Consider the following 72,089-nt stretch of genomic DNA (forward strand, 5'->3'; position numbering starts at 1 on the left):
CGGCTTCAGACATCCTCTGTCCTCCCATCCTCCCCCGGGCCTTCCCGGGTCTAACCTGAGTGCATCTCTCCTCAAGCGCCCCTTGCTCTGGCAGCAGCAGTTTGTCTGATATTTCTCTTAATTCTTCACCTTGAGAAGTATGTTAGCAAATGCTCTATGCCAGACGTGGTTCTAAGAACTAGAAACACCCATGTGAGCAGGGAACAGCCCCTGCCCTCCGTGAACTGGCGCCTGAGGACGTTCAGTTACGACGAGGGACGACGATGAATACAGGTCGGTAAACAGAGGACGTGGGTGGAGGTGACTCCAGACACATTTACTAGGGTGGCGAGACGGTGAGGCTGGGCGGGGTCAGGACCACGGTTTTAGAAAGACTGGGTGAAAGAGGGCTCTCGGCACCCAGGGTCAGGGTTGCGGAGCGGGACCCGGCGTGTGGGTTCAGCGAGGAGGGAGGCGAGGTCCTCGGCAGGCGGAGGCCAGGCCTCTGGGAGAGAGAATCACAGGCGAGGGGGTGAAGGGGTCTGCAGGCCACCCTGGGAAGAGGTGGGGTCCTGGGAAGAGGTGGGGTCCGAGGGGCAGAATGGCCTCAAACGGGGCGGGCTGGTGCAGGCTGGCCCGCCGGGTCTGACGCAGGCGTGTGCACGGTGAGGTTAGGATCAAAAAGTACCCACTGTCAGGGGGCAGAGAGGGGCGCCGTCACCTCAGCCATCTAGTGACAAAAAAGGGTAGGAGGTCTTAGGGAGGCTGCAAGGGTGCGTGTGATTAAGAAGATGCTTTAAAGGCAGGAGAAAGTAAACTTTTTCTTTTTTTGTTGATGAGAATTGTCCAATAAAAAGAAAACATCTAATGATTCAGGGAGCGGAAGGGGTGTTCAGTGGAGTGATGTCCTTGAGTAGAATAAATGAGTGGGTTCACCACACACACACAGACTCTGCCCTGAGCCTGGATGAGACACACCCAGGACACCAGGAGGTGAGGCAGCGGCAGGCGAGGGTAGAGGCTCCTTCAGTGAGGAGGGACGTGTGCTCCTCCACCAAGAGCAAGGAGGCCTGCAGAGAGAAAGGGAGCGGACATGGTCTCGGGAGGGTCATGGCAACCACCCATCAGCAAGACAAACGACCCCAGAGCAGGGCTCTCGGTCCTTCAGCGCTGTCTGCCCAGCCGTCTGCAAGCCCGCCAGCCCAGGCGTGGCTTCTCGCCTTGTTCAGGAGCTGAGAGCTGACTTCAAGTGGGGAGATTTGCCCATTGCCCAGGGGCGGCTTAGTCCTCTGACACCTGGTGGGAAGAGGAGGGAGGGGGCAGGCTGCAGAGCAGGAAACACAGACAGGACCGTTCAGACCAAGTGTGGAGGCCCGCGGCTGAGATGCAGGAAGACACGAGGGTGCTGTGTCGGGCCAGGCTGGGCCTCAAGAAGCGCGCCTTCATTTGCTCTGTGTCCTCTCATCTTCCGGCTCGGGACAGAACAAGGCTGCTGAGTTTTCGGCTCTTCCTTTGAGATCTGCTTCAGACCACTTTCTCATAGTCGTTTTTTAAACTTCCAGTTGTATCTGAGCTGGATGTTATAATATTTCATTTTCCAGCTTTTTTATGGGTGGCACTCTCACCTCTTGCTCTTTCTACATGAAAACTCTCCTAAACTGCATATTTAACCAATTTTAACATTTGCTACATTTCATTTATCTAAAACACGATCATTGCCCTAGGGTTTCTTGAGGCCCGGGAGTAAAATATCAGCATTTTAAATTCCACTGAGAAAGATAAAAACTTCTCTGCCCTGAGAAAGAGGGAGAAGGGTGAGAGAGGGGAGGGAAGAGGAGAAGGAAATTCTAAGGGAGGAGGGCAGGAAGGGCCCGAAAGAAGCCGGACGCGGGTCCATCCAGCTGTCACATAAACAGCGAAATTCTTCATTCATCCAGTTAATTGGAAACACAACTGCTGTCAGGGATCGATTATCATGACATCTTACTTTAAGCTGTATTTATTTTTACAAAGAAACTTCTTGACTCAAGAAACACACCATTTCACCAGCGTAATGTTCCAGAGAAAATCGTGTTATACCAACACTAGATGATATTCAGGCAGAGAAAAGTTAACCGTAAGACAATCCCTGAGAAGGTAACCCAGCACGACCACCAGAACTTCTTTCACTAAAGAAACAATGACCCTGTAAATGAAGGCCCTCCCACATGTCAGACACTTGCCCGGTGAGGGGGCGAGGCCTGATGCTGTCCTGCCCTCAGAAAGCACAACATGAGGCTCTTGAGTAAATGTCTTATTAGTTTCCAGTTACTGCGAACTTCAGAGAAGGCAGTGGCAGCCCACTCCAGTACTCTCGCCTGGAGAATCCCAGGGACGGGGGAGCCTGGTGGGCTGCAGTCCATGGGGTCGCTAAGAGTCGGACATGACTGAGGACTTCACTTTCACTTTTCACTTTCCTGCATTGGAGAAGGAAACAGCAACCCACTCCAGTGTTCTTGCCTGGAGAATCCCAGGGACGGGGGAGCCTGGTGGGCTGCCGTCTGTGGGGTCGCACAGAGTCGGACACGACTGAAGCGACTTAGCAGCAGCAGCAGCAGCGAACTTAGTCCAGGGAAAGAGCGTGCTCGTCATTAAGGGAAGCACTGAGGTCATGACTGCAAAATTCAAACGGGAAACGTCCCGTTTCTTCACGTGTCCCCGCAGCTCCTGTTCAGCGGATTTCTAGTTGTTTGACAGGACACTATAGAAAACATTCTTTCTAGCCTGTGTGATTGCAAATGGAACGTTAATTGCCTGCCTCTCACTTCCTTGCCCTGCGTGTCAGCACGGAGGAACTCATCGCCTGAGCAAGGAGGTCTTGAGTATTAGTTTCTAGAGTTCTTTCCTTTGCGCAAGTCTCCCCAGCAGCAGCGATGTGAACTCCCGGCTGGAAGCCGAGCTGGGGAGGGGCTGGGCCCTCATCTCTCCGGGTAGCGACGCTCCTTCTCCACTTGGGTTTGGAACTCTCGCTTCAGCTGTAGGAGGATCCCTGCCTCCGGGGTCTCTGCTGGGGGAGGCAGCAGCGCTCAGACCACATGCACACCTGTTGGGGGACCCCCAGGTGGGGCTCCCACCCCAGCAATATGCAGGGCTCCCAGGAGACCAAGTCTGGGAATGCGTTCTGCCCCTGACTCTAGGGTGGTCTTGCTCCCCCGCGGGAGCTTATTAAACTCATATCATCCCCCGTCCCAGCCCAGACCTCCTGGACCACCATCTGTTTGACGGAATCTGACGGCACATTCAGGCCTGAGGAGCACAGCTCCAGGAATTGGAGTCCCGGGGCCCTGCGTCTCCAGGCTTCTGCCAAGGCGGGGAGGTGAGGTCCAGGCCTGTGGGCGGCAGGGGCTCCAGAGTCTGAGCTTCTCACGCAGCAGCAGGCTCTCCGTGCCTCAAAAGCACATGCAAGCCTGACTTCTATGCCCAGGGGTCTCAATTCAGAGGTCTAAGGGCGGAAAATGTGCACCTCGAATGATTTCCAGGTGACGCCCACACAGCTGGTTGTGGACCACACGTGGAGACGCATCATTCCATAGAAAAGCTATGACAAACCTAGATAGGGAGTGTTAAAAAGCAGAGACATTACTTTGCCAACAAAGGTCTGTCTAGTCAAGGCTATGGTTTTTCCAGTACTTATGTATGGACGTGAGAGTTGGACCATAAAGAAGGCTGAGGGCTGAAGAATTGATGCTTTAGAATTGTGGTGTTGGAGAAGACTCTTGAGAGTTCCTTGGACTGCAAAGAGATCCAACCAGTCACTCCTTCAGGAAATCAACCCAGAATATTGATTGAAAGGACCGATGTTGAAGCTGAAGCTCCAATACTTTGGCCACCTGATGTGAAGAGCTGACTCATTGGAAAAAACCCCGATGCTGGGAGGGATTGTGGGTAGGAGGAGAAGTGGACGACAGAGGATGAGATGGTTGGATGGCATCACCGCCTCAATGGACATGAGTTTGAGCAAGCTCCGAGAGATGGTGAGGGACAGGGAAGCCTGGTGTGGTGCTGTTCATGGGGTCAGAAAGTCGGATGTGACTTAGCCACTGAACAGTGTTCCACAGGCTAACAGGTGCCCACGCTTTCAGGCCTTTACCTGGACTCAGATTGGGTGCGCATGCAGCCTGCAGTCCCCACAAGTCTCTGGAGGTGTGTCCGAGGCGGGGGTTTGATGGCAGCCTCGCAGCGCCCTGGGCCCGTCTGGCCCCCTGTTTCCTGCATCTTGTTCACACTGCGCCTCCATCTGTTTGCTCAGCCCGAGCCCCCTGACTGCTTGGTCTTTTTCATCAGCCCTTTCTTCTGTTTTCTCTGTGTTCTCCTGCATTTGGCTTCACAGTTTTCTGTTCTTGTCTGTTATTTCCTACCTACTGTTGGCTTCGAGTCTATTTTTCTCTCCTTTTCCTAGTTTCTTGCGGTAAGAACTTAGCTTATTGCTTTGAAATCATCCCTCTTTTCTAACGCAAGCATTCAGCGCTACGAATTTTCCTCTCAACACTGACTTGCCTGCACCCCACGATTTGACATGCTGTGTTTTAATTTTCATTTATTTTTATTTCCTTTGAGATTTTATCTTCCACCCATGGGTTGGTTAACACATGTGGCTTCCACAGAGCTGACCACCCCCACCTCATAAAATCTGGTTAAATCTCACTGTGCCCAGTAAGGATGGACCCCACCGGTACTCTCGTGGTTGGAGACTCAAGGCCCTGCCTGCCTTTGCTCTGGTGGGGTGGAAGAAGACAGCCTTCCTTTTCTTCCCACTGAGACCGTGGTGGGGACCATCTTCTGGAATAAGGCAAGTATTACCTTTTGTCTTCTGCGGCTGGACCCCACCGCCTAGACCTGTGGCTGAGGAAGCAGGTTTTCCTTGGAGCTTTGTTTGTGACCATCAGTAGCTCTGGTCGGAGGTTACCTAGCACCATCCAGGATATGTGTGAGGCCCACCTGCCCAGGAGTATTGGGGCTGCAGGACTCCTGGGAACTCACCTGTCCAAAATGAACAGGAACTGCAAGGACTCCAGGGGCCTTGCCTGTCCAGGACGTCCCGGGTCTGTGCGGAAGCTGGGCACTCACCTGTGTGCTGTTTCTCAGTCCCAAGGTCCAAGGCCCGCCTTCTTCTCTCACTTTACCTGTTTGCCGCGCTGTGTCTAAGGTGTTTCAATTGTAAGGGAGGAATGCGTCTCCTCCGTCTCAGACACAGCGGAGGCCCGACTCATCCGAGTGTCCGCGTTCTCAGACGGCTGCTCTGCGCCTGGGATTCTCGGTGCCCACTTGCCGGTACATGTTTCAGCACAAGGGCGCGCTTTCCCAGCCGTCGGCTCTGTTTATCTGGGGGCGCTCACAGCCAGACTGGACCACATGTGAGCCCCAGCCCCACTGGCTGGCAGCCTCACCGCTCACCTGCTGCTGCTGCCCTTGCAGAATCTGGAGAAAGGGCGGGAGGCCTGGCTTGGCACGTGCGTGCCGTCTGCACAGAAAAGGCCGTCTTCGTCCCCCTTCCATCCGGCTCCCTGACATCGGTGTGAGTGAGACAGGAAAACATGAGGACCATGTCTCTCCTCAAATGTCTGCCAGCTCGCGTGAGCAGCAGCCGGGGCTGAGGACAGACCAGCGTGAGCACGGATGCTGCAGGCGCCACGTGCTCAGAGGGCTGAGCGGTAAAGATGGGCTCCGTGTCCACCGGAGTGACGCGGCACGTTCCCCCAGCCCCGAGCTCACACTGCACTTGGCCACACGGCCTCTCCCCGTCCCTCACGGCGGGCTCGGGTCAGCATTGCCAGAGGAGACTCACAGGCGCTGTAGGAAGAGCGCTACCAGCCCCGCGCGAGCTCTGCCTCCCCAGGGAGCAGCGCGCTGCCACTGCGCCTAGAGACTCGCGCATGCAGGGCGGGATTGATGCTCACAACTGCTACACAGGGCAGCAGTTATTGTGAGAGCGGCCCGGTTTCTACAGTAAAAATTTACACTCCTGATTTTTCTCTTGTAGAAAATAGAAGTGTATGGGGGTTCATATACCACTACGGTTTAAACTCGTATAAAAAAACCTACCCCAGCTTTCAAGCACTCCCCCAAACCAAACAAAAACTGCCCTCAAATAGCCACCCCACCCAAAAGAATAGCGACCTGCAATCAGGCCAGCAGCTTAGTCAAAGCCTCAGGATCTGAGCTAACTCCCAGCACAACCAGAGGGGCCCATGTCCGTGGCGCACTAACCAGGAGGCACACAGTGGGGTCCAGGCGGGGGCACACGGGGAGGCCTCGGGCACCGTGACTGCCACTCCAGGCGCAGGCGCTGCTCTGTACAGGCCGAGGAGGTCCCCGCGGGGCAGGCCTGTCCCGAGCCGATGGACAACCCCCCTCCTCCCGGGCTCTGAGGACCAGGCCCAGGTCAGCTCATGCCCCTCGGGGCCCAAGGACAGTGTCTTGGCGTTCCGCCTTCCTGCCTAATGGGCTTGCTGCACAAATCGGACTTCCCGGGCTTTATTGTCCCCTAAGGGGAGCACTGCTGGATGGCGTTCATTTATTCTTTTTCATTCTTTATCTATTATTTACAGCAGGAAATATCCCTGTTTTCTTTCTGAAAATCTGCAGTTATTCCTGGCATTAGCAGAGGATTTTTGTCAGTTTCATAAATTACCTATTACTGTAGTTTCCTGACCCGCTCACTGCCCAGGAAGTCAAGACCGAGGGTGCGTCGTCGCTGAGGCTGAGGTGGGGACAAGGACTCAGGGGTCACCTTTGTTCCCCCGGTTACCATCCTGAAGGCTGGGGGGCAGGGGGAGCCTGGGGGTCCTTCTGAGGGTCACGCACCTGCCTCGTGGGGACCCCCGGGCAAGGGGCTTGGAGCACCAGCACTTCTTCCCTGCACTGCGGGGCAGCCCGGAGCGTCCCTCTCAGGGCAGCTCGGGCTCTGCGTCCCAGGCCGGGGGTTGGGGGCCCTGCTGCCCCCCGTCCAGCTCTGAGTCACGGCCTCACGCCCCCTCCTCTCCTGAAGTTGTCCCACAGGCCCCCACCAGGTCCCCAGTCCAGGTGGATGCTCCGCCTATGTGTCCACCCTGCTCAGACAGGAGCCCTGCCCACCCCTCCGTCACACCCCTGCAGCAGGGACCGCATGGACTTGGTCAGGCTCAGTAGCTGCTCTGACTTGGCTTCCTCCATCCTGACGTTCAGTTAGTAAGCGGCCCCTTACAAGGCCAGGGTGAGCGGCTGAAGACACTGGTCCTTCTCTCCTGGCCTCTGCAGGGATGGGTCCTCTGAGCCAGCCCCGTCAGGCTCACATTTGACTTCCCTGTGAAACGTCTGGTTTGTGGCCTTGTAAACAATCAATCCAAGACTTTCAGCGCTGTGTTTGTTCTGGTCATCACTGAGCTGAGAACACAAGAACGACATTGTTTGGAAACTGTAAAATAGTCTACTCTCTGTATCAGCAGACGTTACAAATCTCTAAACTGGATTCTTTCTGTAAACCATACTTGACTCCTAAACACTTTAGAGAAAACGGAGTTATTTTCACTCACACATGAGCAGGGCTTCTTTGTGGAGACCCCACCCCAACTCCTGCTGGATGGACGGGACCAAGGCCAAGAGCCTGGTGACCCCAGAGGGCAGCACCCCGAGGGGTCTCCTGACCCCGCGCTGCCCCAGGGAGGGTGGGAACACGCTAACCCTGCCAGGTCCCGGGCTGAGAGACAGGTGGGGCCAGACAACCATCTCCCACCTGCAGGGGAGGCTTCAGGGGAAACTGAGTTCAAGGTCAGGCTGTCCCACAGGGAGAAACTGAGCTGGCTGTGCCGGGAGCAGCCCTTGCCTGTTGAAGGAACTTTCTGCCCATGAAGTAGGAGAGTGAGCTGTCGAGGGACTCTGACACCAAACCCCTGATTCGCACACAGGCCCGGCCGCGGCCAGCAGAGCAAGCTTGGCCGAGTCGCACGAGCTCCAGAGTTGTAGCCCGGGATCTGGGGCTGAGAGACGGCGGGACCCCGTGTGGGCTGTCAGGGGACCACGGTGACCACAGCCAACACATGCTCACAGGGCCTGCCGACTCGCCACCTGAGCTCATCAGAGGCTCTCATCACTGCCTTGATCCTGTGTTAGTATTTTAAGTGAAACTCTCCATCTAAGTCTCAGGCTTTTATGCTGTGAGTGAGGGATCCAGCAGCCTGTGAAAACCCTGAAAGTCCAGAAGAATAGAAAAGGAAGTGTGAGACCTCACAGGACACAGTAGTTGTGTGGCACCAAGGTAAGGGAATGAAAGCACAGGCTGCTCTGTGAACGTCCAGAGACGCATACAGGGCAAGGCGGATCTTGGTCTTTAACAGGCGGGGCTGGGGAGACTCCGAGGCACGAGGCACCGAAGCTGACCTAACCATGCAGCTGCAAGGGGCCAGGCACGTGGGCTGCAGCTCCCTGGCCCTGGGGACCGTCACATCACCTCGAGCCTGACTTAGCCCTTTGGGTTTCTGCTGGACACATCAGCAGGACTGATGATCTATTTCACAGGAAACTGCGAGGACCTCCTGAAGTAGCCGAGCAAGCCATCCGCCAACGCCCATGCAGACCACAGACATTCGAGCTATTTTGCAACCTGGGCCAGAACACAGGTGTTCTGCCCATCTCCTACCTTTCATGGAATGAATATAGCAGTTGTTTGTTGAAAACATGGAAAGCTCAGGATTAATTAAGATGCTGCTCTCCATCCTGGGAACAGGGAGCATGTATCCCACAGGTCCTCCATGCTGTGTGTGTGTGTGTGTGAGCGCGCGTGCATGCACACGCGCGTGTGTGCCCATGCACCTACGATGTGTGATCCTTTTAAAGATCAAAAGTTTACTCAGGAAATACAAAAGCAGAACGCCTTTCATCATATATAACACAAATACGATATTCCTTATTTCAGACACAGTTTAAAGGTACCCCCTTTCTCAAATGTTCTTCCTTAGAACCACAAACCTGACACCAAGCAGATGTGTAAGTGGACTCTGAGCTGGGTCAGGACCTACGTGCTGGGAAACTCAGATTTCCTAAGGATGTGACTTTTTTTGCTCTAAGTGTCAAAATTGCTATGGGGGAACTCCAAGCCTCTAGTGAATATACAGATGGCTAAGAAAAATAAGCAGAGTCCAGATTTTGCGAGTGGAAATAGTAACGAGCACCAGCAAACCCTATTCCACTGTTTATACACAGAACTAGTCAAATAATTTCAGCTGAGTTTCTAGTCAAGTGTATTTCATCTGAACAGCATCATCTCGGGCACTACCGGTAGGAATAGTCATCAGGCGGAAAGGAATCACCCCTTTTATGAAGCGGGCACCAGTTAAGGAGGGCTCTAAGAAGGAAGAGCTGAGGCCCCTCGCGTGATGTTGTGTGCGTGGAGCTGGGCGCCCCTCTGCTTCTTCTGGGGTCCTGCCGAGGCGGAGCCCCCCTGGGGCGGGCCTTCCAGCGGCGGTTCCCGGAGACCCTCCCGCTTTCTGCTCACTTTCTGCACAAAGTGAGTGGAGCAGCTGCCTCGGCTGGCGGTTGCCTTGGAAACCGGCCTGCAGCAGCAGCCCTGCCTCTCCAGGCTCCAGGGACCATGGAGGCGTCCTCATGCTGGCCAGGGGCCCCAGCTCTGACCGGACAGGAGTGGGGAAGCCCCGACAGGCAGGCTCAGCGGACCTCAGAGCAGTGCGCCCCTCGGCACGTGCTCTCAGAGACGCGTCGGGGCGGAGGGATCCCCGGATGTGAACAAGAGCTTGGCCACCAAGGGCTTCAGGAGGGGCAGACCGTCTCATCTCTGACAAGGAATTTCTGGGACGAAAATGCTGTTCATGCAAAGTTAGACAAATATGTACGAATAAGAAAAAGTGCAAATGATGGACTCCGTACTCGCAGATTCTTGGACCTGGAACTTGGAGTTGAGGCGGCCAGATCTCAACAATTTGCTGAGCAAGACTGTCCAAGGGAAGTGGCCTCTGAAGACACGGGCACCGGGTCAGACGCTCAGCTTCCGGGATCTGACGCCCGGACCTCCCTTCGGGTCCTGTCGTAGCACTGAGAGGCCGGCGTCCTGCCTGGAGGCTTGTTCTGTTTTGCAGGCTAAGCACACTTTTGTGTTACTTATGGTTTACCGTGACTGTTCTGTAACTTACATAATGTTCAAGGGATTTTAGTGATACCTGTCTGAGAGAGATATTAGTTATCCTGTCAAATAATGAAGGTAATTTTATTCGAGGTAAATTTTTAAAGCTAGAGAATTGCATTAGCCTGCATTTGGCAAAGCAGATGAGCAAACGTTGATGCCCATTTTCACTTAATTGAACCCTATCTCCTATCTCTACAAAGGCACGTTCCTAGGATAACCAGGAACTTTAGGCCAGAAGAGCAGCTGCAGGACACACTCGACACCGTGACGTCGCCACGGCGCCAAGTCGCTTCTCCCCATCACCGGAACAGCTGCGCGCGAGGAGCTCATGTAATTTACATGAGGAAATAACTTTAGGTATGAAGCTTTCTCATTTTAATTGGCTCATTTATAAACAAACTCATGACCCTTTCTTTGAGACCATAAACTAGGGGATTTTTCATTATTGCCTTTACAACCTTTGAAAGTGTTCTGAAAAAAAAAAAAAAAGTGGTCTGAACACATTTGGGGGAACAATTTTGGGCACTGAGATTTTAATTTGTAAAAAATCACTCATTCATTAAAATGTTAACATAAAAAACCGTTTCTCCATAAAACTAAAAGAATGAGTGCATTACATTAAACATTAAAGAAAATACATGAAGCCATTTGAAAGAAAACAGTGGTTTTTCAATTCACTGCCTGTCCCAGAAGGAGCATATCTTTCTGAGCACCTGGAAAGTGCTGGGTAATGATGTGCTGTGTTTGCCAAAACAGCTCCTACCGTGCTGGTGTCAAGGGACTTGCTTCCTCCACAATAAATGCTGGGTTTATTAAAGCTCAAACTAAATGCAAGGGGAGTGCTTCTAACTGAGACAGGAAAGGAAGGGAATTTAATAAATAACATGGAAGATACACATAGATCCAGTTATCTGTGAAACTGATGTGATCAATGTGGAATTTGATTCAGTTGGTTTTAAGAAATTATAATATGTATATATATGACCGTATATTCATAGATAAAATATTAATAATTATTCGACTATTATGAAACCCTATTAAAACTCCTTCAAAAGTCAATCTTATAAGAACATTGCAATAAACCAGTACTAAATAAATGAGAATCACAAATAGCTGGAGTTGCTGCCATTTTCTGTTGGAAAAATAGCAAAAGTAAATACACACATCAGATAATTAGCCATAGGTCATCCCAGCAGGCTTGTCAGTTACACATCCCACAACTCGAAACACCTACGACAGATGCTAATAGAGCAGAAATAGAAGTTTTTCTGGAACTCTCCTGCTTTTTCCATGATCCAGCGGATGTTGGCAATTTGATCTCTGGTTCCTCTGCCTTTTCTAAAACCAGCTTGAACATCAGGGAGTTCACGGTTCACGTATTGCTGAAGCCTGGCTTGGAGAATTTTGAGCATTACTTGACTAGCATGTGAGATGAGTGCAGTCGTGTGGTAGTTTGAGCATTCTTTGGCATTGCCTTTCTTTGGGATTGGAATGAACACTGACCTTTTCCAGTCCTGTGGCCACTGCTGAGTTTTCCAAATTTGCTGGCATATTGAGTGCAGCACTTTCACAGCATCATCTTTCAGGATTTGAAAGAGCTCAACTGGAATTCCATCACCTCCACTAGCTTTGTTCGTAGTGATGCTTTTAAGGTCCACTTGACTTCACTTTCCAAGATGTCTGGCTCTAGATGAGTGATCACATCATCATGATTATCTGGGTCGTGAAGATCTTTTTTGTACAGTTCTTCTGTGTATTCTTGCCACCTCTTCTTAATATCTTCTGCTTCTGTTAGGTCCATACCATTTCTGTCCTTTATCGAGCCCATCTTTGCATGAAATATTCCCTTGGTATCTCTAATTTTCTTAAAGAGATCTCTAGTCTTTTCCATTCTGTTTTTTCCCTCTATTTCTTTGCATTGATTGCTGAAGAAGGCTTTCGTATCTCTTCTTGCTTTTCTTTGGAACTCTGCATTCAGATGCTTATATCTTTCCTTTTCTCCTTTGCTTTTCGCCTCTCTTCTTTTCACAGCTATTTGTAAGCCCTCCCCAGATAGCCATTTTGCTTTTTTGCATTTCTTTTCCATGGGGATGGTCTTGATCCCTGTCTCCAGTACAGTGTCACGAACCTCATTCCATAGTTCATCAGGCACTCTATCTATCAGATCTAGGCCCTTAAATCTATTTCTCACTTCCACTGTATAATCATAAGGGATTTGATTTAGGTCATACCTGAATGGTCTAGCGGTTTTCCTTATTTTCTTCAATTTGAGTCTCAATTTGGTAATAAGGAGTTCATGTTCAAGCTGGTTTTAGAAAAGGCAGAGGAACCAGAGATCAAATTGCCAACATCCACCGGATCATGGAAAAAGCAAGAGAGTTCTAGAAAAACATCTATTTCTGCTTTATTGGCTATGCCAAAGCCTTTGACTGTGTGGATCACAATAAACTGGAAAATTCTGAAAGAGATGGGAATACCAGACCACCTGACCTGCCTCTTGAGAAACCTGTATGCAGGTCAGGAAGCAACAGTTAGAACTGGACATGGAACAACAGACTGGTTTCAAATAGGAAAAGGAGTACGTCGAGGCTGTGTATTGTCATCCTGCTTATTTAACTTATATGCAGAGTACATCATGAGAAACGCTGGACTGGAAGAAGCACAAGCTGGAATCAAGATTGCTGGGAGAAATATCAATAACCTCAGATATGCAGATGACACCACCCTTATGGCAGAAAGTGAAGAGGAGCTAAAAAGCCTCTTGATGAAAGTGAAAGAGGAGAGCAAAAAAGTTGGCTTAAAGCTCAACATTCAGAAAACCAAGATCATGGTATCTGGTCCCATCACTTCATGGGAAATAGATGGGGAAACAGTGGAAACAGTATCAGACTTTATTTTGTGGGGCTCCAGAATCACTGCAGATGGTGACTGCAGCCATGAAATTAAAAGACGCTTACTCCTTGGAAGAAAAGTTATGACCAACCTAGATAGCATATTCAAAAGCAGAGACATTACTTTGCTGACTAAGGTCCGTTTAGTCAAGGCTATGGTTTTTCCAGTAGTCACGTATGGATGTGAGAGTTGGACTGTGAAGAAGGCTGAGCGCCGAAGCATTGATGCTTTTGAACTGTGGTGTTGGAGAAGACTCTTGAGAGTCCCTTGGACTGCAAGGATATCCAACCAGTCCATTCTGAAGGAGATCAGCCCTGGGATTTCTTTGGAAGGAATGTTGCTAAAGCTGAAGCTCCAGTACATTGGCCACCTCATGCGAAGAGTTGACTCATTGGAAAAGACTCTGATACTGGGAGGGATTGGGGGCAGGAGGAGAAGGGAACGACTGAGGTGAGATGGCTGGATGGCATCACGGACTCAATGGACGTGAGTCTGAGTGAACTCTGAGAGTTGGTGATGGACAGGGAGGTCTGGTGTGCTGCGGTTCATGGGCTCACAAAGAGTCGGACACGACTGAGCGACTGAACTGAACTGATGACAGATGCCGGAAGAACTATGGACAAAGGTTTGTGACAATGTACAGAAGGCAGGGATCAAGACCATCCCCAAGCAAAAGAAAAGCAAAAAGGCAAAATGGTTGTCTGAGGAGGCCTTACAAATAGCTGAGAAAAGAAGAGAAGCTAAAGGCAAAAGAGCAAAGGAAAGATATAAGCATCTGAATGCAGAGTTTCCAAGAACAGCAAGGGGAGATAAGAAAGCTTTCTTCAGCAATCAATGCAAAGAAATAGAAGAAAAGAACAGAATGGAAAAGACTCGAGATCTCTGCAAGAAAATTAGAGATACCAAGGGAACATTTCATGCAAAGATGGGCTCGATAAAGGACAGAAATGGTATGGACCTAACAGAAGCAGAAGATATTAAGAGGTGGCAGGAATACACAGAAGAACTACACAAAAGAGATCTTCATGACCCAGATAACCACGATGGTGTGATCACTCACCTAGAGGCAGACATCCTGGAGTCCAAAGCCAAGTGGACCTTAGGAAGCATCACTACAAACAAAGCTAGTGAAGGTGATGAAATTCCAGCTGAGTTATTTCAAATCCTAAAAGATGATGCTGTGAAAGTGCTGCACTCAATATGCCAGCCAATTTGGAAGACTCAGCAGTGGCCGCAGGACTGGAAAATGTTGGTTTTCATCCAGTCCCAAAGAAGCACAATGCCAAAGAATGTTCAAACTACCACACAGTTGCACTCATCTCACACACTAGTAAAGTAATGCTCAAAATTCTCCAAGACAGGCTTCAACAGTATGTGAACTGAGAACTTCCAGGTGTTGTTCAAGCTGGATTTAGAAAAGGCAGAGGAACCAGAGATCAAATTGCCAACATACATTGGATCATAGAAAAAGCAAGAGAATTCCAGAAAACCATCTACTTATGCTTTATTGACTATGGCAAAGCCTTTGACCATGTGGATCACAACAAACTGTGGAAAACTCTTCAAGAGCTGGGAATACCAGGTCACCCTACCTGCCTCCTGAGAAATCTGTATGCAGGTCAAGAAACAACAGTTAGAACCAGACGTGGAATGACGGACTGGTTCCAGATTGGGAAAGGAGTCCGTCAAGGCTGTATATTGTCTCCCTGCTTATTTAACTTATATGCAGAGTACATCATTGCAAAATGCTAGGCCTGAAGAAGCACAAACTGGAATCAAGATTGCCGGGAGAAATATCAATAACCTCAGATATGCAGATGACACCACCCTTATGGCAGAAAGTGAAGAAGAACTGAAGAGCTTCTTGATGAAAGTGCAAGAGGAGAGTGAAAAAGTTGGCTTAAAACTCAACTATCAAAAAACAAAGCTCATGGCATCCGGTCCCACCACTTCATGGCAAATAGATGAGGAAACAATAGAAACAATGACAGACTTTATTTTTTTGGGCTCCAAAATCACTGCAGATGGTGACTGCAGCTATGAAATTAAAAGCAATGACCAACCTAGACAGCTTATTAAAAAGCAGAGACATTACTTTGCCAACAAAGGTCCATCTAGTCAAAGCTATGGTTTTTCCAGTAGTCATGTATGGATGTGAGAGTTGGACTATAAAGAAAGCTGAGCACTGAACAATTGATGGTTTTGAACTGTGGTGTTGGAGAAGAGTCTTGAGAGTCCCTTGGACTGCAAAGAGATCCAACCAGTCCATCTTAAAGGAGATTAGTCCTGAATATTCATTGGAAGGACTGATGTTGAAGCTGAAACTCTAATACTTTGGACACCTGATGTGAAGAACTGACTCACTGGAAAAGACCCTGATGCTGGGAAGATTGAGGGCAGGAGGAGAGATGGTTGGATGGCATCACCGACTCAATGGACATGAGTTTGAGTAAGCTCTGGGAGTTGGTGATGGACAGGGAGGCCTGGTGCGCTGCAGTCCATGGGGTTGCAAAGAGTCAGACACGACTGAGCGACTGAACTGACTGATGAACATATGTAACTGAAATCCATCTTTAATTTGAAAGCCTTAAGTAAGTTCAAGGCATAGCTGTTGTTAAACACTTGGCAATTTTGATTCATGGCATCTGAGGTGAACTGTGGGCTGAAACCTTTCGGATGAAGGAAGGTTTTGGGGAGGCAGACACCTTCTACAGAGACTCATGAAAGAGGCCGAATTGTATGATTCCGTTTATACAGCTTTTCTTAAAAAACATGTGGAGCTAAAATATTTGTTTTTCAAAGTGGAGATTTTATAGCTGCAATAGGAAATCAAAGGAATGAACTTTTAAAAATCAAAATAAAATATTCCCATTATCAGTCTTAGAAAAATAGTTCTCAACGCAAGGTCCTTGGCCTGCCACCTCCAGAGGGACTGTGGGTGGCTGTTGCAGGTCCCTAGGGTCTGGGATCCAGGGCTTTCTGGGCTATAATTTCACAGGTAGGATCCAGGAATGTGCAATCTGACCAGTTCCCTGGGTCTGTATTAGACTCATAATTATATAGTCTGGACGTCCTTGGTGGCTCAGGCAGTAAAGCGTCTGTCTACAATGCAGGAGACCTGGGTTTGATCCCTGGGTGGGGAGGATCTCCTGGAGAAGGAAATGGCAACCCACTCCAGTATTCTTGCCTGGAAAATTCAATGGACGGAGGAGCCTGGTAGGCTATAGTCCATGGGGTCCCAAAGAGTCGGACACGACTGAGTGACTTCACTTTCACTATATCATCTGAGAGTCCTGTTTTATTTGTCTTTTTGCAGAACTATGACTGTAATTTTTTATTGATACCTTAATCTTATGATAGGAGGAAATAGTGGAAAGAAAATGTATCCAACCTTCTAGAGTTCAGAGCGTGAAGAATTTGTCAGGAAGGTGCAGAAGGGGGTGGTGCAGGGTGACCTCGAGGAAGAACAGGTCTATGAGCCAGTGAGGGCAGAGACCAGGAGTGCAAGCCCTTCCGAGGCTGCAGGTCATCAGGTCGGAGGAGAGACGGTTTGCAGCAGGAAAGCCACTACTACGAGTGTCACAGGATCTGTTTTATGGCAGAGAAATAGAGTAGCGATTTTTAATGCCAACTGCCACTGCTAGTGGGGGGTTCCCAGGTGGTGCTCGTGGTAAAGAACCTTCCTGCCAATGAAGGAGATGTAAGAGACGAATGTTCGATCCCTGGGTTGGAGAGATCCCATGGAGAAGGGCAGGGCAACCCACGCCAGTATTCTCTCTCATCTGGAGAATTCCACGGATAGAGGAGCCTGGTGGGCTACAGGCTATGGGGTCGCAAAGAGTCGGACAGGACTGAAGTGGCTGAGCACGCACGTGGCTTCTAGTAGATCAAGTTTTTTCTTTAGGTTGGCACTTACTGATATTCAAGTGACTAAATTTAGTGCATCACAAGCTTTGACATGATGTGAAAAGGAATGATAAATCCCTGATTTTGATGAGGCTTTCTTCTCTTTCTGCTAAGCACAGGAACCCTTGTCCCCAGAATTCACGTCAGTGCACTTGCTCTTGTCTGTGCACACCCTCGTATTTCAGGCACCTGCCCAGGCTCCCGATGTCACCTGTCGCTGGTGTGAGGTCACCCACCGACAATCCCTGTCGGGGCACATCGTGCTGGAACCTCTAGCCCTGGCTGTGTCATTATAAACAGTGACTTTGAACTTTCAGGTACAGGAGAGTAATTTGACCCATGGGATCTAGTCAAAGCTTTCCTGCCCCAGTGATTTCTGATTTTGTATGTTAACATCTTTAAATGTTGCCTTACGAATTGACACAGTGCACTTACTTTCTAAAACTTAATTTGTGAGCATTTACATTTATATCCAAAGTTCTGCTTTGACACATTTCGGGGTCGGCATGCCCACGTGCTCCATCGTGTTTCCCTCGGGCTCCACGGGCCCCATCGCTGTCTTCGCCTCCCTGTTTGCAGGGAAGGTTCCAGTGCCCTGGGTCGCTGGCACAGTCAGCAGGGCCGTGGGAGCTGCCTCAGTTGACAGGGCTGCACTCTGTGACGCCTCAGTTTCTGACCGTTTAGTTTCACTTAGCTGTTGGTTTCCTTGGCTTTAAACGATTTTTTCAGGAGCCGTCTTGCTTGCTTCACCTCGTTCTTCAGAGCTGAGATCCCTGTCCTCTTCTGGTCCGCGTCCCAAACGGTGAACTGATGGTGGCGGGCGGGGTGCAGGCTGCCCCCTCCCTGGAGGAGGAGGGCCGGGCTGCTGGCTGGGCCGCGAGAAGGATGCGCGCAGTCAGCCTGCTGCTGCTTCTGTTCCTCTCTGCCGTGCTGCTCAGAACCTTCCTCAGGCATTGGAGTCCCTTTGCTTCCCTATCTGTCACTTTCTCCTTAGTTCCACTGATGTCTTTGCTATCCCCCTTTTCATTTGTTTAGTTCTTCTCAAAACTATCCACTCCTCATGTCTGCAGAAATTTTCTTTAATGAGCAGTTTTAAGAACCACACCAAGCAATCACATTTGGTTTTTTCTTCTGATGTAAATTTGTATCTGTCTTTTGTGCTTTGTGCTACAATCCTTCCGCTTTTATTTTGGTCCTTTCTGCTTACTGCTTCCTGTCTCCGAGACACAGCTCCTGGCTCAGCTGTTTGGAAGGATGCGGGCTGGCAGTGGGGCAGCGCCGCGGTTTCTGCGGGCGGGGACTGGACCAAGTGCCGGGCGTGTTGCTGTTTCAGTCCAGTCGCTAACTGGCCGGCTCTCTGAGACTTCCACCCGTTTACCTTTCTGCACTGCTTTTTGCCACAGTGTGTGCTCTGCTTCCCACAAGAGCCTCGAGTCATAGGAAGGGACCCGAAGCAAGAGCCCCTGCCCCCCGGGGCCGTCGCCCAAGAAGCCCATGGCTTCACAAGCCTGGGCTCCTCTCTGCCCCCGAGAGACGGCACGACTGGCCCTGCCCGCCCTCTGGAACCCGGCTCAGCTCCTTCCTGCTCTGAGCAACTCTGCCGACAACTCGGGGCGGCCTGCACCAGGCAGTGTGTCTCTGAATTACTGTGTGTGGGTTAGTAGCTGTCTCACGATCCCTCCTGGCTGTGACTTTCTCTGCATTTTCTTTCTGTGGTTCTCGGGACAGTGAGGGGAGGACTGTAACCTCCAGTCGGGCTACGTGGCTTCTGGACTCGCATGCAATCTCCTCCAAGACTTTAACACATATTTCTGAAGGACATCAAAGATCTGTACACAGAGCTCTTTTTTAATCACCGTTTAATGTCGATACTTACAAACTCCAGGCCTGGCCCTTGACTGCTTGTCAGTCTCACAAAGTGCCTGAGTTTCCTGGGATGGGTTCCAACTGTTACCCCAACTTTGCTGGTGTCTCCCCTCCTCCCCAGCTCCCGGTCCCGTTCCTCCCTCCGATTCCTGGCGTCAGGAGGCACGTCCCCGCAGCAGAGAGGAGGGTGGAGAGGGCGTCTGTGCTCCTGTAGCAATAAAGGGGGGGGGTTGATTCAAGATCCCTCGGGTCATCAAGATGTTTACAAATACACCCTTGTCCAGGGAACAGTTATCAACAATTTTGGGAAGCAGAGTGAGTTTCCACAGGCTTAGCTGGAGTTGTTCCATAACGCCACCCAAGATATCTCCGTTTTGTCACTTGAATGTCCCCAGACAGTGATTCAGGCACTGCTTGGAAAGATGAGAGTGGACCATTTCAGAAACCCGATGGCTAACTTAAACCCGTGTTTACTGTGTGTATTAAACATCGACTGAACTGTGTTCTTTAAGTTTTTAATTATTCTGTGCTCTCTGAACTTAAAAAATTGTAAACAATTAATAATTTTAAGTGATTATTGATGACAGTACACCCCAGAAATAAAATATCAAGAACATAATATTAAAACTTAAGAAGCGTTACGAGGAGAAGACATTGCAGTCCATGGAAAGATTTTCAGCTTGTGATTCATTTTCCTGGAAACAGTCTATAAACACGTTATTCAAGGATGTTCATGGAAAACCCCACTCTCTCCCAGGTGTTCACCTTTCCTTCCCCGTCTCCAGCCTCAGGTCCTTCTTACCATCCCCGCCGGCAGCCACTGCCGGAGAGTCTCAGCCTTGCCAGCCGTGAGCTCAGGAAGCCCGGGGGGGACGGGCACTCACTCTTCCCAAGTGCGGCCCTGCTGGCTGGGGGCGTCTCACAGGAGAGCAGGTTTCTGGGAAGCATCTGCAGGGAGGCCTTCGAGAGGCATCATAAAGCCCATGCTCACAGCTGACCCAGGCCAAGGGCAAAGGTCACAGCTACAGGTGCAGGACAGGGAATGCCCGCTCCGTCCCGCTGCCCAGAAGCTCGCCCATCAACTGTCCTTAGCACAGAATACAGTCACAGGAGTAAACCTTGAAACAGCAGTCACGGAGCCGAAGGAAGAGCCAGTTACTCTTGTTTTTTCACTTTTATTTTTAATTAGAGGATAATTACAACATTGTGATGGTTTCTGCCTTACATCACCATGAGCTGGCCATGGGTATACATACGGCCCCTCCCTCTTGAGCCTCCCCCTCCCCTCACTACCCTCTAGGTTGTCACAAAGCCTGGCTTTGGGTTCCCTGCGTCGTACATCAAGCTCCCACTGGCGCTCTATTCTGCATATGGCAAAGCGTATGTTCCAAAGCTACTCCCTCATGTCAGCCCACCCTCCCATCCCCCTACTGTGGCCAAAAGTCTGTTCTCTATGTCTGCGTCTCCTTTGCTGCCCTGCAGACAGGCTCGTCAGTGCCATCTTTCAAAGTTCCATATACATGCGTCACTATCGACATTTGACTTTCTCTCTCCGACTTACTTCACTCTTCATAATAGGCTCCAGGCTCCTCTGTCTCATTAAAGCTGGCCCGGATGTGCTCCTTCCTGTGGCTGAGCAGTATCCCACTGTGTGGACGCACCACAGCTTCTTTATCCGCTCATCTGCCGGTGGACATCCAGGTTGCTCCCGTGTTGCAGCTACTGTGAACAGCGCTGCTGTGATCACTGGGGTGCACGTGTCTTTTTAAATTGTGATTTCCTCAGGGTTTAGCCACACAGCCTGAACCGCAGGGCACAGAGAAGCGAAGACGCAGAGACCCCAGCAGCACACGCTGGCGCACAGGGTAAGCTGCTGTGGGAGCCTGGCACGCACAAGGAGACCCTCAGCAAACCCCACTGAAAACGTGGAACCTTGGGAAAATGGGCCTTGGGTAGTGTCTACTGATTATATTGTGCTTGCTACGTTTGGAACTCGGTATTGCTGGGGTCTCCATTATGTTTTAATGAGAGGCTACACAAAGCTTTTCTAATTACAAACTAGAATTCTGGTGAAGTAGAGCACGGGAGGCCCGTGTACCTCAGGCCGGGCCTGCGGGCACCACCCCAGCGGCACCTCACAGCAGACACAGGGGGACACTTTCCTTGGCCGGAAACTACAGAAGGACCTGAGGCCTCTCAGGGCAGTTAGATTTCTGTCCAGGAAAAGAACACTGACTTTACTAAAATAATGTTAAAATAACTCTCCTTCATCTAAGTCCTTATTGAGCATGGCATTATTTTTGAATTTTTCACTTTTAATACACTGATTTAAAAAGATTCTGAAAATATACACACGCAATTACAGCCGTTTGTTGTATTTTATGAAATCTGGTTTTTCAAAGTCTCTCAGGAATAAATGAATAGCTTTTTTCATAATTGAACACACCTCTACTGGGGCTTCCCTGATAGCTCAGTTGGTAAAAAAAAAAAAAAAACCCACCTACAATGAGGAGACCCCGGTTCCATTCCTGGGCTGGGAAGATCTGCTGGAGAAGGGACAGGCTGCCCACTCCAGGATTCTTGGGCTTCCCTTGTGGCTCAGCTGGTAAAGAACCCGCCTGCAATGTGGCACACCTGGGTTCAATCCCTGGGTTGAGAAGATCCCCTGAAAAAGGACAAGGTTACCTGCTCCAGTATTCTGGCCTGGAGAATTCCACGGACTGCTGTCCATGGGGTTTCAAAGAGTCGGACATGACTGAGGGACTTTTACTTTTCACTTACCTCTTAGGTAAATTAGAATCACATAGAAATTTTTGGTATCACGTATACGTTACTCTTAGTTATAACCATAAATTAGAACAAGATCTTAACACTTTCTTAATTTCTTTAAAGCCACTTTAATTTCCTTATTTATGAAGGACAGTGGAACACAGATCATGGTCCTACTGTGAGGACTAATTGAGGTCTGTGCCGAGCACTGGATGCGGTCACGTGGAGTCCATGTGTGTCTCTGTCTCTTAGAAGAGGAGCTGATGAATAAGCAGCTCTCAGCAAAGGAGAGAACAAGCGAGTGACACTCAGGTGACCCTGAGCACGTGAGCTTGGCGCACGCCTGCTTAATGCGTCATCCTCGCAGTTAATCGGGGCTGGCACCATCACCCCCTAATTCCCAGACAGCAGGCTAAGCTCAGGTTCTACTCGTGGCTCTTCCAGAGTCCCAGGCTCTGGTCAAAGTGGCTGCCCGAAGCCGCCCCTTCTGCCAGCACAGCCAGCTCCCCTTCAGCCGCCTCCAGCCCTCGGGCACCACACGTGGTCCGATTTGGATGTTCCTGTGAACCCAAGGCATCAGCTGAGACATTCTGTGAAGGTGACCTTAAACTGAGGTGCTCAGTGGTCTGAGGCATCCGTGAGATGGTTGAAACATTTACCAAACCACATGCCTGATGGTCCGGACTCCCAACAAGTTTGTTGAGCCCCTGGTATCTGAAATGTATGAACTTCACCGCAATATATTTTAAAGGATTGCAGAAATGAGTACATTCTGTCATTTAAATTTGCAGGCTGCATTTTAAATATTTAGCTCTACTTTACCCGGCATCCTCCCAAACTGCGTCTCACTTTCCCAGGCCTCTGATCACCTTGGGTCAAGAAGGCTATGAGGAATCAGTCTTCCGCTGTAACACGTTATAACTGTGCTTCCAGTCCAGCGAACATTCACTGGGCCCACAGTCTACAGGAGACACCGTGACACTGATGCCGTCATCCCGGCTTCCTCCCGTCCTAGACGGGAAATTAAGGAAGAAAAGACAGCTGACCGAGCTCTTGTGTTTAAAGTATCCAGTCCTGGTGACCACAGCCCCGGAGGGGAGGAGCTGGGGGCCAGGGTTGGGGCTGGAGAGGACGCTCTCGTGGCTCCAGGATAGGTGACCAGCCATCTCCCGAAAGAGTGCAGGAAGAGAATGGTATAAACGATGGTTTAAAGTGATTCTTCATTCCATCCTTTACAGACGTTTCTTCATGGATGTTTTATGTGATGAAAGTGATATAGGAAACCACTCCAAAATTAACGTATTTAAAAATAACTAGAATGTGCCATCAAAACAACTTGGCAGCCTTGTTCTCTAGGATAGAAATTAATAATAAATACCTATCCTGAGGCAACCTATCCTGCCTCATATTGCTGTTGGTAAGTCACTCCTTCCTGTCCGTCTCTTTGCAGCTCCACAGACTGCAGCGTGCCAAGCTCCCCCATCCTCCACTATCTCCCAGAGTTCGCTCAGATTCCTGTCCGTTGAGTCAGGGCTGCTATTTACAGTCCCATCCTCCACCACCTCCTTCTCCTCATCTCAGTCTTTGCCAGCGTCAGGCTCTGTTTCTACGGGTTGGCTCTTCACATCCCGTGGCGACAGTATTGAAGCTTCAGCTCCAGCCCAATGTCAGGACCAAGCAAGTGCGTGGAGCCCCGCACGCTGCCGCCAAAGGCTGGATGCAGAAGCAGAGGCTGCTCCGCACCAAGTCACGTCCTCTGGTGGCAGATCCAGATACACTGGACCATTTTCATCTCACACTCTTTCACCTGCGACGCTGCGCTGTCCCCTGGGGACACTGCTCTCCCTAGAGACGCGGGCAAAGTATTCGGCCCGCCTCTGTTCTGCACTCTTGACCCGTTGTCTAATGAAACCAACACTTTGAACATTAGTTTTCTGCATTTTTGCATTACTTTATGTTTACATATCTAAGTACATAAAATCAGTCATCTTGATATGTCAAATACTAATGTACTGTATAAAATAAATTTTATAAAAGTGCAAAAATCATGTACATATATAGATATGTCAAAAGAGATTTTTTTAAAGTGCCAAAATAATAAAGAGGAGTTACCTTGGGTTCATGAAAAAAGGTTTTCCTTCTTTAGTATCATTTTATTTTCAACAAATTTTAACATAAAATATAAATTTATAATCAATAACTGTAACAGTAAATATTACTTAAAAAAACAAAGCCACAAGGTCATTAAAAAAAACCAGTGGAGAAGCTAGCCTTCAAGGGTCTGAAAAAGGTGCTCTAGCAAGGAAAGTCAACACAAATTCTCACTTATTCAGACTGACTTGATAGAGTTTAATTAACATTACACTGCAGAAGTCCGAAGCCTTCCAGTGTGGGGTTTGGTGGCCCACTGTGGTTGTCCTCTGTTCCCACAGGAGGAGCGTGAGGCTCAAGGTTGGTGGACTCACCGTCGTGGGGTCTGTGGCTGCATAGCGGTGGAGCTGGGGCTCTGGGCCACCCGGTTACCGCGGGCTCACTCCCTGACTCCTCCCCCAGCGGCTGCACCCTCGGGATGGCCGATTATGCTCCGGGGGGCTTCCCTGAGTGGCCTTGGAACGGAAGCCAAGCACATGTGAGTTCCACAGGAGAGTGAGACAAAGAAGGTCCAGGAAGGAGCCAGCAAGTGCCTGCCACCTGCCCTCCTCACAGGCTTGGCTGGAAGCCGAGTATCCTTCAACCCTGACATCCTCCCATCCACCCGTGTCTGCTGCCTCGCTTCAACACCCACCCCCCACCACACCTGGGCTCCTCTGTGGACTTTCTGGAGGAGAGAAGGAGGAACAGAGGCTTGAAATATCCTTCTACTAGTCATGCAGACAAGCCTCCAGTATTCATTTTGGAAGGCTTGAAATCACCTAGGAGCAAACACAAGTTAGCTGACTTTTTATTCCCCGATGGAACACTAGCACAGTCCCCAAACTCCTGCAATTGGTTATATGCATTCATTCATTGAACAGATACTCCGTGAATGCCAAATACAAGCCGAGGCCCATGGAGGGGGAGCAGACTACCCAGTGTGGTCCTCGCCTCGGAGGAGTCACGTTAAGAGGAGACAGCTGCATGCAGCTCGTGAACAGACAGTGACTCCCCAGGCTGAGGGACATACTGCGGATTATCTCACAGGTCAGTGTCCGGGGTGATGTTGAGGCTAGACTCCCAGTTCTGCACATCTGATCAAAACAGAAGTGTCAGAGGTGTCTGGAGGGCCTGGAAATAGACGTTTCTTCACCATCAAGGACCTAGGATGAACAGCAGGAGAGCCTCTGACAACCTGTACCCTCCATGGGTGAGGCTGGGTCTTTGCGAGACGGTCTCCTTCCTGATAAGAATCACCATCGTTGGAAGAGCAAACCTCTTGTCACGTACATAACACACCATGTGGTCTGTAGGTCTCGAGCTGAGGCACCCAGCTGCAGACTGGGATACCTGGGCGTGGGACCGATTATCTCTGCGTCACCTGGACCCACTGCGCTCACTCCATAGACCAGCATTGAAATAGTCATCCCTCGTAGGAATGACTCCAAATATGAATTAAAATCACATTATAATTATGATGGATCACCATTTAAGAGTAAAATTGATCCCCAAAGGGAATATTTCCTCATGAAGATATGTTTCCTTCTAAAAATAACGGCCAACTTTGACTTTCAACCAAGACCCATCAGAACAAATGGAGAAGAGGTGAGACAATAAAAGTTTTTATCAATGTTGAAGCCCCTGGGTAATGAAGCACGTGAGAGCACACAGAAAACTCAGGAGACATTGCTTATGTGATGGTTTTACGCTCAAAATCTGTATCTCGAATCCCAGAGCGGCACGCTAGGTCCACCGCTTTATTGTAAAAGTTGGGTACCCATAGGAGGAAGTCTTCCTGTTACTATAAAGCTACGTCTTTCTGATACCACTTCCCCCTCGCATCTAAGGTGGACAGCCTCTGCCGCATATCAATAATAAATCAAGTGCAAATGCAGCTTCACGTTTCTAGAGAGCACTAACACATTAAAACTACTGTGTGTGTGATAATTAGAAGAAGGAGAGTCTGGGAGTCATCAGAGGCAAAGGCATGAGTCAATTACAGATGCCATGGACACGACACAACTCTGACCCACGGTCCTAACCGTCCTGCGTCCAAGCTCCCAAACGCCCATCTACTACTCCTGAGGTCTTGGCCATCCCCGACAGTTTTCTAGAGTTGTGATGGTAATTACAGCCTGAAACAAGGCTCTGTTTCCCAACACACTTCCTTCCTGCGGTTTGTCTTACCACAGCCCGGATCTCCCGAGAGCTTTCCGGAAACTGCAAAGGACGTGCTTCAGGGTCTTACAGACAGTGAGGTTACGTCCTGAGGAGCGAGGGCACCTTTCAGCCCAGCCTGCTCTGCTGGAAGGATGCTCTCCGCCCCCCTCCCCGCCCCTCCGCACACTTCCCCAACATCACGGTCACGTCCCGGATGCTGAGCGCCAAGAACCGACCAAGAGCCCAGTGCACGGGGAGAGAGCTGGGCATCTCTGTCTCTCTCTGCTCCTTCTCCATCTCCTTCTCTGTCTTTAACTTTCGGATCCGGACACTCTCTTTCTGTCTTGAGAACCCGTACAGAGTCTGTGATAAGACTTGGGTTTGAGCTAAGATAAGACGTAAACACCTTGCAATTTCCTGGCTTGGACACTATAGGTTCAAACTCAATTTTTAATGTTTATTTTCTTTATGCCATTGTTCCTTTGTACACTTTCACAATCAAAGAGGAGCAGAAGTCAGGTATTCCTGGATAACATACTACTATCATCAAAGCCTATCTGAGTTATAGTAGTCAAGAACTGGCTTGATTCTCATCAAAAATAAATAAATAAGTAAGTGTGTGAGGTGACAACATGTTAATTAAGTCAACTATGGGATTCTCTTGCAATGTTTATGTGATAATATATCAAATCATTACTTTGTGCACTAGAAATATGATCTTATCTGCCAATTATATCTCAATAAAGCAGAAGAAAAAATGGATTGTGATTAGATCAAAGTGAGGATGTGAGGTGAACTGTCTCATATGTGATGAACAGTTTCAGCGTTAAAATCCATCCAACCTCAGAGGACAAACATAAAACAACGCAAAGAGCAGCAGAGCAAGCCTGGGCTCGAGCAGACACAGCAGACGGGAAAGAGACTCACACCTGCCGCCGCCGCCTCCGGATATGAGCGGAGGCCTGACTCCAGGCCCCGGTCTAGTTTCCTAGACCCTGGACAGGACGTGCCTCTCTGTTCCTCACCAGAGGCATGTCATGGGCAGCCTTTGTTTCTGACAAAGCAACAGAACTGTTTGTATCCATAACATACACGTAAGAAGAAAATTTCCTTTGCAATAAAGGCATGAAGGCTATTAAGAGGACATAGATGTTCATGCTCTGCTCTGCTGAGTTAAATCATATCCTGTGAAGTGCCACGTTTTTAAAGACAAAGTCTAAAGATGAGTTTTGGCACATGTATACACCTGGTCACAGTGCCCCGAAAAGGTCCTGTGTCTCTTATCCCAGGCAACCCCACCCTAGAGGCAACCACTGCTTTGGTTTCTAACACCTTAGATCACATGTGTCCGTACTAGTATATTCCATGTAAACAAAATTGTGAACTGTGAGATCTTTTTGGTCTGGCTTCTTTTGTTCAGAAACAGGTCGGTGAGAATCACCCTTGAAGCTGGGCGTCCGGATAGTTTGCTGCCTTTAATCATGAACAGTGTTCCGTTGTATGAATACATCTCCCAGAGTTTATTTATTCCCTTGTTGGTGGGATTTACGTGTGATTGAGCTTCTGGCTGTCGTGAGGGTGAATTCACCGAGACTCTTCTTTCTGAGTCTTCTGTAGACACGTGATTCGTGTCTCTTCAGTCAAAATCGAAACAGGTTGGTTGGCCATAAAGCAGGTACGAGCTGACTTTCAGGGCATCACCAAACCCTCTTACCTCCCATAGGAGGGGTGAAGGCCCGTTTGCTCCACCTCCTCAACATCCTTGCTGCTTCCAAGAGGTGGAATAAAAATTCTTACTAGAAACTCATCCTGCTCTCAGGGATATACTCAGGACAGCAAGCAATGGTCGTGGCAGGTGACTTGCAAAGTGAATGAAAGTCGCTCAGTCATGGGATTCTCCAGGCCAGAATACTGGAGTGGAGAGCCTTTCCCTTCTCCAGGGATCTTCCCAACCTAGGGATCGAACCCAGGTCTCCCACATTGCAGGTGGATTCTTTACCAGCTGAGCCACAGGGGAAGCCCAAGAATCCTGGACTGGGTAGCCTCTCCCTTCTCCAGCAGATCTTCCCCACCCAGGAATTGAACTGAGGTCTCCTGCATTGCAGGCAGATTCTTTACCAGCAGAGCTACCAGGGAATCCTGCTCTCGGGGAGATACTCAGGACAGCAAGCACTGGCCACAGCGGTGACCCCCAAAGTCAGAGGCAAAGGTGAGACTGGAGGCTCAGCTATCCACCACCCCTCGCCATGTGCCTCCCGCACGCCTCGTAAGTGGCAAGGGGAGGGACTTTAGCCATTTAAGTGAAGGGGGCGGCAGACGGGCTTGGAGGCCTAGGAGCAGCGGTGTCTTGAAATCCACAAAATCCCCAAGGCTTTCCCAGCCGACCCTGTCTCTGCCCCTCGACATGACTGCAGGACTCAGGACAGGCCGCGTCCTGCTAGCAGCATGACCAGAGTCTAGACAGACAGCATGAGCGGCCGAGTCACGGCAGGGGAGGGCTGCAGAGAGCAAAGGATGGGCCACCGCAGCCTGAGAAGTGAGTGACCGGGGTGGGGCGGGTGACCTAGCGGCTTGTCTGGCCTCAGCTCCACACGTCACAGATCAGCTGCGACCGTCTTGCGTTTTTCACTAAGTAACCGCCATGTGTTTTGTCTCCAGAAAAGCCCCGGGCTCCTGTGATTTTGCCACCACTTTGCCAGTCCTCACAGAAACTTCATAACCCCCGTCCACCGCCAGACGGAGGCTCACCGTCCCCGGGGTCGCTGCCCCTCAGCTCTCAAAGGGGATGCTCCAGCTGGAAGGTCAGGGTTCAGCCCACAGGAGCTGCCGGCGCCCAGTTCTGTGCTGATGGCTCTGCCCTGTGAACATGCTTGCTCTCTCACCAGGCTTCACTCTAAGCACAGACTCATCTGTTAATAGTTTTCAGCAATTGACCCTAGAATTTTCAAGCTGACAAAAAGTTAATCTGCTCCTTTTTACATTCCAATATCATGTTTTCAATGTTGGTCTTCAAATGTAAAAAACTACTGGAGAATGCAAAGGCATCGCGGGCGAGACTGTGACACGTTCCGCGTGAACCCAAATCAGCGCCTCACTCACCGCTCTCCTGCTGATCCCGCCACAGTGTCGTCAGAATGAGGCAGAAATGTGCGGGTTTTACGCGTTTTTTCCTGTCACACTAGTTTAACTTCTTTAACTTCCTGGGCAAGTGCTCTGTGTCCAGCCATCCACAGAGGCATCACACCAGGTCCTGGAGATTCCTGGAACTTTCTGCTTATAAAACCACCCATAGATACGTTCACTAGATTTGCGTAGTATTTATTATGTACTGGCGATGGGGCTTCTGTACTCACTGTATTTCTAACCCTTAAGATGCTGGAATGATGAGATCAGTCGGGGTGAGCCCAGCAGCGGCCACGTGCTGTGGTCAGCGGGGAGGTGACAGCTGCAGCGGTCACAGGCTCATTGCCAACCCCTCCCCCAGGGAAGCGGCCAGCAGGTAAAGTCCAGCTCGTGTGATGGCTAACCGGTCCTGGCAGCCGGAGTAGGAAGCAGGGTGACTGACTCTCCTCCGTGTCCAGGGAGATGGTCTGCATGCAACTCACATCTGGAGACGGCATAAGCCTTCTATTGATTCGGTGTAACACGCAAGTGGATTGTGACTGCTTTTGCAACACAGTGAAGAGTTCATCTTTGGTGCAATAAGCCTACGGTACAGCTACAGGAAGAGTCGTGGAGACGAGAGCATTTTTAACTGTCAGATGAAACAGAAAACACACCTCCTCCCCCTCCTCCCCATCCTCACCGTCAGCAGCCTGCAGTAAGGACACACTGCTGTCTGAACCAGGGCACTCATCTGGCGTTGGAACGGAGTCACTACCCGGCTCCACAAACGCCACTGGTTTGCATGCATCTTCATCCAAAGAACGCTCCCCCGCTTGGGTCCTCTGGACCTTGTCCAAGGCAAGATTAAATTTAAAAATTTATGTCCACCAATAAACCAAACTTCTTTCTTTGGAAATAAGGCTCATCAGCCAAAGCCGTGATATCTGATGAAGACGCAGACGGTGGAGGTGGCTCCCCCACCGGGCACCTCAGTGCTTCCAGAAAACAAAACTGTCTCCGCAGGACTTTCTGAGTCTAAGGCTCTGGCTCCAAAGTCCGGACTCGGCGCACACCTTGAGGGTCCCCCCACCTGTCCAGGGCTCAGGACTGGAAACTCGCAGCTTCTTGGAGGACAAGGGCAGAAACCACAGAGGAAACCACAGCGTAGATGCAAACACCCAAACGTGGGGACACGGTGTCTCTCGTCCTCCTTCCTGAGACGAACCTCAGTGAAGGGAAGGGACTCCTGGGACCCGAGGAAAGGTTTGGACAGATACGTGTGGAGTGGGCAGAGGAGCAGGAGGCCCTGGTGGAAACAGGAGGCCGAGGAGCGAACCCAGTGCGGGGGCCGCGTGGGGCAAGGGCAGGAAACCCCCAGCCAGGGCTTCGTCCCTGACACCGAGCGGGGGCCACAGGAAGTGAGTCACTCGCCATCAGAGGACCGGAGGTGGGAGCAGCGTGAACTCGCCCACGGAGGACCCCCTGCCCTGTGATTCTCTGCAGGAGGTTGGCACAGACGGGCCACAGCACCTCCACCTCTTAGGTGCTTAAGGCGACCTCAGCTCCTGCAGTTCTGAAATACAGCGCATTTGTAGGGATGGTGGAGCCCAGAGATGCCAGGGAGATGCTGTCAACACCCGTTCAAAACCTGTATCATGTGCTTAATTCTGAAAGGCAGAATGAAGGGGTCCCTCTTCTCTGAGCAGAGAGAGGCTGGAGGGCTCAGTGGGGCTGGCAGAGGCTCCCGCTGCCCTTGCTGGTCACTGGCCGCAGAGAGGCCCAGAATCCATGCTCAGAAGAAGAAAAAGAGCATCTCTTGTCTGGGTTTTTTAAAGCTGCTTTGCAGGTAACCGTCTATTACCGTAGCTCCACTCTGGACTCTTTCCTAGAAGAATCCACTAGCCCTGGGCTGTCGAAGTCTGATGGGAAAGGCTCACCCTCTCAGCAACTGGAAGTGATTTATCCTGGTGGTTTTTCCTTGAATCACAGAAGCCGACCTCCATTAACTTTATTATGATGTGAGATCTGTTTTTGAAGGCTTCTACTACTAAAGACAAAACAATGTATATGAAGATTTTAAAATAATCTGCAGAGTTTCCTAATTACCTTCATTGTTGGTCGCCTCAATCCGTTTCTATTATGTGAGCATTTTGAGGAAAGAAAGTTGGCTTCCTCTTTTATAATGTAAAAATGGAGCTTTTTAAAAATAAGTCACTGAACTGCTGGCTGTTGTGTATATGTCAGAAACAGGCCTGTGATGGGATTTTGTCTCCCAGGGTCTTGCATTAACGTGGGCACTGAGACTGTCACACAAGCAGCGGTTGTGAGCACAGCTTCCCCCAGCCCCACCCCGCCCGGGTCCCAGGCGCAGCCAATCGAGATTTTCCCTTTAATTGTCACCGAGTTTCCTGTGGTATCATCATTAGGACACAGACTGATCTGTAGATCCGAGGTCCCCTCCCGAACTCCACCCCAGGGGAGACAAAGGTGTGCACGCTTGGGGACAAGTCGTAGGAGGTACCCCGAATGGACCAGGTGTGGGGAGCTTTACAGAGAAGCCTCCAGGGATCTGGGAGGACACAAGAGCCTGGCTGGGCCAGACCTCAGCTCTGCCGACCCGGTGACCTTCAGGACCGACCACGTGTCTCCCCATGAACGTCTGGCTGGGGGTGCAGATCAGAGGCCTTCCTCCGAAGCTGCCGAGCTTTGTGCAATTGGAGTCGGTGGAGGAAGCCTGGAGGGCGATTTCTGAGGTGAGAAAGCTTGGCCAGGACACCCTGGAAGAGTCCTCTGGAGGGCTGATCCCGGAGACCAAGTGTGGAGGGACTTCAGAGCGTTACTCTGAGGGCTCATACAGCACTCGCCACAGATAAGGTCTGCATGAAGGAAGCAGGTTTGGGGCGGGGGACTGGCCCGGGCGTGCAGACATGAAGGCAAGAGGGAAACGGGCTTCAGATTCAGAGCCTCCCCCAAGAAGCCGAAGTCAGGATGCGCATCCGGAGGGCTCTGCGTCCTCTCAGACGGTCGACTCTGCCTGTGCCCTCCTCCACGCTCCTGTGGGAACACGGCTCCACTGGTCCGGCCGCTGGCAACCAAGGCTCTTCGAGAATTAATTCTGAGTCACTCATGCTGTGCTGTCGTTAGTCGCCGAGTCCTGTCTGACTCTTTGCGGCCCCATGGACTGTAGCCCACCAGGCTCCTCTGTCCATGGGAGTCTCCAGGCAAGAGTCCTGGAGCGGGTGCCAAGCTCTCCTCGTCACTCAAGTTAGAGCTACTGGGCTTCCCTCGTAGCTCAGATGGTAAGGCATCTGCCTGCAATGCCGGAGACCCAGGATCGATCCCTGGGTCGGGAAGATCCCCTGGAGAAGGAAATGGCAACCCACTCCAGTATCCTTGCTGTGAAAATCCCATGGACAAAGGAACCTGGTGGGCTACAGGCTATGGGGTCGCAGAGTCAGACACGACTGAGTGACTAACACACACCTCAAGTCACTCGTGGTACTTTTCAAATCCAGGAATATCTGAGCAGCCCAGAGACCACCCCTGTGTGCTGGCATCAGGTAGAGGGATGAGAGAGCTGAGCTGACATTTAAAGACTGAATTAATTCCATGCTCTTCAAATGTCTTTGAACTTTTCCCAGAGAAGTGGGCTGTACCTGGTGAAAGCTGGGATGATTCTGAAACAGCCCAAGAACCTGCAAGACAGTCTTTGCCTGTTGGTTACCCAGGGCATTTTCCCAGGGCCTGGAACTGGTGGTGGGAGCTGTGGTCATTCAAAAAAGAAAATGAAAGGCCTGGTGAGAAAGTCTATTCATGTGAGTTGAAGGCAAGACATCAAACCCACCAACTTCCTTGTTTTCAGGCCTCTGTTCCCTTGTCTACAAAACTGGTTTCATGAGAACTAACTCACAGAAGTCTCGAGAATGGTGCCTGGCACAGGGCACGTGCTTAATAACTGTCAGTTCCTTCCTTCCTCATTGCTCCTGGGTCTACCCTGCCTCTGGCCTGTGCCAGGCACTAGTAGCTGCTCAGCAAAATATGCCAGAAGGTCAGTGGGCAGAATCTGACTGGAGAAGAAAACCAGTTAGTCAGTCTCAGGGAGCAGAAGAGCCAAGTAACCCGGGGTGCAGAGCAGTCTTGTAACTGTAAACAGATAATATAGGGAACATTTAGAAGAAATTATGTTTACTTTACTGAAAAATGGTCTCACAAAAATAGATGGGATGCTTAAAATTAGCACTAAATAACAAGAATTAGCTAATTACCAATATGAAATATTAAGTGGTCTGAAAGAACAATGGGAAGGAAATTGCAGAGCAGAAATCGCACTAATGTCCAGAGGAGACACATTACTAGAATTGCACTTTCCTATTAAAATGAGTCACTGATTGAGAAGAGGCTGCAAGCGACGCATTCGAGTCTGAGCTCTGGCAGCCACGGCAGGGCCAGGAAGCCCAAGCCCAGTGAGCGACAAGCCACGCAGCCTGTGTCGCTGCGCAGCGCCCTGCGCCTTCTTGTGAAGAAGCACAGTCTGGTCCAAATCTCTCAGGCTCAGGGAGAAGGATATCCGTTTTTCTATAAAGTGGGATGGTATGAACCAGAATTCAAAAAGTAATAAGCCACAGGAAATTAATAAACCCGACGTTCACACTCATGGGTGAAGGCATGTTAACCCACGGTGGCAGCTGTGCACAGAGGTCCTGAGCTTCTGAAAAGCGGTTTAGCTTACAGAAAATGTACACTCTGACCACTGTTTCCACTCCTGGGAATAATTATAAGGAAGCAATCAATGACTTATAGATCCAGGTCCCCTCACACTCTCCAGTGATACTGCGTGGTCCTGCTGGCGAGGGTGCGTGCTGTCTGCACTCTCTCTGTGCACAGTTTGATAATAATCAGACCGACAAAACCAGCCCCAGGGTCTGACCACTATGCACTAAAATGTTTAATGATGCTGAGAATGAAATACCCCTTTCTTAAACTGCTTTGTGCTAATCTAAGCTCTAAATAATTGCTAAGGTTCCTATTGAGTTTTAATAGTATATGTTAACTTCAAATTATCATATTCTGTTGTGCATTCTTTCATAACTTGGTATTCCTGGCGAACGCTGGATCTGAGACATGTTACACACGCCTCTCCCCCTCCAACAGTATGCCCCTTCAGGGGTGGTGCACCCGGCTTTTAAACAGCAGACTCGTACTGAACACAGTGACACTGTGATTATAAACACAAAGTAACATAGAACGTGCAAACCTGCAACAGCTCACTCAGAGTTTTTGTGTTTAAAATTTTAAACAGTGAAAAAAATTAAAATGATAGAACAGTGTGAACTTTGAGGTATAATGTCATGGTTTGGAAATTTTACTCAGGCACTGAAACCCTTACTGAACTTGAACAGTATCGTGGAAATTGACCTTATCCTATACAAGCAGTTGTTGCTGCTTTCAAATAAAAGAACAATTCAGGAAACAGCATTTTCAGCAATAGCACAGGCAGCCCAGAGGCCAGGAGTCCAGGGCAAGACAGAAGGGAGCTGAGGAGGGTGCTCGGCCGTGAGGGACCCCAGAGCAGGAGAGGACGAGGAGGAGATGGAAATGGGACAAAAACCAGCCTCTGCTGCTGAGGAGAAACGAAGACGTAACTAAGCAGGAGCAAGTATGTGGCTGTGAGCCACACGCACACAGGTGTACAAGCGTGTGCACACACACGTGCACACGTAGACACAACTGTGGGTGACTGTAGGTGTGCATGCTACCGTAAAGCTAAATTAATTGTAGGCATTTCACTAGGAGCAAACATGGATGGATGGATTTGTAACCTATGATGCAAAATACAGAAACACCTGGGGAGCTGTGGCGGGTCTCCTGGTGTTGAAGTTATTCTCCTGGTTGTCATGTACATGTAGACAGAGGTCTGCCCCAGGGAGTCTACCTGATCCAGCACTGCTTGTAAAACCAATTCAAGTAAACAGGCACACAGACGGACATACTGGAGAAACAGCCTAGATGTCCATCAAGAGGGGTCAGGTTGAAAACAAATCATGTTCTTTTTATACAATAAATAGTACGCAGTTTAAAAATGAATGAGAAATATCTCTAGTACACATATTAAGGGAAAAACAAGAAAAGAATACTTATCTGCTTGTATTGAAAAAATGATAAATTATATATTGCATTTCCTATCACCTACCACCCAGTTATAAATTCATAACTCACCTTGTCTCATCTATAACACCTCCCTTCCCAATTTTTTTGAAGAAAAATGTCAGCCATCGTTTAGTTTCCAAGAGCTGCCATAAGAAATCATCACCGCCCAGAAGCGTCAAATGAGAGAAGAGCCCGGAAGCCAGCGATCTCCTGTCTGGCTGCTTCTATGACGACACTCTCTCTTTTCTGATGAAACTTTAGTGCAGTGTAGTCGCTTTACACTGGACGCTGGTTTCTCTGTCTAACAGAATAAGTCAGCTGTAGATATACACAGATCACCTCGGTTCTGGATTTCCTTCCCATCTCGGTCACCACAGAGCGCTGAGTAGAGCTCACTTGGCTATACAGTAGGTTCTCCTGAGTTAGCTATTTTATACACAGTGGGGTGTACATGTCAGTCCTAACCTCCAAATCCATTCCCATCCCTCTCCGCCCATGATGCCCGTAAGTTTGTTCTATACATCTGTGTCTCTATTTCTGCTTTGCAGATAAGATCATCTCTACCATTTTTCTAGATTCCACAGTCGTTCAGTTCGGTCGCTCAGTCATGTCTGACTCTTCGCGACCTTATGGACTGCAGCCTGCCAGGCTTCCCTGTCCATCACCAACTCCTGGACCTTGCTAAAACTCATGCCCATTGAGTCAGTGATGCCATCCAAACATCTCATCCTCTGTCCTCCCCTTCTCCCCCCACCTTCAAGCATTCCCAGCATCAGGGTCTTTTCCAGTGAGTCAGTTCTTCCCATCAGGTGGCCAAAGTATTGGAGTTTCAGTTTCAGCATCAGTTCTTCCAATACATATTCAGGATTGATCTCCTTTTGGATGGACTGGTTGGATCTCCTTGCAGTCCAAGGGACTCTCAAGAGTCTTCTCCAACATCACAGTTCAAAGCAATCAATTCTTTGGTGCTCAGTTTTCTTTATAGTCCAACTATCACATCCATACATGACCACTGGAAAAAAATCATAACTTTGACTGGATGGACCTTTGTCAGCAAAGTAATGTCTGCTTTTTAATATGCTATCTAGGTTGGTCATAGCTTTTCTTCCAAGAAGCAAGTGTCTTTTATTTATTTTTTCTTTTTTTTCCTTTTTTTTCTGTTTGTTGTGATCCACACAGTCAAAGGCGCAAGTGTCTTTTAATTTCATGGCTGCAGTCACCATCTGCAGTGCACTGATTTTGAAGTCCAAGAAAATAAAGTCTGTCTCTGTTTCCATTTTTTCCCCATCTATTTGCCATGAAGTGAGGGGACCAGATGCCATGATCTTCTTCTTTTGAATGTTGAGTTTCAAGCCAAGTTTCTCACTCTCCTCTTTCACTTTCACGAGGATCCTCTTTCAAGAGGCTCTTTAGTTCTTCACTTTCTGCCATAAGGGTGGTGTCATCTGCATATCTGAGGTCACTGATATTTCTCCCAGCAATCTTGATTCCAGCTTGTGCTTCATCCAGCTTGGCATTTCTTATGATGTACTCTGCATATAAGTTAAATAAGCAGGGTGACAATATACAGCCTTGACGTACTCCTTTCCCTATCTGGAACAGTCTGTTGTTCTATGTCCAGTTCTAATTGTTGTTTCCTGACCAGTCCATTCTGAAGGAGATCAGCCCTCGGATTTCTTTGGAAGGAATGATGCTAAAGCTGAAACTCCAGTACTTTGGCCACCTCATGCGAAGAGTTGACTCATTGGAAAAGATTCTGATGCTTGGAGGGATTGGGGGCAGGAGGAGAAGGGGGCGACAGAGGATGAGATGGCTGGATGGCATCACGGACTCGATGGACGTGAGTCTGAGTGAACTCCGGGAGTTGGTGATGGACAGGGAAGCCTGGAGTGCTGTGATTCATGGGGTCGCAAAGAGTCAGACACAACTGCACGACTGAACTGAACTGAACTGACCTGCATACAGATTTCTCAAGAGGCAGATCAGGTGGTCTGGTATTCCCATCTCTTTAAGAATTTTCCACAGTTTGTTGTGATCTACACAGGCAAAGGCTTTGACATAAATAAAGCAGAAATAGATGTTTTTCTGGAATTCTCTTGATCTGTGATCCAATAGAGGTTGGCAAGTTGCTCTCTGGTTCCTCTGCATTTTGTAAATCCAGCTTGAAAATCTGGAAGTTTACAGTTCATGTACTGTTGAAGCCTGGCTTGGAGAATTTTGAGCACTACTTGGCTAGTGTGTGAGATGAATGCACTTGTGCAGTAGTTTGAATATTCTTTGGCATTGTGCTTCTTTAGGCTTGTAATGAAAACTGATCTTTCCCAGTCCTGTGGCCACTGCTGAGTTCTCCAAATTTGCTGGCATATTGAGTGCATCACTTTCACAGCATCATCTTTCAGGATTTGAAACAGCTCAACTGGAATTCCATCACCTTCATTAGCTTTGTTTGTAGTGATGCTTCCTAAGGCCCACTTGACTTTGCATTCGAGGATGTCTAGCTCTAGATAAGTGATCACACCATTGTGATTATCTGGGTCATTAAGGTCTTTTTTGTATAGTTCTGTGTATTCTTGCCAGCTCTTAATATCTTCTGCTTCTGTTAGGTTCACACCATTTCTGTCCTTTACTGTGCCCATCTTTACAAGAAATGTTCCCTTGGTATCGCTAATTTTCTTGGATAGGTCCCTAGTCTTTCCCATTCCATTCTTTTCCTCTATTTGCACTGATCACTGAGGAAGGCTTTCTTATCTCTCCTTGCTATTCTTTAGAACTCTGCATTCAAATGGGTATATCTTTCCTTTGCTCCTTTGCCTTTAGCTTCTCTTCTTTTCTCAGATATTTGTAAGGCATCCTCAGACAACCATTTGCTTTTTGGCATTTCTTTTTCTTGGGGATGGCCTTGATCACTGCCTCCTGTACAATTTCATGAACCTCCATCCATAGTTCTTCAGGCACTCTGTCTATCAGACTTAATCCTTTGAATCTATTTGTCACTTCCACTATATAATTGTAAAGAATTTGATTTAGGTCACACCTGAATGGTCTAGTGGTTTTCCCTGCTCTTTTCAATTTAAGTCTGACTTTGGATCACAATAAACTGGAACATTCTGAAAGAAATGGGAATACCAGACCACCTGACCTGCCTCTTGAGAAATCTGTATGCAGGTCAGGAAGCAACAGTTAGAACTGGACATGGAACAACAGACTGGTTCCAAATAGGAAAAGGAGTACGTCAAGGCTGTGTATTGTCACCCTGCTTATTTAACTTATATGCAGAGGACATCATGAGAAACGCTGGACTGGAAGAAACACAAGCTGGAATCAAGATTGCTGGGAGAAATATCAATAACCTCAGATATGCAGATGACACCACCCTTGTGGCAGAAAGTGAAGAGGAACTAAAAAGCCTCTTGATGAAAGTGAAAGAGGAGAGTGAAAAAGTTGGCTTAAAGCTCAACATTCAGAAAACGAAGATCATGGCATCTGGTCCCATCACTTCATGAGAAATGGATGGGGAAACAGTGGAAACAGTGTCAGACTTTATTTTGGGGGGCTCCAAAATCACTGCAGATGGTGACTGCAGCCATGAAATTAAAAGACACTCCTTGGAAGAAAAGTTATGACCAACCTAGATAGTATATTCAAAAGCAGAGATATTACTTTGCCGACTAAGGTCCATCTAGTCAAGGCTATGGTTTTTCCTGTGGCCATGTATGGATGTGAGAGTTGGACTGTGAAGAAAGCTGAGCGCCGAAGAATTGATGCTTTTGAACTTTGGTGTTGGAGAAGACTCTTGAGAGTCCCTTGGACTGCAAGGAGATCCAACCAGTCCATCCTAAAGGAGATCAGCCCTGGGATTTCCTTGGAAGGAATGATGCTGAAGGTGAAACTCCAGTTGAGACTCCAGTTGAGACTCATTGGAAAAGACTCTGATGCTGGGAGGGATTGGGAGCAGGAGGAGAAGGGGACGACAGAGGATGAGATGGCTGGATGGCATCATGGACTCGACGGACGTGGGTCTGAGTGAACTCCGGGAGTTGGTGATGGACAGGGAGGCCTGGCGTGCTGCGATTCATGGGGTCGCAAAGAGTCAGACACGATTGAGTGACTGAACTGAACTGAACTGAACTTGGCAATAAGGATTTCATGATCGGAGCCCCAGTCAGCTCCTGGTCTTGTTTTTGCTGACTGTATAGAGCATCTCCATCTTTGGCTGCAAAGAATATAATCAACCTGATTTCAGTATTGACTATTTGGTGATGTCCATGTGTAGAGTCTTCTCTTGTGTTGTTGTAAGAGGGTGTTTGCTATGACCAGTGTGGTCTCTTGGCAGAACTGTTAGCCTTTGTCCTGCTTCATTTTGTACTCCCAGGCCAAACTTGCCTGTTACTCCAGATATCTCTTGACTTCCTACTTTTGCATTCCAGTCCCCTCTGATGAAAAGGACATCTCTTTTGGGTGTTAGTTCTAGGTTTTGTAGGTCTTCCTAGAACCATTCAGCTTCTTCAGCATTACTGGTTGGGGCACAGACTTGGATTACTGTGATACTGAATGGTTTACCTTGGAAACAAACTGAGATCATTCTATCATTTTTGAGATTACACCCAAGTACTGCATTTTGGACTCTTTCATTGACTATGATGGCTATTCCATTTCTCCTAAGGGATTCTTGCCCACAGTAGTAGATATAATGGTCATCTGAATTAAACTCACTGGTTCCAGTCCATTTTAGCTCGCTGACTCCTAGAATGTCGACGTTCACTCTTGCCATCTCCTGTTTGACCGCTTCCAATTTGCCTGGATCCATGGACCTGACATTCCCGGTTCCTTCGCAACTTTGCTCTTTACAGCATCAGACTTTCCTTCCACCACCAGTCACATCCACAACTGGTCGTTGTTTCTGCTTTGGCTCTGTCTCTTCAACTTTTCTGGAGTTATTTCTCCACTCTTCTCCAGTAGCACATTGGGCACCTACCAACCTGGGGAGCTCATCTTTCAGTATCCCTATCTTTTTGTCTTTTCATGCTGTTCACAGGGTTCTCAAGGCAAGAATACTGAAGTGGTTTGCCATTCCCTTCTCCAGGGGACATTGTTTTGTCAGAACTCTCCACCATGACCCATTCGTCTTGGGTGGCTCTGCACGGCATGCCTCATAATTTCATTGAATTAGACATGGCTGTGGTCCATGTGATCAGTTTGATTAGTTTTCTGTGACTGTGGTTTTCATTCTGATGGAGAGGGATAAGAGGCTTATGGAAGCTTCCTGATGGGAGAGACTGACTGTGGGGGAAACTGGGTCTTGTTCTGACGCCATGCTCAATGAATCTTCAAGCCGATTTTCTACTGATGGGTGGGTTTTATCCCCTCCCTGTTGTCTGACCTGAGACCCAAGCTATGGTGGGGGTAATGAAGATAATGGTGACCTCCCTCAGAAGGTCCCGTGCACACATTGCCACACTCAGCGACCCCACACCTGCAGCAGGCCGCCGCCAGCCCACGCCTCCACTGGAGACTCCTGGACACTCACAGGCGAGTCTGGCTCAGTCTCTTGTGGGGTCACTGCTGCCTCCTCCCGGGTCCTGGCGTGCACAGGGTTTTGTCTGTGCCCTCCTAGAGTCTGTCTCCCAGGCCTGTGCAAGTTCTGGAACCGAAGCCCACTGGCCTCCAAAGTCTGCGCCCTCCTAGAGTCTGTCTCCCAGTCCTGTGCAGGTTCTGGAACCGAAGCCCACTGGCTTCCAAAGTCTGCGCCCTCCTAGAGCCGGTCTCCCCAGTCCTGTGCAGGTTCTGGAACCGAAGCCCACTGGCTCCACAGTCAGACTCTCTGGGCCTTAGTCTCTTTTCCAGGTCCCCAGGTTGGAGAGTCTGTTCTGGGGCCTAGAACTCTTTTTAACGGTGAGAGAACTTCTTCAGCGTAACTGTTCTGTAGTTTGTGGGTTGTCTGCTCAGCAGCTCTAAGGTGGGGTTAATGGTGACCTCCTCCAAGAGGGCTTATGCCACCCCGTCTGCCCTACCCAGAGGCCCTGCCCTTGTGGCAGGCCACTGCTGACCTGCACCTCTACCGGAGACGCAAACACAGCTCTGGCTCAGTCTCTGTGGGGTCTCTGGGTCCTGGTGCACACAAGGTTTTGTTTGAGCCCTCTGAACCTCTCTGGCGGTTATGGGGTTTGATTCTAAATGCGATTTTGCCCCTCCTCCCATCTTGCTGGGGTTTCTCCTTTGCCCTTGGACATGGGGTGTCTTTTTTTTGATGAGACCCAACATTCTCCTGTTGATGGTTTATCAGCAGCAAGTTGTAATTTTGGAGTCCTCACAGGAGAAGATGAGCACACGTCCTTCTACTCCGCCACCCTACACTGGCTGAGTAGATTCCACATATATATGCTAATGCATTTGTTTTTGTCTGTCTGACTTACTTTACACTGTAAGACTGTCTTTAGGTCTGTCCATGTCTCTACATACAGTTTTATTCTTTCTTTTCATTTCTGATTATTTCTTGAAGATAAATAACCTAAAAGTGCATTTACTGAGTTAAATGGCATAAAAACTTCAAGAGCTTTGAAAGCTGTTTCCAGATTGTTTTTTGGCAAGTTCACATCAGTTTTCTTTTACTTTTAGTGGAGTATAGTTGGTTTACAATGTTGTGTTAGTTTCGGGTGTACAGCAAAGTGAATCATTACACATATGCATATATCCACTCTCTCTTTTTTAGATTCTTTTCTATATAGGGCACCACAGAGCATAGAGCAGAGTCCCCTACGCTATACAGTAGGTAATTACTCACCTATTATATGTATGTGTGTGTGTGTGTGTGTGTATGTGCATGTGTATAAGTCAATCCCAACTTCCCAATTTACCCCTTCTCCACGCTATCCCCTGATAACCATAGATTTGTTTTCTACATCTGTGACTATATTTCTGTTTTGTAAATAATTCATTTGTACGCTTTTTTTTTTCATTAAAAAATGTTGTTGTTGTTGTTGTTGCACCATGGGGCATACGGGAAATTAGTTCCTCAACCAAGGGTCAAATCTGTGCCCCCTGGAGTGGAAGCACAGTCTTAACTGCTGGACTGCCAGGGAAGACCACTGAACCCTTTGTTTTAGATTCCACGTGTAAGTGATATCATATGTTATTTGTCTGTCTGTGTTTGACTTACTTCATTCAGCATGACAGACAGTCCCAGGTCAACCCATGTTGCTGGGAATGGCATGACTTTGTGCTTTTTTGTGGCTGAGTAATATTCCATTATTTGTGTACACCACGTCTTCTTTACCCATTCCTCTGTTGATGAACACTTAGAGTGCTTCCATGTCTTAGCTATTATAAACAGAGCTGCAGTGAACATCGGGATACACGTGTTTTGAATTATGGTTTTCTCCAAGTGTATGCCCAGCAGTAGGATAGCTGGGTCATATGGTAGTTTTATTTTTAATGTTTTAAGGAACCTCCATACCATTCTCCATAATGGCTGCACCAATTTGCACTCCCACCAACAGTGTACGTGGGTTCCCTTTTCTCCACAGTCACTCCAACAATTATTGTTGAAGACTCTTTTGAGGACAGCCATTCTGAATGATGTGAGGTGATAATCCTTTGTGGGTTGCTTCGTTTGCAAATGTTTCCTCCCATTCTGAGGGTGGTGTTTTTGTTTAGTTTATGACTTCCTTTGCTTTATTTCTATCACCAGTAAACAAAAAGATCCACACATTGGGTATTATCATTTACAAAATAATAAAAATCAGATTATGGATTTAATCAATTTAAAGAGATACTTTATGCTAGTTGTGGTTCTTTGACCATCATGGGAAAGCTTCAGAAAGGAGGTGCCTGTAACAGGTGGCCCAGCCGTGAGACCTGTCCTCTGAGGGGCCAGGCCAGGTCAGGCCTGCAGCCGGGGTCCCACCTTGACTGTGCACAGATAACGACAGGCTACCTGTGGCCGCTCAGAATCCATGGGGTGGCTTGACCAGGTGTAGCCAGGTCATGGGACCGCGGAGTGCAGGAGCGGGGCCACGAGGTGCTCCTGAGCCAAAGAAGGAGCTGGATTCGGCGCCAGCGAGAGTGTCTGCTCCCATAAACCAGCTTTACTCTATTTGCAGAAATGAATGTGCTATGAAATTTTCAATTAGTCAAGTGTATTGACTTTTCTCATTAGCTAACTTCAAGTGTTACTGTGCTTATAAAGATTGTTGTATACTTTTAGATTAAAAGAAAATTTTTATACTTTTTGTTTTTATACTTTTTTATTTATACTTTTATTTAATACTCCCTCTTCTTGAATTGGGCTTCCCAGGTGCACTTGTGGTAAAGAACCTGCCTGCCAGTGCAGGAAACTTAAAAGACATGTGTTTGATCCTTGGGTCCGGGAGATCCCCTGGAGGAGGGCATGGCAACCCACTCCAATATTCTTGCCTGGAGCATCCCATGGACAAGAAGCCTGACAGACTGTAGTCCATGGGGTTGCAAAAGGCAGGACATGACTGTAGGGACTGAGCAGGTAGTTCTCACACCTCTTGAATTACTTAGGAATAATTTCAGTTTCCAGGAACAGAACTCAACTTAAACATAAATATCTTAAGTATGAAGGGATTCCCCCCCCCCCCCAAATAACTATCAGGGCATTATTTCCGTTCTGTATGTGGGAGACAGACAATCTGTCACCTCTAAGACCTGAGCCTGCCTATCAGGACCATCCCAGGCCCCGTACCCCTCCCCTGGGTGAGAGCTAAGTGGTGGGACCTGCACCCGAGGACCTCACCCCCGCCCCTTCCTGGTCCCAGGTCTGGAGACTCAGTATGAAACAGGGAGCCTCAAGGTGATTTTTTTTTTGGCAAGAATAATAAACGAAGGGAGGTGTTTGTATTTAGAGCCCATGGTGGAAGGAAGGGCACCAAGCAGAGAGATGTGTCCTCCTGCCTCCCCTCCACAAGGAGAAGCAGCAGGAACCGATCAGAAGCAGGCAGCGAGCAGAACTCAGTTCGCGGCACCAGCACTGGGGGTTTGCCTTTTCCTGGAACCCATCCCTTCTATGGATCATCAGTATGCTGGCAGGTAAGCAGGGACCATGCTGCTCAAACATGGGCTCAGCCATGAAACACAATGTCCCCTTTCCCACAAGCACGCTTTGGTTATTAGAGTGACTGCACCTCAAATGCTAGAAATAGAAACCAGGGGAAGCACTGCCTCTCTGGTGCCTGTAGCCCAAGGTCTAGAGTCGGTCCTGTTTCCGGTTTCTTGTTTACCCCATCTCCTCCTCTGCTCCCTCTATGTCTCAGCTGATGCCATTCCACTCACAGCTTGGCCCTCTGTTTATGGTCTGCTGTTTAGAAACCTTCCATCAGAGTGTGATTTGAAACATTTTTCTATTGTGATGTCCTGTTCCTTTACTTCACAGCTGTTTTCTTTTCCCTTTTTTGTATTATAGTATATTTGATTTATAATAAATTTACAGTTTACAGAGCTGACCCCTGCAACTTAATGTCCATGGCATAGTCAAGCAGAAGGCAGATGACTGTTATCAGGATGCCTTGAAGGAGACCTGCAAACGTCACCAGGATGTTCGGTCTGACTTCAACTCCAGCCTGGTCAACCTGTCCAGGGATTTCAATTATCCTTCCTTCTCTGCTAAAAGCTGCCTCCGAGAGACTTTCTAAGGAGAAATGGCAGCCCACTCCAGTGTTCTTGCCTGGAGAATCCCAGGGACAGAGGAGCCCGGTGGGCTGCCGTCTGTGGGTTTGCACAGTTGGACATGACTGAAGCGACTTAGCAGCAGCAATCTGATGCCAGATACTGAGGCCTAGTTTTCAAACAAAACTGTATACTCCACACCTGAGTTCAGCTTCTTGGCAACAATCTAGAATTGATGAGCAGCAGATAGAAACCCAAGCAAAGCGAAATGCTTCTGTGGACAACTCTCAACCCAATAGGAGGGAATCGTTACAGGCAGAGGAAGGTGGAGAGGAAAGAAGTGATTCTTAAAACAAAGGGAAAAGGCTGGAAGTGGCGTTACAGGTGGTAGACATGGATTGAACTTGCTTGCTAGACAGACTTCAGCCAAGGCCACCCTCATCGCAGGGAATGCAAGGCCGGGCTTTGTCCCCACAGAGATCAGCCATGTTGCTGCAGACCCTGGGCACAGTTCCCACCTCATCTCTCCTGGATGGTGGGGCCTGTGGACTCGAGAGCGGGAAATAAGCACTGTCCTGGGCTGAGGACTGCAGCCACCTGTGAGCCATCGGCCTGCCTCCTGGGCGCCAGGGGACCCCAGACCCAGCTTGCTGTGCAGGGTAGCCCCCTGGCCCAGCTCTGGTCAAAGGATGGATGGGGAGGGACACTCACAGCTCAATGCCTGGAGCCCCAATCTGGAAGCCCACCCACTCTACCCCCGCCCCCAGTTCCTGCTGCCCGCAGAGACTCTGAACCCTGGGGGGGGAGGTCCCAGATGCCTGAAAACTACATCCTCAGTTGTTGGGCCACTGAAGTTTGGGAGTGTCTCAGCGATTGAACTATTCTGATTAATATGTCATGTCCTTTATTTCCTAGAGTGTTATGCTCTTGCAGTCAGAAATTTGGGAATGATCATTCTCCTCTTTTGTGAGGAGCTTCTCAAGTCCGTGGAGGAGGTGGAGACCAGAGCCTTTCCCAGCTCTGCAGGGTCATCTGAGAGCTTCGGACGAGATGGGATAGTGTGCAGGTCTTTCTTGGTCTTAGTAACAATGAGAGGCCATTTTGTAGTTTCGGGGGTAGCGTGAAGGCCGATATATAAATATTGCAATAAAATAGACACAACTCCAACTGAGGTCAACACAGAACTTAATCAGGACCAGGAAAGCCTAGAGCATGCTGAGCTCCTGACATGATAAGCGTCCAAGGAAACCCTAGTCTCTGCCAGGTGGGGGCTGTCGAGGGGTTAACTACACACAGGAACCCTTAGCTTCACGACAAATGGGAACTGATCCTCAAAAGGCAGTTTGCTTTTAGCTGGGACGATGCTAACAGTTGTAGATAAGCCTGTGAACAATACCTCCTGGGCATCCAGCTTAATCCACGCAGACAGGAAGGAAGGAAGCCATTCGAGGGCATAATTTAAAATAAACCAAGCACTTCAAGAGAAAAGAGGCAGTGCCAGCCTGCCCACCATCAGGAAGCAAACAAGCGGCAGTCCTAGCCCCTTCCTGAGTAAGCCGACACCCTCCATGTGAACATATTACACCACTTTCCTGATGCAAAAGGTCCATATCCTTCACTCTGACCCCACAGAGACCCAGGAATCATGGCCCAGAGCAAGCACTCACCAGTGAAGGTGAAACTCGCTCAGTCGTGTCCGACTCTTTGCGACCCCATGGACTGTACAGTCCATGGAGTTCTCCAGGCCAGAATACTGGAGTGGGTAGCCTTTCCCTTCTCCAAGGGATCTTCCCGACCCAGGGGTCGAACCCAGGTCTCCCACATTGCAGGCGGATTCTTTACCAGCTGAGGCACAAAGGAAGCTCAAGAATACTGGAGTGGGTAGCCTATCCCTTCTCTGGCAGATGTTCCAGACCCAGGAATCAAACCAGGGTCTCCTGCATTGTAAGCAGATTCTTTACCAACTGAGCTATGAAGGAATATCTTACTCAATAAGTATTTTGCAATTTATTAAATAGAGTATGAATAGGCAAACAAACTGTTACAATTTCCAATCAGATGAAAGCAAAGAGAGAAAACAGCATGTCTGTTAGTTGAGAAGAGCCTCTCCTTCCTGAGACCCACTTCTCCAAGGACCGGAGACACCGAAAGCACTTAAACCACATCTAGCCGCGTGCCCTGTGCAGGGAAGCCCCTGGGCAAACATTTTCAATTTTCTCTGGTTTTGTGAGTTTTGTTTCACACTGAACTGGATTTGTTTTACACTAATTCTGCTTCAAGAGGCTAATTCCCCAGCATGTTGTTGATCATGGAAGGGACAGACCTGCAATGTGACTTTACAGGTACCTGGGTACACAGGGCCTCAGAGCTGTGTGCGAAGCTGCACTTAAGGACTTTTACTTTAAGTTGAGCAGCATTTTCAGATTCAAAAGCAAGACTTGCGAGTCCAGGCTCAGGGTTTGCCTCAGTCTCCAAGGAGACATTCCAGGCTCCCAGGAACCCTGGAGATGATGCGAACTCTTACCTGTTTTAATAGAAGCAGTTAAATTCAAGAGGAATTTAACATCCAAATGGAAGCATAAGGCTGGAAGTTAGAATGCATTCTGGTTCCCAGCCCACGAGGAGTCACTGAAGTGCCCCAAACCTCACATCTCACGGTGTGATTTCTACAAAAAGGACTTAGACCTATTCCTAAGAATTGGGGGTTTAATGGGCTTCCAGTTTCATCAACCACTACAAACACTGTAATTAGCCTCCAATTAAACTAATTTTTAAAAAAATATTGGGGGTTTAAAATTCAGAACTTCAGTTAATTCTCCAGAGGCTTGTCCTCGCTTTTTTGACTCACCCCGGGGTTCCTAGACACGCGCCTCTAGACTTCTTTGCAGACAGCTTCCTTCTCTTTAATCCAGCACCTCTGCCATCCTCCAAAGCCTTGGTCCTGGGTCTCCTTTTGCAAACATTCCAACAATTTGTTTTCCGCTCCCACAACCACAACGCGTGCGGTGTCCCAGGTTCCTGTATAAATCAGCCTCGCAGATCCAGTTTCTTTGAGGCCTGGCACCTCCTGTGTCAGAACTCGCAGGGTTCCCCAAATGTGTGTATCTTCACTTATTTCTGACCAAATATGCTGCTTGTTAGGGCATCTAGAGGAACTCACGGTGACGGGTGTGTCGGCCTCCTCCCCGCGCCCTCCTGGTAAGAAGGCAAGCGGAAGCGGAAGCGAGGCTTCCAGAGAAGGCGGTTCCGGAAGGGGTCGGGGAGGGGCCGCTGCGGCTGCAGGACCGGAAGTGATCTGCTCCCGGGAGCCGTTTCCGGTGTCCGCTGCGAGAGTGAGCGCGCAGGTTCCCGCCAAGTCCGCAGGGGCTTGGCGTGAGCGGTGCCCTGTGACCACGCTGCCCTCGCTCAAATCTAGAGGTGCCAGGTCTCTGCGTCCCCCTCCGATCGAGCCCCAGGGGTGCCCTGTGCAGTCCTGCCATCCTCCAGGGTGGACTCTCCCTTCGGTACAGGAACTATCTTGATTTGAAAACACATTATATGCTTTTCTGGCACCACACATTCATGGTATAAAATTCTAAACACTGTTAAGACGATTAACACCAAGGCTGAAGATCTGGGTGTGAACAAAGGCCTGTTCTGCCAGAATTACTCACAGAATCTGCTCTTTTCCTGTAAGATTTGTTGAGGCATTTGTGTGGCGTCGCTGGCGGCTTGGACGCGCCCGGAATCTGTCCGCTTCTGCTCCATTTGCTGACTGTCCCCCGCTGGCTCTCCCCCACCCTGGCTCCCCGCTCTCTGCGGCCCTCCCTGCTTTAGGACACACGTGTCTCATTACCAGCAACACCGATTCATTCGTTTAATGCGATTAACTCTACAAAGAAGAAACGTATGGGAAACGTCGCCCGGCTGCCTTGTAAGATTCTCACAACTGAGGCCAGAGAACAGAGGGATGAGAGCCCTGCCAACCAGACAGACACGCCCGGCACTGCGCCGCAGGAAGAGCCCTGTCCAGCGCCAGGGCTGAGCGTGGATCTGAGAGCCGCCCTGAACGAGAGAGAACGCGGCCGCATCAGTCACACGTGTAGAAATGGGCAGCGTTTGTGAAGACAGATGTATGTGAAATCGCATGGCACGTTTGGAGAAAGTAAAGATGTTGTGTGAGCACATGTGAAGAAGAGAATGCGAGCAGGGCAGGGTAAGCGTCACCCTGCGGACAGAGGGCAGCTGTGAGGAGACTCGGCGTCCAGTTCTCCACTTAGGAAGTCACTCAGGGCAGATGCGGAGAGGGAAGACCCCGGTGCAGAAGGAGAGGGAAGACCCCCGTGGAGAGCCACGTCAGACACGAGGGCTTCTGTGGAGACAGAAAACCCAGGGAGTCTGGTCACTGGTCACAGCAGGCTGCGGGGGAGGGACGCGCTGGGAAGCGACACACAGAGGATACGCTCGGGACCTGCCACATCGGCCCCAAGCCTGGCAGCCTGCTTCGTGGGCTCCTGAAGGCGGGCACCTTATTAAATGTGCAGTAGGAGTTCGTTAAGAAGATAAACAAATGCACGAGCTTTGACCTGTTCACAGGCTCCCCTCTGCCAGGTGACAGACACGCCGAGCCCCACAAGAGCACCAGATGGCTTCGCAGAAGATGGTGAGCAGGGCGATGCTGACAAATGGCTTCATCTGAGACTCATAGGCAGCCCTGCACCGTGCATATTGGCCTCCATTTTCTCCTCCCTCAGACCAGCTTCTGCTCTGGTTTTACATGAATACACAGGAGGGAGATGCCATCAGCTGAAACTCACACTGGGACCAGATGGTTCCTCAGTCCCACGGTGTGAGCCATTGGCCGGCGGCCCTGGGGAGTGTGGAGGGGCTTCACCAAGGGTCAGCAAGGCTGTTCTGAACATCAGAGCCCGGCCTTGGGGACACACCCTGGATCCGCCTCTTTTCCACTGTAGCCTTACAGTTTTCAACATAGGAAGAGTTTCATTAAACAAGCAATCTACTTTTGTCTGAATTCTCTGTCAAGAGATTCCATTTACAAGCAAAGCAGAGGGAAGGAACTGGTCAGTGAGCACCCCTACTTTATTTTAAATGCTTAACAGGCATTCTTAATCCTCACTGAAAAGACTCTTGGAGGTACACATTGTAATCCTGTTTTACAAATGTAGGGACTGAAATTCACAAAGTTACGAACTTGCTCAGTATCACAGAGCTAGAAAACACTCATACAGGATTTGTATCAGAGCATTGGATTCGAGATAGGGCTTCGCTACTGAGCAGTAGGAGAGGTGGCTGTCTTTTCACAGCCTGTCCACAGATGCAGATGTTTATCGGGGATAAAACAGTTTTGTGCAAAGTCTCATGCCTCTGAAGAGACCATGTAAAGCCAAACCCTTGGATTGCGGCTGTGCCTTTTAAAACAAGACATTCAGAGAGTTTGCAGCTGGTCATGAATCACACCATCATCTGCTTCCCTCTCCCCAAAAAGGAAGAAAGGGGGGAATATTTATAGAAACAGAAGTGTGGGTAAAACAGGCTCTTCTTCCCATGTGTATAAAACACGTCAGGGGCCCGGGAGCTCCTTACTTCCGGCACCTCAGAGGAAGGTTCCACTAGGAACTCATTTGTGTATTAGCTGAGAAGGTTGCTTCTTTGAGCAAAATTGTTATTTAGGATATAAATATTAGCATTCCGTTAACCTCTCCAGGGTCCCCAGGGAGAACCGAGCAGCTTGTGAGGCCCGGGGCTGACACAGGTGCTTAGACAGCCTCTCCGGCTAAAACCAGGCAACACCCAGAGGCCATGGGGCTTGGGAGGTGGGTGGGTGTCCACAAGGGGGACGCGGTGTCATTGCAGAGGAAGAGGCTTGGTGCCATTGCAGACTGCTCACACAGCCATCGTGAGTTCACTAAAAACAGCAATAATAGCCACCAGCACCACCAGAGGAGAGGACAAAGCGGCTGCAGAGCTGCGTGGACCTGTGTGCGGCCTCAGGGGCACTGCTGGGGCTTACCACCTGCCCACGTCCCCTCTTCACAGGCAGGTGGTCTGGAGGCCGGCCGTTAAGCCCCTTCTCTGCTATCGCTGTCTTGTGCAGACCGCTTTGTGCTCTTTCAAAAATACCACCACAAACAGGAAAAAGCATAATAAAGCATTTAATGTGCGACTTTTTTTAATCTCAGTTTCAAAATGAGGTACTAACTTACCCCGTCAGTTGTGCATAAGGAGTATAAAATATATGTCAAATAAACGAAAAATGACAGATGAAGGAAATATGAAAAAATGTCCTCTTATGGCAGAAAGTGAAGAGGAATGAAAAATCGTCTTGATGAAAGTGAAAGTGGAGAGTGAAAAAGTTGGCTTCAAGCTCAACATTCCGAAAACGAAGATCATGGCATCCGATTCCATCACTCCATGGGAAATAGATGGAGAAACAGTGGAAACAGTGTCAGACTTTATTTTGGGGGGCTCCAAAATCACTGCAGATGGTGACTGCAGCCATGAAATTAAAAGACAGTTACTCCTTGGAAGGAAAGTTATGATCAACCTAGATAGTATATTCAAAAGCAGAGACATTACTTTGCCAACAAAGGTCCATCTAGTCAGGGCTATGGTTTTCCCTGTGGTCATGTATGGATGTGAGAGCTGGACTGTGAAGAAAGCTGAGCGCCGAAGAGTTGATGCTTTTGAACTGTGGTGTTGGAGAAGACTCTTGAGAGTCCCTTGGACTGCAAGGAGAACCATCCAGTCCATTCTAAAGGAGATCAGTCCTGGGTGTTCATTGGAAGGACTGATGCTAAAGCTGAAACTCCAATCCTTTGGCCACCTCATGCAAAGAGTAGACTCATTGGAAAAGACTCTGATGCTGGGAGGGATTGGGGGCAGGAGGAGAAGGGGACGACAGAGGATGAGATGGCTGGATGGCATCACCAACTCAATGGACATGAATCTGAGTGAACTCCGGGAGTTGGTGATAGACAGGGAGGCCTGGTGTGCTGTTATTCATGGGGTCGCAAAGAGTCGGACACGACTGAGTGACTGAACTGAACTGAAAGGCCTGTCACATGGTGAGCTTACTTTTTATTCCCAAGCAATTTCATTGCTAACGGAAGGACCTCACACCTGAAGGGGTGGGTGAGACCCTGAAAAGACGGGGGCTCTAAGCTGACACCTCTGTTCAGAAAGCACCCATCTGACATGTATGTGCCAGAGCTCAGAGAAAGAGGTGTGTAAACACCAGTACATCTGTCCTAACTGCACCCCTGGAAACAGGGTGTAGACACCCAGCTTGCAGCTAGCCTTGCCTGAGGGGCCTCCCTGCTTCCTGAAGAGAGTGCTTAATAAATAAACGACCAGCTTCAGAGTGCACAAGGCTCAGTGGCTTTGGGGAGTGGGGAGGTGGTGATCTGCCTCTTAGAACTCGCCTGTCCTTGAGACCAAAGTGAATTTGCTGCTCACCCTTGATCCCAAACAGATTACATGACAGGCCTTTTCTCTCTCAAACCAGCTGCACAATTAGGAAGAGGCAAGACCCCAATAAAAAACAGATGCTGCCTGCTGCGGAAACAAGCGTCCCCAGGAACATAATTTCAAGGTCTGAGAGCGGACTACTTTCCCAAAGCAACACGATCGTTGATCATGCTTAGATTCCCAGGAAAAGGCTTTGAGAAGCCTGCTGACAACGCCGATTAGCTCTTTCAGCCATGGTAGGTGCCGGTCACACCTCCTTGGGGAACTTGGGGTCCGAAACACACACAGCACTCAGGTCCCAAGCTTGTCTCCAGGGCCCTCAATCAAGTCCACTTGTGTTAGGCTTGTACGCATAACAAACAGGCCTGCTAATTAAGGTCAGCATGCATATGCATGTGCATGTGAAGTCCACTGATCTTTGCTTTCGGTCTCAAGCCAAGGTACATACTGGCTTTATTGACAACCCAGTTTTGTAGCAATACAGCCCTGTTACAGTACAGCAGGTCTATCATATTTTTAATCGTTGGTAAACAAACCTGGAAGCGTTATGCCAATTTTATTTTTAGCGTTTTATACACTTTTGGCCTCAAGATAACAACTTTAGCCATAAGTTCAGGAATTTATATTTAACCAAGACAGGATTGCATGTCTGGAAACTCGTGCAGACCATTCGGGTGTCTGACCCCAACGTAGAGCCCATGTTCCATTTATCCTCCACTTTTATGCCCATCGATGGTGACCCAGGAACCACCGGGAGGAGCCACCAAGCCAGCCTCCTGCTGTTTCTCACTAAGAAAGCCGTGAAAACAGTCCAGACTGATCATGAGATTTTTTTTTTTTTTTAATAAATAGCGTCCTGGTAAAATCCACTTAGATAACCATATCACATCACACAGGAATAAAAACCAGATCACTAAAAAGTAAAGATTTAAAAATGATTAAAACCTGAAAGAAATATAGCTCATCATATGTTTGAACTTGAAAAATCCTCTAAACTTAAAAAAATGCAAAGAAAGCATACAATAAGCGTGTATGCACTAGGAGGACCCTAGACGTCAGTGTCCCCGGGATGCAAGTGGAGCTCCACGGAGCAGATGGAGTGGATGAGACCCTCACGGGGCAGGAGAGCGGCCACCAAGTCAGGCTGGCAGAGGGTCAGGGTAGCACCTCCCAGGGCCCCTGATATGGGGAGCAACAGTGTGTGCAGAGGTGCTGGGGTGGGCCCTACAACACCCACCGGGCGTCTGTAAGGCCAGGATGAGGAGGCAGACCGATGGGAGGCAGTGGGTTCACGGGCAGGACGCAGCAGGCCAGGGCGGCAGTGCACAGGGGGCGTGAGGACGCTGCAGGGGTCTCCCCTGCAGAGGTGGAGACACCGCATCGCGCCCGGGGGTGGATCTGCAGCTCCTGCTGACAGATGCTGAGCGGCAGGAGGGCAGGGCGGCGTGGCTGCAGGGCCCCATGGGCACAGGGCCACTGTGTGTCTTCAGAAGAGGAGGTCCCGCACGCCCGCCCATGGATGTGGGGCTGCCTCCTTCCTCTGCCCTTTTCTGTGGGATCACAGGCCTCTCTTAACTGCCGTTCAAAGCAGATCCCGTGGACGACGGCTGCATGGGGCCTGCCAGCTCACGTGGTCTTTACCCGTAAGGCCAGAGTTCCACGTTTCTCACTATGTGAGGCTTAGCTGTTAATTCTTCTGTCTGCCCTGGACTGACAGGTCTCAAAAGGGGGAAAATGTGTATACAAGCTTCTCCGTGTAAAAATGCTGTACACTCAAGAAATGCTGAATGAACATACATCCAGCTCTGCCATGAGTTAACATACACAGACGTGTTGGGTCGCCATCCCTGATATATTCCACACAGCATCTGCCTGAGAACTTCCAGGAAACTGGTCTCAGTCTGTGCTTGGATCATCTGTGATTCTCCTAAGACGTTTCTTGGATCATCCCTGAACTCTTTTACTTCTCCCTCCGTATTTAGCTAAAAAGAACCACGTTTGCTAGCTGCTATGGACTGAAAGGTCTTGGGCCTTTGGAAGGTGAGGAGGTCACGAGGATGGGGCCTCATGACAGGATTCCTGCCCTTGTGTACGGGACCCCCTGCCCCTTCCTCCAGGCGAGGATGCAGTGAGGAGACACCTTCAGTGAACCAGGAGGGAGTTCTCATCAGACATCACATCTGCTGAGGTCTTGAGCTTGGACATCCAGCCTCCAGAACGTGAGGCACCTGTCTGTTACGGTGGCCATCTGCGCTGGGGCTTCTGTACAGCAGCAGAGCGGACGTGGATGCCTGGCTTGCCCTGCACACCCCTCACCTGGACCACGAGCTTCCCCTCCATCTGGGTCACCCAGTAGTTCATGTCCCTCCCCACATCGCACACTGAAAACTTGGGAGATTTTGAAAGAAATGTGTTTTAAAAAGTCAGTGGAAAAGAGCAAGATTCCATAAACTCAGCAAGAATTCTATTTTTAAAAAAACTCTCATTTACAAGAAATTGAAAAGATTTAATTTCCAGTATCATCAAAAGATGGCTTCAATAATTAGAAAACTATTTCCTTTGGAAGCAATTGAGTTCAACATATAATTTAATTGCTGTCCATTACATGAGTGACAATGTAGGCAGCAAAAGTTTTTAAAATGCAGCTGCGTTTCATCCAAAGCCTTATGATCATAAAAACATGGCACTTCATAAGCTAGATTTTGTTTTTTGCAAAATCTGCATTTAACATTTTCAAAGCTTGATTTTGTCCTTCAAATTCCTCACTGACATACTTTTTTCCTCTCAGCCTCACAGTCTTACACTGAAGTTGGATAAAACTGAACTTGGGAAAAGAGATGACAACCCAGGAAATTTAACGGACGAGTCACCCTTCCCGACACAGCCTGCAGCATGCCTGCCACGTGGTAGAGCCTCCAGAGGCCCATGGGCCCGACAGCCCACTTGGAAGAGCAGCCTGGCTTCCAGAGCTCCAGGCCCAAGGTCGACGTCACTCTGTGAGATGCTGGGACTCCCTCGTACCAGGGGCCAGCGTGACTGCAGAGAATGAGTGTGGGCGGGGCCCCTGGAGCTTCCACACACGGAGAGGGAGAACAGAGCGGCGCTGGGGCCCTGTCTGGCCTTGCCATCTGCAGCTACGGCAGGCTGTGCTCGCTTCCTGCCATCCATGCTCATATGCCCTCCCAGAACCAGATGCGGCCCAGCTTAGCTCAGCCAGGCGGCACCGAGCCCCCCTCCTCCCCAGGACGACCCTGCCGAGTGGATAGCCGTGCCCCTGGGGCTGAATGGAAGAGCAGGGCTGAACACTGGGTCAGTGATGAGTCCACACGTGGTACCGGCCGTGTCAGTGACCAGAACATGCCTCTGGCAACATTTCTGAACAGTGTTAACATTTAATGCTTTCCATATTTTGCGAGCTGGCGCCATCCCTGCTCAGTCAGGCAGGACTACCCTGGGAGATGCTGGAGACTCCAAGGAGATGGTCTACCTCTGCTCAGCAGCAAAGCAGAAACACTCTAGCATCTCGCTTGACCAATAACCAGCATCCGTGAGCGGTGCCGTTTTCTTTTTAATCAATGAGCTGCATTCATCTGCGTCACCTTCTGTCCTGCGCTGTTCTGTACCAAAACACAGAATCACCGCACTGCTGATGCCAGATTCCCCCAGGACCACCTGAGTCTGAACAAGCGGGGTTCAGACAGTGGCAGAGACACGCAATGGGGGGTGTTAGGAAGGGTCCATCGGGTTTTGCTGGTTTTCAGTCATCTGTGGGGGGGCAGTCTCAGGAAGTGAGCTCTGTCTGGGCTGGAGGCTCGGGGAAGTGGTCGGTTTTATGATGGGGTTCCCAACAAGTCTCAGTAGGAGGGAGGCTGAGCCAAGAACGCCGTGTAGCTGTGCCTCACACCAGCCAGGAGGGAATTTTTGCAGCTTTGTGCTCTGAACGAGGTTCGGGCTCTGTTTGTTCAGACGTGACCACCGCGGGCTCCTGTTTCTACCGCGATTCCTCCCTGGTGTTAACAGAAGGACCCTAGACCTTGCCAGGCCAGCTCCTGGCTGTCAGGGGATGCCTTTTCCCTTCTCAGAACTCACAAGTTGAAATCCCAGCCCACAGACTCTGCACTCACGGAATCCTGGTGGCTGAGTGGGATGACACGACAGGGAAGCGGGTCCTGGCTACAGAACCTGGAGGTGGCCCGGGGGACATGGACGCTGGCTCGTCACGCATGAAGGTCTCTTGTCCTGAAACCGCCTTCAGAGCCCAGGAGCTCAGTTCTGCAGACCCTTCGTGGCGACACCCTCACAGTACGCAGCCTGGGGAGGAGTCTGACTTGGGTTCTGTGGGTTTGGCCCCATCACTGGTATGCTTCTAAAGCTCCTGACAGCCTAAATGCAGCCAGGCTTGAGCAGCAGTGGCTTAGGGTCTGCTACTAATCAGACCCTTCTCTCTAGTGATCATCACAGACTCAAATCCACCAAAACCTGCGATGCCCTCTAGCCCTTCTGGATCACAAGTGACCTGCGGCCCCCTAGAGAGGATGGGCAGGTGGGCCTGGGGGAGGAGGTGGCATGGCGCCCACCCTGTGCGTGCTCCGCTGTGAACTGGCTGCTTGCTCATCAGGGCTCCTGGAGATCTCAGCCCTCAGCAGAAAGCGCCAGGGCTGATGAAGACAGCCTGCATCCTGGGCATCCCAGGGCTGCCTGGAGAGGATGTGGGCCCATGGCTCAGCCCCTCTTGACTCCTGTGCTGGGAGGGGCCCTGGGAGAGACCTTCCTCCGAGAGCCCCTCCTCGGTCCGGCTCCCCAGGTGTATGAGGAGCGCAAGGAGCTTTGCCAGTCTGACCACGCAAGGCCTGTGCACAGACCCGGCCAGTGCCCCATGACTGGCTGTTTGTCTCCTCCGTGGTGATTAGTTTTGTCTGAACTCGAATTTTAACTCAAACTGGTAAATCCTATTTTTGATCAGAGATGTGTTTGCTTTCTGCTTTCCGAGGACTTTCAGGGAAATCCCTTTACTGTTGTTCCCAGAACCACCAGGCTGCGTGGGTGACTAAGCATGGTCTGGGGTTAGTTTCGGTGGCACCAGGGTTCATTTACAGGTCATTTGTGAAGTTATAAAGGTCACAAGCCCTGCACACCTTGTTGATGGTCAGCAGCCGTCTGCTGTTCCCCAAGGTCTTTCAAGCCTGGATGCCAAGGGGCAGGCGAAGGCTAGAGGGTCTGACCCCTGTGACTCAGGGTCCTGCTTCATGTCCACATCCCTGGCCCGAACACCCTGGTAAAACACTGAGTGTGTCTGCTCGTATTTCTGTATTTGAATCTCTTGCTCCTGTTTCTGTATTTGAATTATAAAACTGTTCCTACAAGTGTAGGAAGAGAGGAAAAATTCTAGTGTTTATCATCAAATGATTACCGTGTGTCAGCATCCGCATCATTGCCATTGCATTTAGTCCAAAGCTAGTCCTTCGGGTGGGTATTGACCTTCCTGTTTCTCAGACAGGAAGGTGAGACATTGCCCGGAGCCCCACACCACGGTGCCAGGACCTCATGCCTTCCAGGCACGACCTGAGCTCCTGGTGGAGAAAGAGCAAAGGTGGCCACTGCCGGCCACTGGGCTGGGTTCATGCCGGGGAAGGTCACTGCCAGCAATGAGAAGGTTGCTAGGACACCCCTTGCTTGGCTCCTGCTTTGGACTAAGGACTATACTGAGTGGTTTTCCTTTTTTTTTTTAATTGGAAGATAATTACTTTACAATGTTATGTTCCTTTCTGCCATATGACAATGTGAATCAGCTATAAGTGGAGATATATATATATATATATATATCTGTATATCCCCTCCTTCTTGAGCCTCCCCCTGCCCCCATGAGTGGTTTTTCAAACGGGAACATTTTACTCTCACAACCCTGCAGGGGGAGGATTATTATCCCCATTTTATTGAGAGAGAAACTGAACCCTAAGAGTTTTCAGGTCTCAAGCTGGGAGGCGGTGGAGCCTGTGACACTGGGGTCCAGCCTTAGCATCAGACCCTGGACACCTGTCCACCTGCCGCGGGACACGGTTTAGAATCAGGGCTTAGAATCCAAGCCCGTCTCTACAAATGGGTCTGCAGGCTTACACATCACCCCCAGCAGCTGACAGTAACGGGCGCAGGGACCAGCCGGACATGGTCTTGCCTCAGAGCACTCGCACGGGCCAGGACAGCCCTGCTGCTCTGGGGCTGGCAGTCAGTGCCCGCTCCCGGGTCCTTCCTGAGTCGGCAGTGGGTGTGCGGCGAGCGATTGGCGGCTGCAGTCACTGGACGGATGCGGACAAGGTCAGGAGGCAGAAAAGGCCCTGCTCCACCCGCCAGGGCCTAGCACCAGGGTCCGACCCCTGGCAGGCGGTCTTCCTGGGTCCTTCCCCAGGCCAAGGTCCCAGCCCTGCAGCAGGGAGGGCATCAGGGCCAGCACCTCGCCTTCCTGTCCTGGACCTGCTCACCCCGGTGCTCACGCCACAGCCTGAAAAAATAGAAGACAAAAAGCCCTTAAGCTGCAGAGTCTCATGGCCTGAGTTTGGACTGAGTTAAGCTGTAAAACATCCAGAAACTGAAACCCAGGTCACAGAAACCAGTTAAGCTGCAGACCGTCTGCTCCTCAGCGGTGGCGCTCACGTTGATGGGAGACGTGGGGCCGGGGCCCCAGGAGCCGGCTCTCAGCCCAGGAGGCTTCTGCTCACCCCGAACAGCCTGTTAATTCTGAACATAAAAATAGCTAAGGCAAGCTACTGCGTTTTTCAAACATTTGGCCAAGGAGTTTGTTTCTTTAATTGTACAACTTCCCCCAGAAGTAATAACAAAGAAAAAAAGAATTCATGGCGAAGTCTGCGTTTACCCAAATGAAGAAAACATCTGCTCTCTGACCTTCTTGCTGTGTTGATTTGGTTTCCCGATCCTCCAGCGCAGGTGGGAGCAGCGTCCCTGAGTTTCAGGGAAGCAGTGAGTGAGCCCCAGCCCCACACCAGCAGGCCGACACCCCAAGTTCTGAAGCACACCGAGGTCTCCGGCTCCAGCCCTGCCTCGCATACCACACGAGTGGACTCCTCGGTGCAGATGCCGTGGGCAGGAAGTGCTGCAGGGATCCAGGCCTCAGTGAGAAGGCTTCTGTCCTTCATGCTGACTGAGGCCCGGACAGAATTCTGAAATGCCCCCCATTTTAAGATATTTATATCAATCACATTCAAAAACATTTTCGTGTTTATAACTCAAAACACGCTATGATTTAATCGCTACTGTGTACATTTTATGGATGAGAAATTAATGCATGGCAGAACCGGAACTTACTGAAATTCGAGTCTAATACAATTCACTCTTTTGCTTTCTTTTCTTAAAATACTGAGCTAAATATAATAATGTCATGGGTGCTGGTTCATGTGGAATAAATTTATGAGTAAAATTATATTCATTCAAAGGACACCTTATCAAATAAATTCTTGCCTTCTCTAGGTCAATGATGAGGTCTTTTGAAATTCTACAGTCCTTTGTAAATTCACAAGTGAAATGCAAGTGTAGCAAAGAATGAAAACGTAGAAATCACATGAAATGAGTCTGGAAGCAAGAGAAAAGGGATGCAAAATGTAAGGTCGCCGCAACAGTTGCATTTCTTCCAAAGGCGATGAGAAGATACTCAGTGAGAAGATTCTAAAATGTTGGCTCAAGGAAAGAAAGAAAGCAAAGAAAGAAGGTGGAAGGAGGAAAGAAAAGGAAACTAGACCAAAAGTGTATATATCCACATGATTAAAGAGATCAGAGAACCTCCAAGACCGTGAGGACCTGTGGGGTAGACAGTGGGCCAGGAGGGAGCCAGGCCGGTGGTCCCTGGGGTCCCTACCCCTGGAGGGCAGAGGCTGGGGGCAAGACACTGAACAAAGTTTCACAGGCTCTCTGGTGTCAGCCTGTCAAAATTCTGCTCTGACAAGAGTGTTGACAATGTTTTATTAATAGTTTTTCACCATTTGGCACAAAATTGGGAATTCAGGCCCCGCCTTGGAGGAGGGTCCCTCTAGATACTTGATCCGTGGAGAAGGAATACATGATCCTCCCCAAGATGAAGGAGATATCTAATAAAAGTCGGCATCCATTCTAAGAAAGGGAAACAACTCTAAGCCAAAAGCAAATAGGAGAAAACACGTGATCTGGTAAAGAGTGTCTATAAGCGAAGCCTCTCGCAGACGTCGTGCTGGTCAGGAGGCACAGAAGGTCTCCCGTGAGACTGTGATGAGACCAGGCTGGCCACCACACTGTCCCCGGGAACCCGACAACTTAAAGAGGCAATACAAGGAATTAAGACGTAATGATTGGATCAGAAAAACACATTGTCTCATCTACCAAGATATGCTCTCTGTGGAAATCCGAAAAATCTAAACTACTTGGATTTAGTAAGGTTTCTGGTGATGAAGTCAAAATTTTAAAGTAAATTTTATTGGTATAAGCCAGAAGCAAACAGAATTTAGAACAGCATCACAAAACACCACAAGACATTAAATATCTCGAACAAATTTACAAAATATATGCATGGCCATTAATCAGAAAACCAAATATATATATATATATATATATATATTGAATTTAAACAAATAGAAGTGGATTCAATGTTGTAACGATGGTGATTATTCCTGAACATATCTGTAGAGTCAATGATCAATGTACATCAGGATTTGTGCTTGCCTGTGTTATAAAATTGTGTTTAAAGTTCTGAAATTTATATGGATATGCAGAAGCCAAGGCTAGATGGGAGAACTCTGAGAAAAAGGCATATTTTAATGACACATTTCCCAAAGTGTCTGTCTCAGCCAGCTTGGGCTGCCTTGACAAGAGGCCAGGACTTGGGTGGCTTGGAAACCCAGGCTTCGCTTCCCACAGCTCGGAGGCTGGATGTCCAAGAGCCAGGGAGTCTCCCCTTGAGGCACTGGCTCTTTGCTGCTCACATCACCGTTTCCTCCTTCAGAGGCAACGCCAGCTTTCCAGGGTCTCTTACGGGCACTGACGGACCCAGTGGTGGGGTCTCAACCTCACACTCACCCTAATTCCCCCCAAGTCCCCGCGTCCAGATCGTCAGGAAGGGGTTAGCGCTTCAGGGCAGGAACAGAGGGCAGATGGCTTCAGTCACACAGGCTTGTCCCTCTGGGAGCATCGTTCTCTTCTCTTTCTTCACTGGAAAAAGAACACTCGTTTAATGGTAAGGGGATAAAAATCTGTCACCCAGCTGACCCAAGGTCTTCAAAAGAACAATTCTCTTAAAGCAAAAACTTAAGAGCTCAGTTTTAATTTCCCATAGTTCCTTACTTACATAAATTCAGCTTTAAACCCATGTGACTCTGTGAAACTGTTCGTTCTCTTTTTTAATCAGCTTTGTCTCTCTCAGAACAGCTCAGATATTGGCATTAACACTTTTTAAATGCCACTTAGTATCATTCCAAAAGGATACTATTTGCAGAACTGCCCTATGACAAGTCCAGAAAAACACATTATTAATGGCTTAAGTAACAGAAAAATGTATCAGTTAAAGCATAGTGCGTTTATAAAAGGACGTTAATTAAGCAAATGCCCGTGTGTTGGCCGTTACTGTTCTTTCACAGCAGATTTAATGCGGAGGGAACACAACTGATTTTGGAAGTGAAAATAACTGACGCTTCAGACATACGTGGTGCTGAAAACGGGGTTTCTTCCGATGCAGGTCGAGAGGCCCTGTCGACTAAAAACATCCATCTCTCTAACGGGCAGCCCTGGGGGCCCTCTTAGGGAAAGGCTGGGGGCTCCCGTCGCCCTGGCAGCGCGGCGAGCATCTGCGCTGGGCTCTGCCCGCAGGGAGGACCACCCTCGCGCCGGGGCCCCGAGGCCCCCCGCTGGGTGTGCATTCAAGGCGCAGCCACGCGGGACAGTTCCCTCCTCTCCCGCGCGGTCAGACACCTGCTCAGTGCGCCCCGGACTGAGTCTCACGTGAATGAGATTCCAGCACAAAGGACCCAAAGCGGAACAGAAAGTGCGAGAAGCCTGGGGGTGGGGAGGGGGCGACGCGGGAGGGGGCTTCACGAGGGAATGAGAGGCCTGGACAGTGCGGAGCGGGCTGAGCGTCCCAGAACAGCGGCGAAGGGCCGCACAGGGCTCCGCAGAGCCCCCCGTGCCTAGGCGGAGAGAGGCGTGTCCTGAGGCAGGTGAAATCCCAGGGATGGCCTGGAAGGCTGGTCCCGGTGGTGCCCAGCCGGGCGGGAGTTTGTGACGCTCCCAGGGTGTGGCCGCCACTTCCCCGTGAGAGACAGACCGGCGGATGGGCAGACAGGACAGGGACCAGCCGCAGGAAGACGCTGAAGGTGGGATTTAAAATCCAGGTGTGGGACGATGAGGACTTGAGTCCAGTCTTCAGACCGTGGAGGGAAGCGCGCAGAGGACACGGAGCTCATTCCATGAGCGCAGGGGGCCCGGGGGTTTGGAGTCCCCTCCACCGTCAGCGGGGTAGCGGAGGGCTGGGGGGGAGACCCAGAGACACGGAGGGATCCCGATCCAGCCGTGGGTCAGGCCCACGCCCCCCACACGGGTCTGATAAGGGGGTGTAGCGGAGAGCGGAAGTGCACAGAAAGGCCTTCAGCCGGTGTCTCGGGCCGGGGACTCGCAGCCCGTGATGAGGGGCTGCACTGCCCAGGCGACTCTGGGACGTGGGGTGCCCACGCCCCCACACCAGGCTGCGGGTGCCCGGCAGCAAGCCTCCCAGGGGCGGGCAGCCCTTCCTCACACGTGCGCCACGTCGGAGGGGAGAGCCGAATACACTGAGGCCTGTGTCGAGAAGCGTGGAGAGGCACCGGTGTGCGGGGCCGACTGCGGGCACACGCTCTGCGGGTGAGCACACGTCCTCCCCTCCCACCCGGGGGCCAGCGCCCAGACCCCACGGCCACCCTCCTCGAGCCGTTGCGGAGGAGCGCAGCCCACCCTCCTGCTGGAGATGGGGGCCGGCCCTGGGTGGGGCTCCCCTGCCCGCAGACGGCTGAGCCCAGGCGGCCAGCTCGCGTGTCTGCAGCCCCCGGGGGCCCTCAGAACGTTCGCTCTGCTCCTCACCCTCCAATTTATTTCATTTGCCACAAACTTCCAGTAAACATAAAAAAGAAGACAAATATTGGTGCAAAGGAGACCGTTTAGAAGTATCATTGCACTAATAGGCATGGCTCCCTTTTCTGTGTGTGCTCTCTCCCTTCATCAGGCAGAAATAGCCATTTGCCTCAGGGAAGATGGGAATTGTTACAGCAGAAATGCAAAATGCAGAGGGAGGCATTATCAGATTCTGACTGACAGTGAGATAGTTGTGAATCTGCCGAGACAATATTTTTTTAAACTTTAGGTGTGAGAGGGTAAATACATCTGTGCTTGTATAAATACACACACACACGGACATAAATACATATATATACATGCCTGTCATGTTCTCATTCCTCAAGCTTTTCCTAACTTAGCAAAAGACCAGCTTGGGAGCACTCACGCACAGGATGGGTGGGGAGCTGAGGACGTGGTGTGGGGCTCCCCTTGCTCGGGGGGAGCCGCTGAGACCGGGAGGAGGCGGTTCTGGGAGAAGCATGGGCGGAAGCCTGGGGCCACCACCTCTTCTGTCCTGATGCCAACAGCGGCCTCTGCGCCGGGCCCTGCCCAACCTCGCAGACCCGTGCTGGGGGAGCTGGGACCAAGGCCCCAGCGACTGGAGGTTCTGGGGTTCCCATGGACGTGGGCAGAGGGTTTGGGTGTGTGGTGGCCTCGCTGGGGCCAGGCGCTCAGGAAGCAGCCCCAGCTCGGAGCCCCGGGGATGCAACCTCACCCCAGAGCATGGATGGGCCCCCGAGCCGCTGAGCCAGCCTGAACCTTTAAGGGCTGAAGGCTGTGTGGCAGTAGCCCCGTCCTTACCTGTGCGGGAGGAGATGGACACGTAACAGCAAGGAAAGCAACCTGAGAGAAACAGACAGGAGCAGTCAGGAACACGGCCAAGCGGGGCTTGACTTCTGCCTGACAACATGGAGGTTAGAACAGACAAGAACAGACATAAAATCTCCCTGTGCTGTGTGCTAAGCCGCGTCGGTCGTGTCCAACTCTTTGCGACCCCATGGACTGTAGCCCACCAGGCTCCTCTGGCCTTAGATTCTCCAGACAAGAATACTGGAGTGGGTGGCCATTCTCATCTCCAGGATATACAACCACATACCTGCAGAAGATAAAGTGAGCGTAACTGTCCTGACCTTTCTGATGGTGCTGATTTTAAAAGTCACTGTTTGCAGAGAATGAGGTAGAAGATGCTGGAATGAGGGTGTTGGGGGCAGGGACGAGGGACAGAGCAGAGGACGGGGGACCTGGGGCGGGCGGTCAGGACAGCCGTGGGGACCCCTCCAGCCAGTCTTCAGAACCTCTCAGCGGAGCCCGGAGCCCGGAGCCCGGAGGCCCTGCTCTCCGGGTGAGCCGTGTCCTGTGCTGGGCTTTCCCGGCACACACTCCCGCGCTGAGCGGTGAGCCCCCAGGGCGAGGCTTCACCCAGGTCAGCCAAGGAAGGTGGGGAGCTGCGGCCTGGGAGTGGGGGTGGCAGGGGTCCGTGGGGCTCTCAGTCCTCACAGCAAGATCCTCGGTCAGCTCCTGAGTCTGCTGAAGTGCTGGTCTACCCGTTAAGGTAGAGGAGTTGGAGAATTTAACACAAGAGAAAACCTGAAGTCTGACCTCGGGTGCCAAGAGCCCCTTCAGCGGCTCTAAGCCCCAGGGCCCGGGTCCACTGCCGAGTCAGGGACGACGTCCTTCCTTCCTCTGAGGGCTCAGCTCGTCACACCGCTGCCCCCCAGCCCCCGGCCGTGGCGTTAGGGCTGCGTCCGGAAGCTGCTGTGTGGACCCGGAGCAGAGAACGAGTTCCATGTCTCCCTCTCCGTCTCTCTGCGTCTCCTCCTCTCAGAAGGCTCTCTCTTTCTGAATGAACGCCCATCCTGCAAGTGGCTTCTCCGGGACCGGCACTTCGGGGATTTTGCCCCAGAGCAGCCCCGATCAATGGCTTTGCCAGAAGATTTGGCTCGAGGTTCTACTGGCCACGGAGAAGAAATCCCAGTTGTGGACACACACCCCTGGAGCCGCACTTGCCTTTCTTCGGGAAGAGCGCTCTAGGGGTGTCCAGCACCCAGGAACTAAAGTCGGCTTCCTCCAGCGGCAACCCCATCTGCCATTTCCCTTCCCTCCTGGAGCAGAGGGTTGCGACTGTTGCCCCCAATTCCCTTCTTTCAGCCACAGGTGGGTACGAGACCCTCCCCCCGGCTCCAGGCATGTCCCCTAGACTCGTGAACTGTCAGGCTACCTTCCAAATATTTGGCCAGATTGTCTCTAAGGATACGTTCTTGCCCACTTTTGCTTCCTGAGAGTTGAAGGCAGAATAAGACATCTGGTTTGTCGCTTAGTTGCCAAGCCCTGACTCATTTATACAGAGAAGAAAATAGTGTTTTAAAAATGGTCCTGTGACAGCGGTAAGCTGGGCCCTTTCGGAATGGCTCCTGGAAGGAGCTGCAGGAGGGGCCCTGGCCAAGCACGAGCCTGGGGCGGCTGTCCCCTCTGCTGACCGGGCCCGGGGGCGCCCTGCAGACAGCGGGGCAGGGAGCTGGTCGGTGTCAAGGGCACACTGCCTACTGCACACCAGCATCTGCTGTCTCCTAAAGGCGCTCCTTGTGTTATCAGAAAGGCGAAAGGGGCCATATTCTTGAAAGGAGTCCAGAAACAGTGATCGGGTGTTTAAGGCTCTCAGGAGCCCTTCTTAAGAGCTCTGTATGAAGAGTCCAGGATAAGTCCAGGGCTGTGGCAGGGTGCAGGGTTGTGGCTTTAAAAAGACAAATCACTTTCTTCAGCTTTGTTTTTGCTACTCAGGTGTTAAGTCTTGTCGAACTCTTCGTGACCCCAGGGATTGTAGCAAGCCAAGTTCCTCTGCCCTCCACACTCTCCTGGAGTTTGCTCAGATTTATGTCCATTGAGTCAGTGATGCTATCCAACCATCTCATCCTCTGTTGCCCCTGTCTCATTTTGCCTTCAGTCTTTCCCAGCATCAGAGTCTTTTCCAATGAGTTGGCTCTTTGTATCAGGTTGGAGCTTCAGCTTCAGCAACAGTCTTTTCAATGAATATTCAGGACTGATTTCCTTTAGGATTGACTAGTTGGATCTCCTTGCAGTCCAAGGAACTCTCAAGAGTCTTCTCCAACACCACAGTTCAAAAGCATCAATTCTTTGGCTCTCAACTTTCATTACGGTCCAACTCTCACATCCATACATGACCACCGGAAAAACCATAGCTTTGACTAGACCGACCTTTGTCAGCAAAGTAACATCTCTGTTTTTTAATATGATGTCTAGGTTAGTCATAGCTTTTCTTCCAAGGAGAAAGCATCTTTTAATATTATGGCTGCAGTCACCATCTGCAGGGATTTTGGAGCCCGAGAAAGTAAAGTCTATCACTGTTTCCATTGTTTCCCCCTCTATTTGCCATGAAGTGATGGGACTGGATGCCATGATCTTAGTTTTTTGAATGCTGAGTTTTAAGCCAACTTCTTTACTCTCCTCTTTCATCTACATCAAGAGGCTGTTTATTTCCTCTTGGCTTTCTGCCCTGAGTGGTGTCATCTGCATATCTGAGGTTGTTGATATTTCTCCCAGGAATCTTGATTCCAGCTTGTTATTTATCCAACTTGGCATTTTGCAGGATGTACTCTGCATATAAGTTAAATAAGCAGGGTGACAATATACAGCCTTGAAGGACTCTTTTCCTAATTTTGAGCCAGTCTGTTGCTTCATGTGTGGTTCTAAGTGTCGCTTCTTGACCTGCATACAGGTCTCTCAGGAGACAGTAAGGTGGCCTAGTACTCCCATCTCTTGAAGAATTTTCTACACTTTGTTGTAATCCACACAGTCAAATGCTTTCACATACTCAATGAAGCAGAAGTAGATGCTTTTCTGGAATTCTCTAGCTTTTTCTATGATCCAACATATGTTGGCAATTTGATCTCTGATTCCTCTGCCTTTTCTAAATCCAGCTTGTACACGTGAAAGTTCTTGGTTCACATAAGCCTAGCTTGAAGGATTTTGAGCATTACCTTTCTAGCATGTGAGGTGAGTGCAATTGTGCAGTAGTTTGAGCATTCTTTGGCATTTCCCTTCTTTGGGATTGGAATGAAAATTGACCTTTTCCAGTCGTGTGGCCACTGATGAGTTCTCCAAGTTTGCTGGCGTATTGAGTGCAGCACTTTCACAGCATCATCTTCTAGGATTTGAAACAGCTCCACTGGAATGCCATCACCTCCACTAGCTTTGTTTGCAGTGATGCTTCCTGAGGGTCACTTGACTTCACACTCCAGGATGTCCAGTTTTAGGTGAGGGATCATGCCATTGTGGTGATCGGGCCATTAAGGCCTTTCTTGTACAGTTCGGTGCACTCTTGCCACTCCTTCTTAATCTCTTTTGTTTCTGTTAGGTCCGTACAGTTTCTGTCCTCTGTCACGCCCATCCGTGCATGACATGTTTCCTTGATATCTCCAGTTTTCTTGAAGAGATCTCTAGGCTTTCCCATTGTGGTTCTCCTCTGCTTCTTTGCTCTGTCCATCTGAGAAGTCCTTCTTGTCTCTCCTTGCTGTTCTCTGGAACTCTGCATTCAAATGGGTACATCTTTCCCTTTCTCCCTTGCCTTTCACGTCTCTTCTTTCCTCGGTTATTTGTAAAGCCTTCCCAGATGGCCACTTGCCTTGCTCTATTTCTTTCTCTTTGGGATGGTTTTCGTCACTGTCTCCCATACAATGTTAAAAACCTCTGTCCACAGTTCTTCCGGCACTCCATCAGATCTGATCCTTTGAATCTATTCATCATAGCCATTGTGTGATCAAAAGAGATTGGATTTAGGTCATATCTGAATAGCCTAGTGGTTTTCCCTACTTTCTTCAATTTAAGCCCAAATTTTGCAATAAGGCGCTCATGATCTGAGCCAGGTCTTGTTTTTGCTGACTGTATAAGGCTTCTCCATCTTTGGCTACAAAGAATATGATCAGTCTGATTTCTGTGTTGACCATCTGGTGATGCCCATGTGCAGAGTCATCTCTCGTGTTGCTGGAAGAGGGGGTTTGCTTTGACCAGCATGTTCTTTTGACAAAACTCAGTTAGCATTTGCCCTGCTTCATTTTGTACTCCAAAGCCAAACTTACCTGTTATTGCAGGTATCTCTTGACTTCCTACTTTTGCAGTCCAGTTCCCTATGGTGAAAAAGACATGTCATTTTGGTGTTAGTTCTAGAAGGTGTTGTAGATCTTCGTAGAACTGGTCAGCTTCAGCTCCCTCAGCATCAGCAGGGGGAGCACAGGCTTAGGTTACTGTGATGTTGAACAGTTTGCCTTGGAAACAAACCAAATTATTCTGTCATTTTTGAAATTTCACCCAAGTACTACATTTTGGGCTCTTTTGTTGACTATGAGGGCTACTTCATTTCTCCTAAGAGATTCCTGCCCACAGTAGTAAATAGAATGGTCATCTGAGTTGGACTTGCCCATTCCTGTCCATTGTAGTTCACCGATCGCTAGGATGTCGATGGTCAGTCTTGCCCCCTCCTCCTTGACCACGTCCATCTGACTTAACATTCCAGGTTCTTATGCAACATAACATGGCATATTGCACTATATATATATATTATATTGCGTCGTTATAGCACTGGACTTCACTTTCACCGCCAGACACATCCCGCTTTGGCTCAGCCACTTCATTCTTTCTGGAGGTGGTAGTAGTCGTCCTCTGCCCCAGTAGCAGATTGGACACCTTCCAACCTGCAAGGGGTGGGGTGGGGGCCCCTCATCTTCTGGTGTCATATCTTTTTGCCTTTTTGTACAATCCATGAGTTTCTTCAGGCAAGAATCCTGGAGTGGGCTGCCATTTCCTTCTCCACTGGACCACGTTTTGTCAGAACTCTTCACTATGCACCCCCTGTCTTGGGTTGCCGTGCATGGCATGGCTTATAGCTTCACTGTCTATATTTATGTTTGGGGAGTTCAGATCTGAAGGTACCTAAAGGAAAACAAAGCAAAAAGAGGATCTAGCCTTACCTGATACTTATGCCACTTAATTTGATTAACTCATTAAGATTAACGGATTAATCTCCTCAATGTTGACCACCAAGGTCTTTTCTTTTACATTCTGTTTCCTCATTTCAAAGTCAGTTGTTTTTGTTGTTGTTTGATCACTAAATCATGGCTGAATCTTTGTGACCCCATGGACTGCAGCCTGCCAGGGTCTTCTGTCCGTGGGATTTTCCAGATAAGAATACTGGAGTGGGCTGCCACTTTCTTCTCCAGGGGATGTTCCCGACCCAGGGATTGAACTTGCGTCCTCTGCATCGGCAAGTGTGTCCTTTACTGCTGAGCCTCCAGGGAAGCCCCTTCAAAGTCAGACCCTTCACTATTTCCCACCCCCGCCACCTCCTACCCCCAGGTTTCAGAACAGCCTGGAGTCAAAGAACATCTATGGATGTTGCTTATATGTACTGCTTCCATTTAAGTCATGACCACACTTTATTGTAAAACATATTACATTTTGTTATAATCTGCTATGAGAGCAATTCTGTCCAAATTCTACACCCTGAAAACCTCTCTACTATTCCTGCGTGAAATGAGGAATAAAACACAAGTAAAACACAGGACTTTACTCATGCAGGGTCACACAGCCTCAGAACCTGCCTATCTCCTTGTGAAGCGCTGCCGGACCCCCTGCCCTGGGCTCCGGCTCTTCTGTCCCCTGATTAGTCCCCCGGGGCTCCCGTCCTGGGTCTGGCCTCGCTGGGTGAATGCTGCAGGAGCCCCTGGTTGCAGGCAGCCACCAGCTGTTGCTGGCCAGGACTCTCCATTGCTGACCCACCAGTGCAGAATCTTGCTTCTGTAGAAAACCTGGCTGTAACTATTTTGTTCCAGGTGTCATGACTTTGTGCTCACTTTTTCAAAGGATAGACACAGTCTATGTCCAAGTGGGCGTTTTCACACCATCTCCTCCGCTATGTGCTGCTCTGACTTTGCTCTCCAGTTCAGCTGCTTGAAGAGACAACTCTAAGCAGAGCGAATGACATCAATTTTATCAGCAAAAGGGTAAGTGTGAGTGTCTTTTATAAGAATGGCCGAGTACGGTCTCACACATTAGACTTGGAGTCAGTGTTCACGTCAGATGCTAAGAGCTTCTTAATCTGCATTGAGTTACAGGGAGAGACCTTGTCAGGGAGGAGAAAGGCTGAGGAGGAAAAACAGACAAAAGCTAAGCCAGGTCAGGCCTCTTCTCTCACAGTCTCAGCACCAAGGGAAGCCCTGGGGACAAGGTCTCAGCAGGCCCAGGGCTGTGTGCCCTGGAGGCCGTGTGCCCGGGGGGTGGGGGTGGGGTGGGGTGGTGGTGGTGCCCTGGGGGCCGTGTGCCTGGGGCGGGTGGAGAGAGAGCAGCCTTGGTCATCTTCTCCCAAGGTCAGGCCGCCTCGGCCATCGCTGCCTCCTCAGGACTTAATAGGAGCAAAATACCTGCAATTTAGTCCTATCTCTGCCCACGCTCACTGCTGCCTGGAGACTTTCTCTTTCACTTTATCACACAGTCTCCTGGGTTTTCTTAACTATTTTTAATACCTTTTTTTGTCGCTATTGCAGGGCTGCAGCTGGGGTCTCTCACCCACATCCAGCTCCTAAGGGTTGGTATTTCCCGCATCTGGTGGGTTTCAGGCCCTGATCGGAGCCCTGATAAGCCACTACTCCCTGTTTTAATACACACCTCACTCTGGAAAGCAGTGGCGGGCAGCAGGAAGCACACAGATTTCAGGTCATAACACAGCTTTGGGTCAAATCCTACGGTCAGTTCCTGATTGGTTTGTAAATGTTATGGAAAGAATGTTAAGTGGACAAAGGTGGCATCTGATGCCCAGGATGAAACAGCTCGTCTCCCACCACGTTCAGTTTCTGTTTGAAGATGCCGATGAGAAACACTCCTGGTTTCATACTCTCTCAGGCCCAGGCTCTTATCTGTACAGCACGGAGGTGTTTCCGGAAGCTTCTAACCATGCAAGATGTATCTTGGGAGTTCACGCCCCATGAGCAAGGCAGAGCTCAGGCCACAGAGACGTTGGAAACACTGAATTCCACTAATGATTGTCAATGATTTTGTCTTACATTTTTATTTATATTTTATAATTTATAGAAAACTGTTAAAAATCGATGTCGACATTTTTGTGGCTGAGATGCACATGCGTGTAACAGACCCTGAGGGGGTCTGCTGGTTGGGGTGCATGGTTTGCAGCCCCTCAGAACCCTGAGCACGCATCTCCAGCACTTGGCAGCTTCATCTAGTCACAAAACCTGAGCATCTCTCTCTCTGGAAACTTGTTAGCAGGGCTAGTGGGGATTGCCAGTGGGGCCTCGGTCCACTGGGCTTCCCCCTTTGCTGACACTAGGCTAAGTGCCTTTAAAGGGGCTTCCCCGAGGGTCTCAGCCCATCCAGCAGTGCACGCTGCTGCAGTCTCTCCATGAGCCTCCGCTGTAGCAAACTTCCGAAACAGAGAGGCCCTGCCTGCCGAGGCCAAGTGCCCGCAGCACACAGTGCCGCTGCTGAGCACCGAGCTCTGCGTCCACGCCCTTTAAGAGAAAAAGACAGAAAGACCTGCTTTCCCACAGCTGGGTTTGGACGGAATCCCCACGTGAAACATTTGCAAGACAAGTCACCTGGACCTGTGAGCTGAGGCAGCATCAGGAAGGTTCCATCACCACCGTCCTCCTCGTCACAGGAAATCAACGGCTCTGGATTACCAAAACTGGGAAACGGAACTTCTAGAAAACTACAGACAGCTGGGCCTGGGGTGGGCCCACTCGATGCT

This window comes from Oryx dammah, unplaced genomic scaffold, assembly GCF_014754425.2.
Source record: "Oryx dammah isolate SB20612 unplaced genomic scaffold, SCBI_Odam_1.1 HiC_scaffold_1, whole genome shotgun sequence".
NCBI lineage: Eukaryota > Metazoa > Chordata > Mammalia > Artiodactyla > Bovidae > Oryx > Oryx dammah.